Genomic DNA, 72,089 nt, shown 5'->3' on the forward strand with positions numbered 1-72,089 from the left:
AAAATAAACTGTTTTAGGATTGTAAACAGAAATGTTATGACATAAATGACATTAATTTATATATTTCTTTTTAAATATAGTGGCCTTAAACTTGTATATAAACAGTGTCTATTGTCATGCCATGTCTGTGCATCTAAACATATCTCTGTTGTGCTTTCTAGGGAAAGGGGACACAGAAAACTTTCTGGTTGTTAAGCAAATCTGGATTCAGTTTCCCACCCACTGGACATGACTGTGATGCGAGTCCTAAATCAGGAACAGATGTAAGTATCAAGCCACGTGATTATAGCACAGTTTGAGGTGTTCATGCTAATAACTTACTGACATACTGTATATGGGCAGTCTTGTCCTCTCATATCACACATATCACTCATATCACTCAGGAGAAAACCAAAGCAACCCCAATGAATGATGGAGACAGAAGAGGAATCCAGCGGACCCCAGTTATGGCTAAGATGACAGAAATGCACACACTTACTGTACCCGATATCTAGTTTGTCCGTAATTGTATATATACACTCTTGGATAACAGGGCATTATCACAAAAAACAACAATGTTATTTAAAAATGTGTTTTTTAAAATACAAAGTCAAGACAAAATCTTTTAAAAGAATTTAATTACTAACAATATTTCAATATTTTTACACGAATAATGCAAGATAAAAACAAGAATATGTCTCTGTCTGTATAACTAAAGATTAACAATTAATAATACCTGCTTCAGAGATTATTTTCTTGTTCTACCAATATCAATGCAAGGAATACACAAATAAAAACTGTTAAAAAATTGCAAGTGAACATTTAAAGGAATGTGTCGATACACTCCCTGAGACACGTATGGTTGCTGTGTGTGGGTGTGTGCATGCATGCGTGTCTATTTTTAAGTATTTGTATGTAATTGTACGAGTGCAAAGGCATGTTTCATTGCATTTGAATGGCCCACATCTGGCCCCATTACCAAATGAAGTATCCTAGAAATTCATTCAGTAGAAATATGGACAGCAGACACAGAAATGGGCCTGTAAAAAAGAAGCAGCAAAGGAAATCTTAGCTTTTTTTTTTTTTTTTCAAAAAGCGATGTAATGTTTGATAAGTTAAAAATTAAAAAAATCTGAACAACTTTAATAGTACTTACCCGCAGGATGGATATAACTAGAGGAGTGTTGTGCTGTAAACAGAGTTTAAGGGTTTAAAAATGATTTTGAATATCAAACTGTATTTTTGAAAAATTGAAAATGGTTAATACCTCTAACTTGAAACTCCATGGTCAGGATGCCTCCATTTGGATCCGGTTCAAATTCAGTGCTTCTTGATGTACATGGAGTCTTGGATAGAGTTCAGAAGAGTCTCAGTGGAGTCTGTAATCTATTTGAAACTACAGCAGAATTTAATTGATACTGATACTCACCGGTTGACAGAATAGCTTCTCCCCGTCACACACTTGGACCTCACAGTGGAGCCACACGGTGGACACTTTCTCTAGTCGCTGGAAGCGGAACGAGTTGAACTTGAACATGGACCGACTGTCTTTGGCGTTTTCAAATATGGTGACTGTGTTGTCTAAAGAGCAGCTGTGAACCAGGAGCAAATATATTATCCAGTGAGCAGTATTGAATCACACTGACACCTAATATGTTTAAATTAACAAGAAAACCTTACCTGTTAAGAATTAAGGTCCACCGTTTTCTGTCTGTTGAATATGGAGTAGGTGTTGCCCAGCAATTTGTTATTACTACTTTGAATCTATAAACATTAAATAGAGAGTCTTTTACACTGACTACGAATCTCCGTGTTTGATCAAATCTACACTCTTTTCTTTTGAGCAACTCACCGATTACTCAGTCCTTTTGCTTCAATACCAATGAACACCTCAGATCCGATCTCTGATGTGTCAATCACATATGGTGCATCTTTTGCGTAGAGGAACTTTGAGTTCTACAAACCACAAAGTTCAAAAACAAAAAAAATGCAAATTCAGTGTTATATATAGTTGACATATTTGTAAAACAAAAAGTAATAAGTTATGGTATTAGTTTTATTTGACAAATATATACAAATACAATACTACCATTCAATAATTAATTATATTATATATTTATTACGCCATTTTCTATGGAAGCCCGTTTTCACCACTGAATAAAATTTTTTATGTTATTATGACTTTTTGTCTCATAATTCTGACTTTTTTCTCAGAAGTGTGTGATATAAACACGCAATTCTGACTTTTTCTCACAATTGCAAGTTTATATCTGACTCGCAAATCTGATTTCATAACTCGCAGTTGTAAGTTTATAGGTCACAATTCTGACCTTTTCTCATAATTCCAAGTTGCGAGTTTACTGTATATCTTGCAATTCTGACTTTTTTTTCTCACAAATGCGAATTTATATCTCACAATTCGGACTTTTTTCTCACAATTGCAAGTTTGTATCATAATTCTGACTTTTTTTTCTCAAAATTGTAAGTTTATATCTTAGTTCTGACTTTTTCTCGCAATTGCGAGTTTATAGCTCGCAAATTCTGACTTTTTTCTCGCAAATGTGAGTTTGTATTTTGCAGTTCTAAATTTTCTCACAAATGTGAGTTGTATCTCGCAATTCTGACTTTCTCGCAAATTGTAGGTTTACATCTCGCAGTTCTGACTTTTTTCTCACAAATATGAGTTTGTATCGCAATTCTGACTGTTTCTCTTAACTGTGAGTTTATAGCTTGCAAATTGTAAGTTTATATTTTGCAATTCTGACTTTTTATCTCTCAATTGTGTTTATATTTCGCAATTCTGCTATATATATATATATATATATTATAAAGTTTTGAAGGAAAAAAGATTCATAGGTTCTCAGGTTTATCTCACAATTGTGAGTTATAAAGTCAGAATTGTGTGATATAAACTTGCAATTGTGAGTTATAAAGTCAGAACAGCGAGATATAAACTTGCAGTTGTGACTTTTCTCAGAACTGTGTGATATAAACTTGCAATTGTAAGGTTATAAAGTCAGAATTGTGAGATATAAACTTGCAGTTGTGACTTTTCTCAGAATTGTGTGATATAAACTTGCAATTGTGAGTTATAAAGTCAGAATTGCGAAATATAAACTTGCAATTGTGAGTTATAAAGTCAGAATTGAGTTTATATCTCACAATTCTGAGAATAAAAGTCAGTCTTGTGAAATGTAAACTCGCAATCGTGAGATGAAAAAAGTCACAATTACCTTTTTTATTTTATATTCAGTGGCAGAAACGGGTTTCCATCATTTTCAGTAATTGTTGGGAAAAAAATATCCTTTATACAAAATCACAAACAACACGGAGAAGGAAATTTCCCTTTTGTATATTCGTCATCACTGGACACTTTTAAGGAAAGTGCAAGTACTCACTGTGAACACATTCATAGACAACTGAGACTTAAAAGAACCTAAACTCCCGTTGTTGACATAAACTGTTGCCACTCTGGAAGAAGCAGAGGGTTTAGTAAAGACGCTGCAAGTCAACGGTCAGAATGCACAGGCTCTATGAAATCTACACCTACTAGACTTGACGTCAATGGAACAGGGTCTACCTTTGGCTGAAAACGGCATTGTTGACCAGGTAAGCCGCTTTGTAAGTGCAACTGAATGTGTAGTTGACGGGCTGGTTCCGAACCGTGAGAGAGGAGTCGTTGGATACTATTGAGTTGAAGAATATGTACCGTGGGTCTTTGCCTCCTACATACTGAGAAGAAGGTAGAAACAGATGAATTTTTAGCTCTTTTTCTAGTTAGGATACATTAAACCAATCAAACATCTCACCTCAGATAGAGTGCCGCAGTATGAGTGATTTTTAGGAGTCAGGTCTGGAATGGTGAAACGATAAAAGCCCGGGGTGTTAATGCCGGTGTAGCACACGCCGCCCAGGGACAGCTGGCCAATCTCCCATCCATATGGACATTCTGGCACGTTTGCAATGATGGCATTGGGAAAACATGACACCATGATGTAATCTGAAACAGATGACAAATTGTTCTGTCAGGATTATCTAGCCGATTAAATTGTGCCAACAACAAATACAAAACTCTTTGATCCACAATGAGAGAAAATATTACCAGCTTTTTGAGGAGCACAGGCCCACGTCATGGGGAGGACAATGAAGAGAATACCAACAGCCGCCATGTTATAAAGCTGAACAAAGAGAATTGTTTAATTTGCATTGTTACATACCTAAAATATCTACAAGTTCACTCATGACCTGAATTGTCTATATTGTATGATAACATGATTATTTTCAATACAAATGCACCATAATATTTGAATTAAACTTAATGTTTGTACCATTCCAATGCAGAATCCAGAAGAAGTGTTGGCTCAGAAGGTTTGCATGGTTCCTGTACAGTTCTTCTGCAGGTAAATGATGATAAATCCTAAAAGCAGAGTTCATTGAAGTCGGCACAAGAGCTGCTTTATAGGTCCACAGGTAGGCAGTAACCCCCCTCGCTCCTTTGGTCAGCCAGTCTGGTGAGGCCTTTTGGTGATAGCATCGTGAAGGAAAGCACAAAAGCTCTCTGTGCTAGCCAGACATTGACTTTTAAATGACCAATGTCTCAAGGGGAAGACCATTTTCTCAGCTTTTAATTAAAACATGGTCATTTCGTCCATTACTTCTTCATTTTCACATAAAATGAACTCCCAGTGATATTTCAACCCTCCAAATATGTTTCTGTTAGCAAAGCTCCCTCCTACCTGCATATTCTGTTTTCTACTTAAAGATCTAATAGAAATGGACATCTTTTTAGGGAGTTTGAAAACCAGCTTGCAATTTACACTCATTCCAGGTTATGTAATGCTTCTCGTCTCTGCCAGGCAGCCATGCTGATCAGTGGATTGCCATCAGTAGTTATCTAATGCATCCTAGTCGTGCCAGACTGACTCTTAAAGAGGCACAGTGTCATTGAGGTCAGTCTCACTGAGCTCAGCCAAAACAGTAATACAGCTGTGCACAATCTTCATGCTATTTATCTTGAGGGAAAGGACAGTAATGGGCATCGTTACATTTAGCAAATTAGAAATTTAGCATCACTTGCTTACCAGTAGATTCTCTGTGGTGAATGTGTGCCGTCAGAATGAGTCCAAACAGCTGATAAAAACTACGGCTGTGATGATAAATTGATGCATCGCGATTCGTGGATCGATTCTGAGGAATTTCCGCACGCAGAATCGATCCATCGAGCTTAGTTTTTAACAGCAGATGGCACACTTAACTAGTTTTTACCACAGACTCAAATGCTCACGAGAAAGAGCGTCATGTAATTCATGTAATTTTTTAACCCGTTTCCACCACTGAATTGCGAGTTATAAAGTCACAATTGGAAGATATAAATTAGCAATTTTGAGTTATAAAATCAGAACTGCGTGATGTAAACTCACAAGTGAAGTCATATAAACTCAAATTTCGGACTTTTTTTCTAGCAAATTTGAGTTTGTATCTCATAACTCTGACTTGTTTTTTGCAATTGCGAGTTTATATCTTGCAAATCTAACTTTTTTCTCGCAAATACGAGTTTATATCTCGCGATTTTGACTTTTTTCTCGCAATTGCGAGTTTATATTTCGCAATTCAAACTTTTTTCTCAATTCTTTTTTTTCTTGCAAATGCGATTTTGTATCTTGCTGTTCTGACTTTTTTCTCGCAATTGTGAGTTTATATTTCGCAATTCCGACTTTTTTCTTACAATCCTGACTTTTTCTTGCAAATACGAGTTAGTATCTTGCAATTCAGACTTTTTCTCACAAATGCTGACTTTTCTTCTCACAAATGCAAGTTTAAATTTGAATTACCATTGTGTATGAAATGTGCTACTTGCCTTGCCTTGCCTAAATCTCGCAATTCAGACCTTTTTCTTGCAAATGCAAGTTTGTATCTCACAATTCTGACTTTTTCGCAATTGTGAGTTTTTCTTGCAAAAGTACCTGCGTTTCCATAGGCGTGTTTCCATTTCAGATTTTCACAAAACTTTGGCGATATTTTATGAATGCGACTGAAACGTGACTTGCGATAAGCAATGGATTTTTGTGGGATTTGGGCTATATTTAATCGAATGTGACCAGTAAATGAGAAAAAAGCCATTGCTGTTTTGCAAAATATTCCTTTTTCGAATTGGCTGAAAAACCAAAACCAAAAACTTTTTTGCGATATATGGGAGTTTCTGCGCAATTAACACGTTTTGATTCGCAATTTCAAGTTACGCAATTTAAAGGGTAATGGAAACGCAGCTCATTACCCTCATTACTAAAACTGCGCAAATTGAAATTGCGAATTGAAAATTCGCCTAATGGAAATGCGTCAACTGCGGGAAAAAAAGTTTTTACGTTCGCCTGAGGTGGTTTTTCAGGCAATTCGAAATAGGAATATTTCGCAAAACAGCACTGGAAACATTTTTTCCGCATTTAGCCAAAAAAAATTATATAAAATAGCCTTAAAGTTTTGCGAAAATCTGTAATGGAAATGCGCCTTATGAGTTTGCATCTCGCAATTTAAACTCTTTTCTTGCAAATGCGAGTTTACATCTTGCAATTCGGGTTTTTTTCCTCCCAATTGCAAGTATATCTTGCAGTAATGACCTTTTTCTCACAATTCTGACTTTTTTTTTGCAATTCTGAGTTTTTTCTTGCAAATGAGAGTTTGTAGCTCGCAATTCGCACTTTTTTGTGCAATAGCGAGTTTATATTTTGTAATTCCGACTTTAATTCTTACTTTTTATATATATCTAGCAATTACGACTTTTTTCTTGCAAATGCAAGTTTGTATCTATCAATTCTGACTTTATGTCTTGCAATTCTGACTTCATAACTCGCAATTGAGTCCAAAAAAGTCTGAATTGAGAGTTTGTATCACGCAATCCAGAGAAAAAAAAAATCTAAATCGTGAGATGTAAACTGTGCAATTTGCGAGAAAAAAGTCAGAATTGTGAGATAAAAAGTCACGACTACCTTTCCATAAAACACAGCTCACTGTGAACAACCATGTAATTCACTTTAACATTTTCAAACTTAAATGATTTCATGAACTTTTTTTTTTTAGGTTCAAGTGTGTGTGAGACATTGGAAGCAAGCAGAGTATGGCTGTTTAAAAACTCAAACTAAAAACTAAGCTCAGAATCGTTTCAAAAGAGAATCACAATGCAGAATCGATGCATCAATTTATTTTCCCAGCCCTAATAAAAACATCACAATAATATTCTAGCCAGAAGCAATGGTTTGATGTTAAAAATTGTGGATTTGTTTACCACAAAAATCTACAAGCAGTTTATTCGATTCAAGTCCATTAAGTTGCATATTTGTAATGTTTTTTATCAGCTGTTTGAACTCTCATTTTGACAGCACCCATTCACTGCCTTTAAGATTTCCGTGACCAAACATACGAAGGGGAATGTATAGATGGGGCCTGTATAGATCAAGATGGGGCCCCTGGATAAGGTAAGAAGCCTGAAGACAAGCACACAAAAATCTGATAGTCAAAGGATGTGCCATTCACAGAGATTGTGTTTCAGCCTCTAAGGAAAGCAGGGCACTTAGAGAAGCAGCATTTATCCTCAGACAGTGTGTCTCCTTAAATTTGAGGACAGGCGAGTATCCCCGTTTAGCCTTTCTTCATGTGTATGAATCATGAATACAGGGTCAGCCGGTTCAGTTTGATCACAGTGATGTCAACAGGTTTAACACAATTAAAACTTAATCTCTGTGTGGAAGCCAGTGTAGACAGATGTGTTTCAAACCTCATGAGACACTGTTCATTTATAAAAAGCTAAATTATAGTTTGTATTGTTCATGATGTGGAGTAGATATATAATTCTGACCAAAAGCAATCATAAAATTGTATATATATTTAATAAATGCTCATTAAGTATCAGCATCTCTGTCAGAAAAAAAGGTTATTGCGACTTTTTTCTCAGAATTGTTTTTTTTTTTTTCAACAAAATTGCAAGATACAAACTCACAATTCTAACTTTTTTTCTCTGAACTGAGATATAAACTCACAGTAGTGAGTTATAAAGTCAGAATTGCAAGATAAAACCTTTTTTTTGAGTGTACATCTCACAATTCTCACTTTTTTCCTTAGAATTATGTGATATAAGCTCGCAGTTCTGACTTTCTCAGAATTGTCAGATTTAAACTCGAAAATCTGACTTTTTTCTCCAAATTGCGTGATATGTTCTCAAATATTTATTTTTCACAATTCTGACTTAATAACTCACAATTGCGTGTTATAGTCAAAATTGCGAGTTTATATAATTAATAATTCTGGGGGAAAAACTCACAATTGCATGTTATAGTCAGAATTGCGATTTTATAAAAAGAATAATTCTGAGATTCTTTATTTCTCAGAATTGTGACTTTATTTCTCAGAAATTTCTCTCAATTCTGACCTTATAATTCGCAATTGCAAGTTTGTATCTCGCAATTCTGAGAAAAAAGTCAGATTTGTGAGTTTATGTTTCACATTTCTGAGAAAGAACATCAGAATTACAAGTTTGTATGACACAATTCTGAGAAAAAAGTCAGAATTGTGAGATAAAAAGTTGCGATTACATTTTTTATTCAGTGCCAGAAACTGGCTTCCATAAAGATCTTACATTAAATATTGTGTAAAATAATTTTCACTTAGAAATTGCTAGTAAATTTCACAAATTATTAAAAGATCTGCAAGTAATACATTATGTTTAACATTAAATTTAGATATAAACTCACAATTCTGACTTTTTTTCTCAGAATTGCATAACATAAACTCACAATTGCGAGTAATAAAGTCAGAATTCCAAGATAAAAACTTTTTTCTCATAAATGCGAGTTTATATTTCACAATTCTGACTTAATTACTTGCAATTGCGTGTTATAAAGTCAGAATTGCAAGTTTATATAATTAATAATTCTAAGAAAAAAAGTCACAATTGCGAGATATAAACTCGCAATTCTGAGAAAAAGTCGGAATTATAGGTTTATATCTCGAATTCTGACTTTTTTCCTCAGAATTGCGAGTAATAAAGTCAGAATTGCAAGATAAAAACTTTTTTCTCACAAATGCAAGTTTATATTTCACAATTCTGACTTAATTACTTGCAATTGCGTGTTATAAAGTCAGAATTGCAATTTGTATAATTAATAATTCTAAGAAAAAAGTCACAATTGCGAGATATAAACTCGCAATTCTGAGAAAAAAAGTCACAATTGTGGGTTTATATCTCGCATTCTGACTTTATAATTCAATTGCAAGTTTATATCACACAATTCTGAGAAAAGAGTCAGATTTGAGAGTTTATTTTTCACATTTCTGACTTTATAACTTGGAATTGCTTTTATTATAAAGTTTATATCAAAATTCTGAGAAATTCAGAACTGCGAGTTTATATCATGCAATTCTAATAAAAAAAGTCAGAACTGCAAGATGTAAACTCACATTTGCAAAAAATAAAGTCAGAATTGTGATAATCCATATTCCATATTCCATAAATATTTTACAAATACAAATAACACTCAGTAAATTTTGCTAGTAAATTTGACAAATTATTATAACAACCTGCAAGTAATACATTAAATTTAATATGAAATATTAAAGTAGAAAGACTGAAATATTATTTTTTAAATCAATGTTTTATATTAAAATAGTGTTTTTACTTTGCTTTTTGTTAATAGAATATGATTTTTGCTATGTTCTAAAAAAATGTTAGGCCTTGATCATAATCAACCATTTTTTAGTTTAACAAAGTAAGATGACGGCACAGAGAGATAAAAGGAGTGTGTCTTTTATCAATAACTGTTTTCTAAGATCAAAACATACACCGAGCCAAAATTAGCTAATTACTAGCGCTGATGTAAAATGATCAGGTGCAGATAGCACAGGCACTGATATCCCACGTGATAAAATTATAGCACAGCAAAGGCTACTTTCTCTTGTGCTCATTATCATGAGAATAGAAGAGACCATTGGGATACATTAGAGTGCAATGCCTGAGAGAAAACTATGGCAGATGCAAATCAACCCTGAGGCCCAGAGCCCAGGGACAGCTAGCGTTACAGCTGACTATGAAGAGCCTTCCAGGTGTTCAAGCTGTTCAGGTGCTCACCGAGACTTCATTGTGCTATGTAATATCAGATGTGCATGCCGTACCAGAAACAATGTTAAATATTTGTGCCATCTTTCATGCCTCTTGAGGCTTTAAACATAATGCAATCTAGGACGATCACCTGCAATGCACTCATCCATGACTGAAAATCATCCAGGAGGCTCCACTAGGGGGCCTCAGGAAACTTCTGAGGCTTCAAGATTGCTTAAAAATATTTAAAATAAGACAAATAAGACATGGCAACCTCAGCTGTACTCACTCTGAATACGCCTTATTCAGCCCGCCGCCATTTTGAATCGAAAACGAGGCTGTGAGGGATAGCAGTCCAGCAGCGCCCACTGTGGCATATTGTTGCGTACCGGGACGTAGATTGTTTAGTCATAAAAATAAAGAGAAAATATAATTTCACTAATTTCCACAGGACAAAGAACTTCAGAAAATGTGTATTATTAAAGTTCGACAGGACATAGGACCCAACTTTCAGGTAACAACATTGCATTTATTTAAGAAAATGACTGTGGAAACTAGCCGGTTGGCTAATTGCTAATTTATAATGTGAGCATGTTTATCTTCCTTTAAAAGTTTACGCAGAGCTAAAATGTTATGTTTTACTACAACAACTAAACTAAATATCTACATTTTGTATAGATTACAAAGAACACAAGAGTGTGCTCCTAACATTTTACTCAGGATTATTTTTCAAAAACACTGACTGGAATTAGGAAGCTTAAGGAGGGTTCAGCTCCGTCTGTGTTTACCTTAACTCAAAGACCTCACGAAAAGAAAACCTTGCGATCGTAAATGAAAAAGATATTATTTTTATGATGTTTTAAAAATTAACATGCTTAATAGTTTGTGTTAAGAGCCTGCAGTTAGATCGTAAGCCTCTTTCAGACAACATGTTAAGTCATACAAAAAACAGTGGGTAGAAAGTTTATTTTTATGCAAAGCGATCAAAAGATAACATTTATTAATTAGTTTGCCGTGTAGAGTTTGGGGTCAACCCCTTTTAAAATCGCAAAATGATATTCAGAACATTATTTTTTGTTTCTGTTTTGCTTTAGACAAGGAAAACATCATGTTTATCGTAATTTCATAATAAAGGTCGGGAAGACGCTTATGACCTAGCTGCAGACTCTTAACACAAACCATTAAGCATTTTAATCTATATAACATCATTTGAAAAACTCTGTATAAGCGTTTAAAGGAAGATAAACATGCTCACATTAGAAATTAGCAGTCTTTCCACAGTCATTTTCTTAAATAAATGCAATATTGTTAACGTTACCTGAAAGTTAGGTTATATGTCCTGTCGAACAATCCACGTTTTCTGGAGTTCTTTGTCCTGTGGAAAAATGTGAAATGACGTATTATTTTACGGTTATACAATCTACATCCCGGTACGCAACAATACGCCACAGTGGGCGCTGCTGGACTGCTATCCCTCACAGCCTCGTTCTCTTACGAGAGGTCTCTCGTACTGCGTAAGCGTTAAGCTTACGCTTGGGGAAAATCCTTTCCGCGAGAGATATTGAAGCCAAAAAATTATCCTTAATTTTGTATTAATGTAAAACGCGTTGCCGCAGTGAGCAGACATAGGCGAGGCGTATTGCTTGCCTATTGGCTGCTCTGCAGCAACTGCAGCACCTATCGAGCGAGGCTTGGCGCGAAACCAGCTCCAATGAGAGCCTTTCGCGCCTAATACGTCATCTCCCGCCGAAAGTGGCGTGATCCAAGCCTATAAATATCGCTCGAAGGTAGCTACACTCTGATTTTTTCATCCTTCAAGCGAAGCTCACGCATCGCTGGAGCCGGAGAAGAAGCCGCCGTCGACTGCAAGCATCTCAGCGGGACGAGCCATTGGAACTGCTGGCCACGCCGCCTTCCGTGCCTTCCTGCTGCGCTTTCCGGCGCCTATATCCTTTATAATCCTTTATAATCTACAGTGTGTGTCGCCGCTGCGATACACACTGTTTCTCTAAGAGAGCAAAGTGTCTTTTTAAAGATGCTTTCATACGGCTCGTGCAGATGCCAATGGCGACTCTGAGGACTTGCCTTGCCTTCTTCACTGAGACTGCTCCCCCGCCCGCGCGGTGTCGCGCCGTAAAAAGCGCTGTGCCCAGCGGGCCCCGGACCCTTCCTCCAGATGACAAAGCTCGCCGGTTCGCCCGCCTGCTTCATCGACCTCGTCAGCCTCTGTTCCGGACGTAAAGCGGCCGCTGTATGCCACCGCTTCCATCGACGCCGCTGACGAGGGGGGCCATGAAGGAGGAAGAGGATTTCCGTTTCCCGCCAAAGCGGGAACGCGCATGCTGCTCAGAAGAGGCGATAGCAGCCCACTTATGTCTGCCCTCCGCTGGACGGCGTGCTAAGTCGGCCCTCCCCTCTAAAGCTTGCCGTCAGACGTCAAACCTGCTTCGCCGCGCTCTCGCCGCCGCCTAGCCGCGTCAGCGCTGCGTAACATGGTCTCTCACCGTTGCTGAGAGGCACCCGTGGTTAACGCTTTCTGACGTTTTTCTCGTCTGGCCGCCGCCCCGCCAGACGCGGCCCGCGGCCCAGGATTGAGTTGAAACCTGAGCCTCCGAAATCGTCCTAGCACATCTGGGAAAACGACAGTGTACGAGTCCCGCGGTTGCCGGACCCCCACCAAAGTTATTCGCTCGTCCAGTTCCAGGAAATGTGACTGTTCCAGTGTTTTCTGCAGCCAACAAACCGGCTCCGTCGCCCGTTTGCCTGCACACAAAAGTCGTTCCCACGGCTACACAGATAAACCCCCAATAAAGTGTATTATCTGGTGTCCCGGCCACGGCCGATGGTGTTTCATGTGTCGTATGAATATGCCCACTAACCAGTGCTCATCTCTACACACAAACACAGCGCACATAAAATCGACTCAGATCGATTGCGCGTCACACGTGGTAAATGTGCCCGCTTCACAGTGCCCACAGACACCACATTATGCACTGTTGGTTTCTGTAAAAACGAAACCAACAGTGCATTAACTCTATGCTTTGGGATGTTAAATGTGCCCGCTTCACAGTGCTCACAGACACCTCATTATGCACGTCAACCGGTTTCTGTTAAAACGAAACCAACAGTGCATCCGCTCTATGCAGGCGAACGTTGTTTTGGAGTGTTAAATGTGCCCGCTTCACAGTGCTCACAGACACCTCATTATGCACGTCAACCGGTTTCTGTTAAAACGAAACCAACAGTGCATCCGCTCTATGCAGGCGAACGTTGTTTTGGAGTGTTAAATGTGCCCGCTTCACAGTGCTCACAGACACCTCATTATGCACGTCAACCGGTTTCTGTAAAAACGAAACCAGGAGTGCGTTCGCTCTATGCAGGCGAACGCTGTTTGGAGTGTTGAACGCCGGTGCGCGAGTCCCGCGGCTGCCAGACTCCCACCGAAAGTATTCGCTCGCTCAGCTCCAAGAAATGTGGCTGTTCCAGCGTTATCCGCAGTCATCAAGCCGGCGCTGCAGCCTGCTTGTCTGCACTCAAGAGCCGTTCTCACGGCTACCCAATTAAATCCTCAAAGGAGTGTATTTTCGGGTGTTCCGGCCATAGCCGAAGGTGTTTTGTGTGTAGCTCGCATGCACATACACATGAGCACATCCTGTCATACAAAACCCGCGCACATAAAGTCGACCCGAATCGGCTGCGCTTCACATGTGATAAATGTGCCCACCCCAGAGTGCCCACACATATCACATCAGGCAGGTCTTACGGTTTCTGTAAAAACGAACCGGACGACGCCCCGTTTACACGGCTAAAGGCTGCGCTGAGTGTGTTGAATGTGCCCGTTACTACGCAACCACATATACACACAAAGATAGCAGTCCCCGCGGTCAGTGTACCCCGAGCCTCGAATGTCACAGTCACTCGTGCGTCACAACGCACCGAAGCGACTCCGTTATTGACAGATCGGAGCGCGCTTCGCACCTACCCCCTTGCGTTACAGGTAAATGCATGGGAAAAGCTCCCAGGGGTTTCACAATGGGTGCTGGACATTATTAAAGGAGGCTATTCGCTACAGTTTCACCGACTTCGCATGTGGTATATGTGCCCACCCCAGAGTGCCCACACATATTACATCAGGCAGGTCTTACGGTTTCTGTAAACCGGACGACGCCCAGTATACGCGGCTTAAAGCTGCATCGAGTGTGTTAAATGTGCCGTTATCACGCAACCACATATACACACAGAGAAAGCAGTCCCCGCGGTCAGCGTACCCCGAGCCTTGCATGTCACAGACACCGAAGCGGCTCCGTTAGTAACAGATCGGAGCGCGCTTCGCACCCACCCCTCGCATTACATGATAGATGCATGGGAAAAACTCCCAGGGGTCTCAAAATGGGTGCTGGACATTATAAAGAGAGGCTATTCGCTCCAGTTTCGACGACGCCCTCGCCGTTACACGGCGCGCGTCGAGACCACGATAAAGGCAGATGCAGCACACCTGCTACGAGCCGAAGTGACCACTAGATCTAAGGCAACTGAACAAAGCGCTAGTGAAGCGAAAGTTCAGAATGCTCACAACCAAGAAAATCCTCGCACAAGTGTGCCGAGGAGACTGGTTTGTGTCAGTGGATCTGAAAGACGCGTATTTTCAAATACAGATAGCGTCGCGTCACAGGCGATTTTTGAGATTCGCCTTCGAGGGCCAAGCTTATCAGTACACAGTCCTGCCATTCGGTTTGTCCCTAGCACCCCGTACATTTACAAAGTGCATGGACGCAGCGCTCGCCCCGCTCAGACAGAAAGGCGTGCGAATACTGAATTATTTGGACGATTGGCTGATTTTAGCGCAATCTCACTCAATGCTCAGGGAACACACGACCATGTTACTCGATCACCTCGAGAACTTGGGTTTGAAAGTCAATTGGGAGAAAAGCTCGCTGAACCCCAGCCAGAATATCTCCTTCCTGGGCATAGAAGTGGACTCGCTGGCAATGACAGCTGACGAAGCTTTCGTCAGTGCGCGCGCTGAACGTTCAGAGCGCAGTGAGCGCGCTCTGCCGCAGCAAGTCTGCCCCGCTCAAGACCTTTCAAAGAGTGTTAGGTCTTATGGCCTCAGCATCATCAGTTCTACAGTTAGGGATGCTCTGCATGCGCCCACTGCAGTTCTGGCTGAGAGCGCGAGTGCCGCGCCGAGCGTGGGCGTCCGGTCGACTCCGTCTCACGATCAATCAGAGATGCGTTACAGCCCTGATGCCGTGGAGAACAGCCGGCTGGTACCAAACAGGTGTCACTCTAGAGAGACCCTCGAAGGTGAAAGTAGTGTCCACGGATGCGTCCACCTCGGGATGGGGAGCGCTGCTAGACGGCAGACCGTCGTTCGGCCAGTGGTCAGAACGCGAGAAATCGCTGCATATCAACTGCCTCGAAATGATGGCAGTGGAGAATGCGCTGACATATTTTCTTCCCTTATTGAAGGGAAGTCATGTATTAGTCCGCTCCGACAACATATCGGTAGTGGCTTACATAAATCGCCAGGGCGGTCTCAGGTCCAGAAAACTACATGCACTTGCAGAACGCCTTCTGGTATGGGCTCATCGCAACCTGTGCTCGCTGAGGGCAGCGCACGTGCGGGGGACCCTAAATGTAGGACCAGACAGACTGTCCAGGAACAATGTTCCGGCGGGCGAATGGTCGCTGCACCCTCAGACGGTGCAACTATTATGGAAAACATTCGGCAGAGCGGAGATAGATCTATTTGCATCTCAGGACAACGCTCATTGTCTAGAATTCTTTTCCAAAGCCAAGGACGCGCTAGCCCATGCGCGGCCCCGCCGTCCTCTTTATGCTTTTCCCCCAGTCTCTCTCCTACCTCAGGTGATAGAGAGGGTGAAGGAGGAAGGGTGTGCAATACTGCTAATAGCGCCGTTTTGGGGGAACCAGCCTTGGTTCCCAGCGCTGATGCAGATGACGAGCATCGCACCGTGGCCAATACCTGTGAGGAGAGACCTCCTCTCGCAGGCGGGCGGCGCGATTGGGCACCCTCACCCCGAGCTGTGGTCCCTTCATGTATGGGTCACCAGGGAATATATGATGAACTCCCCACAGGAGTGATATCAACGATCACACAGGCTAGGGCGCCATCTACTAGACGGCTCTATGCCTCAAAGTGGTCGATATTTGCGGACTGGTGCACAGCCCGCGGATCCTCACCCACAGACTGTGGAGTGACAGATGTACTTTCCTTCCTACAAGAGCTGCTGGACAAGGGCAGGTCCCCGTCCACGCTCAAAGTTTATGTGGCGGCCATAGCAGCGTTCTCGATGACAACGCTAGGTCAGTCAATAGGGAGGAATGATTTAATCATACGCTTCCTTAGGGGAGCTAAGAGATTAAATCCACCCAGACCGCCTTCAGTCCCAACTTGGGACCTTTCTGTGGTGCTGGACGCTATGAAGGGCGGACCATTCGAACCACTACAGGCGGCTGAATTAAAATATCTGTCTCTTAAGGCTATATTCCTCCTAGCGCTCGCTTCAGTGAAGCGCGTAGGAGATTTGCACGCGCTCTCCGTGGGCGCGACATGCATGGAGTTTGGACCTAACGACTCTAAAGTTATACTCAAACCCAAGCATGGATATGTGCCAAAGTCTATTAACACACCGTTTAGAGCACAGGTCATCGCACTGTCTGCTCTGCCGGTTGGGAATGAAGAGGCTGACGCGAGACTCTTATGTCCAGTGAGAGCGCTAAGAGTCTATGTGTCTCGCACGTCTGCTTTTAGACAGACAGAACAGCTGTTCGTCTCGTTTTACGGGCATTCTAAAGGAATGGCTGCGTCAAAACAGACTTTATCCAGATGGATAGTGGATGCTATTGCACTGGCGTACGAGTCCAAGGGCATGCGATGCCCGCTGGGTGTCAGAGCACATTCCACGAGGGGCGTGGCCTCTTCGTGGGCTTGGTCGAGTGGAATTAACCTGCAAGACAGTTGTACGGCGGCAGGCTGGGCCTCTCCGTCTACATTCATAAGATTCTACAACTTGGAGGTTCCCGCCCTACAGGCCAAGTTGCTATCGGTCTAGATATTAACAGATATCTAGACCCATGTTCCAAGTTTATCCAGGTCGTTTACCTGCCCGGATATACCAGGAGCCAGTGTTTCTAGGGTCCTAATCCCCTTATATGTTCAAGCACGTTCAAACACTATATGAACCCCGGGCTATTCGCCCTCGGGTCTATGGCATCAGATCTTGGCATGCACGGCGTTTTACATGGGGTCCCCAAGCGTAAGCTTAACGCTTACGCAGTACGAGAGACCTCTCGTAAGAGAACGTACTCGGTTACTAACGTAACCTCGGTTCTCTCAGAGAGGGAACGAGTACTGCGTACCTTGCCGTGCAAGCGCGTGCTCTGGGCGCTTTTATGATGAAAAAACCAGAGTGTAGCTACCTTCGAGCGATATTTATAGGCTTGGATCACGCCACTTTCGGCGGGAGATGACGTATTAGGCGCGAAAGGCTCTCATTGGAGCTGGTTTCGCGCCAAGCCTCGCTCGATAGGTGCTGCAGTTGCTGCAGAGCAGCCAATAGGCAAGCAATACGCCTCGCCTATGTCTGCTCACTGCGGCAACGCGTTTTACATTAATACAAAATTAAGGATAATTTTTTGGCTTCAATATCTCTCGCGGAAAGGATTTTCCCCAAGCGTAAGCTTAACGCTTACGCAGTACTCGTTCCCTCTCTGAGAGAACCGAGGTTACGTTAGTAACCGAGTACGTTTTCGATTCAAAATGGCGGCTGGCTGAATAAGGCGTATACTGAGGCCAGTTGATGTGGCTGACTCAGAAAATGTGACTGTCCTGGAGTCACATGATCAAAATTGCTATTGAGAGCACAATATTAACAAAAATGGATGCCCATTAATAGCTAGATGTCCACATGAGCAGCACATGGCCTTGAAGCCTAACCTCCCTCTTTTCCAAAGATTACGAAAAAAGGCTAAATGTTGTTATACACTAGCATAATTAAAGAGGAACGTGTCCAGAATATATATGCAAATGTTCTTGTTCCTTTGTGAATGCATAATTAAAGACCCAGCAGGATGTCTGGACAAGACTTTAAATGACTTTCCTTTGAGACATCAACACTGCATCCAGATTAGTGAGGTGAATTTTATGCAAATAGTTTTCTTTAGTAGTTCTTCCGTGGAGCTTAATCTTTATCCGAAGATCAAGCACATATAATGTTTCATTTAATGTGTAGTGATCATTTGCTGTAATCATATAGTAAGTCTTGCACACTAGGATTATATGAAATGCTTCTTATATTGGGTAAATAAAGCTGTTTTAAGCTGTTTATCGAAATATTTCACCTACCTGACCAAAGTGATAAGAACAAACACAAATGTTGTCAAGATTCTTGCCCTGGAAATCCTGGTTCAGTTTGGCCAACCTCAAACACATTTTTTTCCTCAGACAGTTTTTTGCACTCTTCTCCTTGATTTGTTATAACTTTGGCAGTCTATAGTACTTCAAATGTTTTTTCCTGGTCTGACCGATTAGTACAGCCCAAAACATGACAATAACTGACTATTTTTTATCAGCAATAATCAGTCAAATATTCGAGTTCTGTTCGGTTCAGTGACCGCCAATATGGCAGATTGATGACTGTTGTAAAAACACTCCATTGAGCAGCTAATCGACTAAAATGACTGTACATTAGTGATGTGACATTTGACACCGAAGCTTCGAAGCTTGTATCAAAAAAGCGAAACATCTCACAGTGAAGCACTGTACCGGAGCTTGATTCGTTTTGTCCATAACCACGTGACCTGTGACGTCCGAAGCTTCGTTTTCGCGCACAACCACGTGACTGCTTCATATTCTGATTCAAATAACGTGAACCCCTTGTGCAAGTATCAAGTGTCATACACTTTTTGTCAAGAATAAATCATAATACGAATAAATGTGTACATGTGTAGTTTTGTGCATATCCATTTTGTAGTTATCCTTGCTTCACAAGCACTTCTAATTAATACTAATATTAGTCAAAATTATTCTTAATTTACTTTGGACATATATGCCTACATGAACCATGCTTATACTTGTATAATTTTATTAAAATGTTTATTTACAGATCAATTCGAGTAAAATTACTGTTTTTCTGACACAGCACAAATTGATGTGTTTGATGAAACTGTTAAAAATCGCTTTAAGATCTGTGACGCGAAAGCAACTTTTTCCACCTTTGTCCACAAGATGTCATTAGTGTGCAACATGTTGAAAAGCTTCGAGTAACGAACCTTTTTATGATACAGTTGATGGGAAAGCCTCGGTGCTTCATTTTTTCAAAAGCTTCATTTTCCCATCACTACTGTACATACCTTATTAAAGATCCAACATTTCGTTTTGAACACTGTAGTCAATTTTCGTTTTTCTAATATCTCTGAAATGTTACATGTAACTGGTTTATAAACTGCGATGTAAAAAATTCTAGCCATTTTGCTTCAAACTCATGTTTTGACTTTAAACCCCGCCTTCTAAAAATATCTCATCCAATGCGATGTCACCAAACCTGATTGACAGGCAGAGAGCATTTATGATTGGCTAGTTCTCTGAAAGTGTTTTTCTGTTCACAGAAATGTACTATTTTCCAACCACTAAAAATACAGTCTTTGTTCGTAAGTTATTATTAAGATAAAAGTTATCATTATCATGAGAAAAAAAATGTTTCTGCCACAAAAATATGCTTCTGTAAGTCATAATAATGGGAAACTTTCTCAAAATTATTAGTATCTCATTATATTGAGAAACTTTCTCGTAATAATGAGAAACATTCGAAAATTAACCATGGTTTTATTATAGCCTAGTAAAAGTAACCAAGAAAGTGTCATGGTCTGGGCTGTGGGGCTTCCCTCAGCCACCTGGGGTCGCTGTTTTCCTTTTCCTGCACTGCACTTCTGATAGCATTCACCTGTCCTTGTCCTTATCACTGATTACACGCACACCTGTTCACAATCACTATCTTGTCTATAAGAACTCTCATTTCCCACTACTCTTTCTGGCTGCATTGTCTTTTGTCTTTGCATGTACTTTTGTGTTCCTGACCTTGACCTTAGATCTTGTTTCATGTTTTGTTCAGTTTATGTTTCAGTTTATGTTTAGTTTGCCGTGTTGGCCTTTTTGTTAATGTTTATTTGTGTTTTGTTTAATTAAAACTATTTTCCCTGCATCTGGACCCAGACCTCATCTCTTCCAACGTGACAGAAAGTTTCTGATTATTACGAGAAACTAGTCGTTATTACGAGACAGTTTCTCATTATTATGAGAAAGTCATTACTAAAACGTTTCTTATTATTACAAAAAAGTATTATCAGATGTTAAGTCATTACCAGAAACTGTCATTATTATCAGAAAGTTTCTCATTATTACAAAAAAGTTTCTCTTGAGATGTTAATTCATTACGAGAAAGTTTCTCATTATTATGGTAAATTCAGTCATTACGAGAAAGTTTCTTATTATTACGGTAAATTCAGTCATTACGAGAAAGTTTCTCATTATTACGGTAAATTCAGTCATTACGAGAAAGTTTCTCATTATTACAAAAAAGTTTCTCTTGAGATGTTAATTCATTACGAGAAAGTTTCTCATTATTATGGTAAATTCAGTCATTACGAGAAAGTTTCTCATTATTACGGTAAATTCAGTCATTATGAGAAAGTTTCTCATTATTACGGTAAATTCAGTCATTACGAGAAAGTTTCTCATTATTACGGTAAATTCAGTCATTACGAGAAAGTTTCTCATTATTATGGTAAATTCAGTCATTACGAGAAAGTTTCTCATTATTACGGTAAATTCAGTCATTATGAGAAAGTTTCTCATTATTACGGTAAATTCAGTCATTACGAGAAAGTTTCTCATTATTATGGTAAATTCAGTCATTACGAGAAAGTTTCTCATTATTACGGTAAATTCAGTCATTATGAGAAAGTTTCTCATTATTACGGTAAATTCAGTCATTACGAGAAAGTTTCTCATTATTACGGTAAATTCAGTCATTACAAGAAAGTTTCTCATTATAACGGTAAATTCAGTCATTATGAGAAAGTTTCTCATTATTACAAAAAAGTTTCTCATGAGATGTTAAGTCATTACGAGAAAGTTTCTCATTATTACGGTAAATTCAGTCATTACGAGAAAGTTTCTCATTATTACGGTAAATTCAGTCATTACGAGAAAGTTTCTCATTATTACAAAAAAGTTTCTCTTGAGATGTTAATTCATTACGAGAAAGTTTCTCATTATTATGGTAAATTCAGTCATTACGAGAAAGTTTCTCATTATTACGGTAAATTCAGTCATTATGAGAAAGTTTCTCATTATTACGGTAAATTCAGTCATTACGAGAAAGTTTCTCATTATAACGGTAAATTCAGTCATTATGAGAAAGTTTCTCATTATTACAAAAAAGTTTCTCATGAGATGTTAAGTCATTACGAGAAAGTTTCTCATTATTACGGTAAATTCAGTCATTACGAGAAAGTTTCTCATTATTACAAAAAAGTTTCTCTTGAGATGTTAATTCATTACGAGAAAGTTTCTCATTATTACGGTAAATTCAGTCATTACGAGAAAGTTTCTCATTATTACAAAAAAGTTTCTCTTGAGATGTTAATTCATTACGAGAAAGTTTCTCATTATTATGGTAAATTCAGTCATTACGAGAAAGTTTCTCATTATTACAAAAAAGTTTCTCTTGAGATGTTAATTCATTACGAGAAAGTTTCTCATTATTACGGTAAATTCAGTCATTACGAGAAAGTTTCTCATTATTACAAAAAAGTTTCTCTTGAGATGTTAATTCATTACGAGAAAGTTTCTCATTATTATGGTAAATTCAGTCATTACGAGAAAGTTTCTCATTATTACGGTAAATTCAGTCATTACGAGAAAGTTTCTCATTATTACAAAAAAGTTTCTCTTGAGATGTTAATTCATTACGAGAAAGTTTCTCATTATTATGGTAAATTCAGTCATTACGAGAAAGTTTCTCATTATTACGGTAAATTCAGTCATTACGAGAAAGTTTCTCATTATTACAAAAAAGTTTCTCTTGAGATGTTAATTCATTACAAGAAAGTTTCTCATTATTACAGTAAATTCAGTCATTACGAGAAAGTTTCTCATTATTACGGTAAATTCAGTCATTACGAGAAAGTTTCTCATTATTACAGTAAATTCAGTCATTACGAGAAAGTTTCTCATTATTACGGTAAATTCAGTCATTACGAGAAAGTTTCTCATTATTACGGTAAATTCAGTCATTACGAGAAAGTTTCTCATTATTACGAGTAATTATTAGATGTTAAGTAATTACCAGAAACTGTCACTATTATCAGACAGTTTCTCATTATTACGAGAAACTTATTATGAGATGTTAAGTCATTATGAGAAACTAAGTCATCATTATTACGATAAAGTTTCTCATTATGAGAAAGTTTCTAATTTTTACGAGATTTTTTTCCCCTGAATATTAAAATGGATTAACTCATGATTACAAGTACAGTTCTCAATGTAATGAAATACTAAAACATTATCATGAGAAAGTTTCTCATTATTATGACTTACAGAATCATAATTTTTCTCAACTGTGGCGGAAACGTCTTCCTGCCCAGATAGCGCATATATATACGTCTGCAAGATGTTTATTAAAGAGCTCTCAATCTGGAAAGCATCTGCTGTGTACAAATGTTTGACAGACATCTTTCAGATGTCAGTTTTACATACATTCTCAATCATAAACATTTTAAAAGACATCTAAAAAACAGTGAGGAAAAAAATTATTTGATCCCCTGCTGATTTTGTACATTTACAAACTGACATGAAATGATCAGTCTATAATTTTAATAGTAGAGAGATAGAATAACAACAACAACAACAACAACAACAACAAACACATTTTAAAAAAAGTTATAAATTGATTTGCATTTTAATGAGTGAAATAAATATTTGATCCTCTATCAATCAGCAAGATTTCTGGCTCCCTGGTGTCTTTTATACAGGTAACGAGCTGAGATTAGGAGCACTCTTGTAAAGGGAGTGCTCATAATCTCAGTTTGTTACTTGTATAAAAGACACCTGTCCTCAGAAGCAATCAATTAGATTCCAAACTCTCCACCATGGCTTAGACTAAAGAGCTGTCCAAGGATGTCAGGGACAAGATGGGCAACAATGGGCTACAAGACCATCACCCAGCAGCTTGGTGAGAAGGTGACAACAGGGACCATAGTCACCAAGAAAACAATTGGTAACACACTATGCTGTGAAGGACTGAAATCCTGCAACGCAAAGGAGAACTGGGTGAAAGTGTTGTGGTCAGAGGAGACCAAAATCGAGCTCCTTGGCATCAACTTGCCATGTTTGGAGGAGGAGGAATGCTGCCTATGACCCATCAAAAAAACCACACCCACCATCAAACATTATGCTTTGGGGGCGGTTTTCTGCTAAGGGGACAGGACAGCTGCACTGCATCAAAGGGACGATGGACAGGGTCATGTATTGTCAAATTGCCAACAAGGGTTTTGCCACCAAGTAAGTAATGTTTTGCGAAGGGGTCAAATACTTATTTCACTTATTAAAATGCAAATCAATAATAACTTTTTAATGAGTTTTTCTGGATTTTTTTTTGTTGTTATTCTGTCTCTTACTGTTCAAATAAACCCACCATTAAAAAAATTATTTCTTTATCGGTTTCGCTTTATCTGTTAATTTCTTTAACAAAATCAGCAGGGGATTAAATAATTGTTTCCCCCACTGTACGTCTATTTGACATCTGATAGGAAACGTCCAATACACATATTACAGATGAGCAAACACTCAAAAAATACGTCTTGCAGATGTAGATGCAGACGTCAAATAGACGTCTCCATGATGTACATGTGCTATCAGGGTGAGCAGCTCTATGACCTTATTCTCCAGAAAAACAAGCCTGTAATCATCTTTAAAATATTGTCTTTGAACTTCCGTTTGTGCGTTAGCTCTATATATTTCTATGGCATCGCTGTCTAAGAGTAATTTAGCTGGTAAAGTGGATTAATGTATTGTAGAGTTACTGAAAGTTATCGTGAGCATTGTAATGTTAAAGCAAATGTCTTAAAGGAGTAGTTGACTTTCAGAACAAAAATGTACAGATAATGTACTCACCCCCTTGTCATCCAAGATGTTAATGTCTTTCTTTCTTCAGATGTAAAGAAATTATGTTTTTTGAGGAAAACATTTCAGGATTTCTCTCCATATAATGGACTTCTATGGTGCCCCCGAGTTTGAACTTCCAAAATGTAGTTTAAATGCAGCTTCAAAGGGCTCTAAAAGATCCCAGTTGAGGAAGAAGGGTCTTATCTAGTGGCGCGATCGGTTATTTTCTAAAAACATTTACAACTTATATACTTTTTAATCTCAAACACTCATCTTGCCTAGCTCTGCGTGAACTCTTTGTATTCCAGTTCATGACAGTTAGGGTATGTTGAAAAACTCCCATCTCATTTACTTCAAAATCGCCCTACATCGCTGCAGATGTACCGACCCAGTTTTACAAAGTGAACATGCAAATAAGATCAAACACCCTTTACAAAAAAAGGTAAAACAGCGATGTAGGATGATTTTGAAGTTAGAGGAGAAAATGAGATGGGAGTTTTTTGACATACCAGAATACACAGAGTACACACAGAGCTAAACAAGATGAGCATTTGAGGTAAAAAAAAAAAGTATATAAATTATATATTTTTTATAAAATAACTGATCGTTTTGCTAGATAAGACCTTTCTTTCCTCGGCTGTGATCATTTAGAGCACTTTAAGCTTCATTTTGGAAGTTCAAACTCAGGGGCACCATAGAAGTCCATTATATGGAGAGAAATCCTGAAATGTTTTTCTCAAAAAAAAACATAATTTCCTTACGACTGAAGAAAGAAAGACATGAACATCTTATGACAAGGGGGTGAGTACATTATCTGTACATTTTTTGTTCTGAAAGTGAACTACTCCTTTAACAAATGTCAAATGACCAGTTAGATTTTAAAACTAGCGGTTCATTCATAAATACAACCGGAAGACAAGACAACAAACGCAGCGCTAAAAAACGGGGCGGGGCTACACAGGATCAATAATGTCTCAAAAAAGCAATATCATAACCTTGTTAGTTGGTTTTCACACATTCTAATCACGACCCTTAGTGGCTCTACCCAGAATTACACCACTGCCATGACAGCGTAGGGCAGCCGGAAAAAAAGCTCAGCTGTCATACATTCCCCCTCTGCGGTGTGTCTCTGGCAAGTACACTGCTGCCTATAGGTTGTGTTGTGGGCAGTTTTCAAGGACAAGAGTGGGTTTCCAGCAAGCAAAAGAGGGTATTTTCAACAGTGATGGCGCAACAAAGGCATTTCCTTGAGGTAAAACTTTCCTCGTTGCATAGCACATTTTCTCTGCGGATTTCGTTTCGTTTTGATGCATAATGAGGGTGGGCGCTTGGGTTAGTTAGCAAGCTAGCATAGGGGACTGCTGGTGTGAGTACACCGATGCAGCGAACCGGCAAAACCAAATGACTTTAAATCAAGCTTAAAATGTATGATATTTTGGTGTTGAACGCTTGAAGTGCGTGTCAAGCATGATCTGTCTTAAATTAGTTTTTCATAAAAAAACAAAATAACTGTTTAACGCCGTCGCTTTATGTAAAACACGCCGCTTATATTTCCAGTGTTTGCAAATGCAGTGCTTTTAGGGCAAAACGTCCTGACTTGTCTGTCCATGAGGCTCAAACGATAAGACTGTCTGTTCTTGGCAGTTTGCTTGAGCACAGCGTGGTTGAGTTGACAAAGACTCAGTCAAAAGCAGTCAAGTCCGACTAGCATGCAGCTACAGTAGCGTCAGGAGGACATCAGCAGCGGAGGCGAGTAACGTTCCGTTCATCTCAAACGGCGTTCAAGGCACGAACACGGTACAATATAAAGCCTGAAATTCTTACAGATTAAGTATTTTTTAACAAATGGTCAGTGAAAGGTGCTTAACCTTCAGAAGATGGTGATGGTTAACCTTTAGGAGGTCAGACCATTATGTGAGCTGTTTTATCTATTTATTTTCCATGAGGTTTGTCATTTTACTAAGTAGTTTTAATTGTGGATTTTTTTTGTGTGTGTTTTAGCAATAAAAAATAAATACACTTTCAAATTAAATAGGCAAATGTATGCTGAAAAAGATGTAATATTAATGTAAACTGAATCATAAAATATGCACCTGAGTGGTAACACTAACAGAGTCTAACAGAGCAAGCTTTCACTTAGATTAATTAAACTGGAACCTAATGTTGATTTGTTGTTAGTGGGACAGTCCAAAATCACGATATAGATGGAGATAAAATATATTTCTTAAAACTCTAGCTGCTTAGGTTAATTTTATGTTAGATAATGGGTAAACACATTTATCAGATGTCAGGACAGCATGACATTTGTCCTCTAATCTTTAAAAAGGGGCATATCTTGCATATTGGCACAGTCCCATTATATTGACATTTGGCATTAGCAGATTTATTTGATGATTTCTACATGCTGATATAAAATTATATAATTATAGCCTTTTTCATAGTGCATTCAGTTGAAACTGTTTAAAGTCCCTTTGAAGAATTAATTGCAATTTACTACTTAAATGCTAATTAAATATATACTACCAGGCAAAAGTTTTTGAACTATAAGATTTTTAATGTTTTTTTAAAGAAGTCTCTTCTGCTCACCAAGCCTGCATTTATTTGCACCAAAGTACAGCAAAAAATAGTAAAATTCTGAAATATTTTTACTATTTAAAATAACTAATTTCTATTTGAATATATTTTAAAATGTAATTTATTCCTGTGATTTCAAAGCTGAATTTTTAGCATTGTTACTCCAGTCACATGATCCCTCAGAAATCATTCTAATATTCTGATTTGCTGCTCAAAAACATTCATTATTATTATTATTATCATTTTGTAAAAAGCTGAGTAGTTTTTTTTTTAAGGTTTACTTTGATGAATAAAAAATTCAGAAGAACAGCATTTATCTGAAATAGAAATCTTTTGTAACATTATAAATGTCTTTATCATCACTTTTGATCAATTTAAAGCATCCTTGCTAAGTAAAAGTATTAATGTCTATAATTAATGTCTAAATTATGTCTATAATTTAGTCACATGACCCTTTCCCAAAAAAAAGGGTCATGTGACTAAAGTAATGATGATGAAAATGTAGTTTTTGTCACAGGAATAAATTACATTTTAAAATATATTTAAATGGAAAACAGTTATTTTAAATAGTAAAAATATTTCAAAATTGTACTGTTTTTGCTGTACTTCGGATCAAATAAATGCAGGCTTGGTGAGTAGAATAGACTTCTTTTAAAAAAACAATACAAATCTTACTGTTCAAAAACTTTTGACTGGTAGTCAGTGTAATTATGACATTCAGTCTTTTATTTTGATTTTATTTTATTATTTTGACTGTAGGGTTAAACTGCGAAATTCTTTTTGTTTTACTTAAATGTGACACTTAAAGTTGGCATTAAATGAAAAATTTAATCCTAAATCCTATCTATTTTCTAGATGCATGTTATAGATCTTGTGAACATTAAAAAATGTGTTGATCTTGTGATGTTTAAACAGAAAGTCATAATTGGATCTTCTGGTGAAAACGACAGATTCTCTCTGGTGACGTATGTAGGACTCTAAACGGTTAGTCCGCTTAAACTTGCCCCATAAAGCTCACGTTTATCGGCCTCCCTTTTTGAGTGCCAAATCTGAAAATCCAATCAACAACCGATGCGTAGAAGAAAGTCCCTGGCCTACTTCTATTTTTTTTTATGTTACAGTACTGACATCTGTCTCTGTTTCTTTTATAATAACTTTTAAATATTACGTATTTACGGGGCCTTTGAAATCTGGTAAATTTTTTTCCCAAATTCCATTAAATGTTTTTCTAAATTCCATTTTTTCCATTTAAATTTTTCTAGACCTTTAATGGTTAAATTAAAAAGTATTAATCAAAAATAATGTCTAATTATTTAAATAATTAAACTACGAAAATTAAACAGCAATTTATTAAAAGTTTAACAAAAACTGAATTTTTAAGGCCCTATGAAATGTTTTATTTATTTCAAAATTGTCAAAATTATTTTTATTTTTTACCAAATTTGGTTTTCCATTAATTTTCTGGATTCCTTTTTAAAGGTTTCATTGAGTATTAATAATCAAAAGCATCTCTAATAAATTGATTTTATTTTAAAAAATATATATTTTATTTGTTTCTTTTTTTTCCCCTGTGTTGTGTACTTGCATTTTTCTGCTAAATAAATTCTGGTAAATATTTTTTCTGGTAAATATTCCTTGAAAAATAATGGTTTAATAATAATTTTATTAGTAGTAGTAGTACTATAATTACATTAAGTAATATTTCTGTAATGGATTCTTCAAGTTAAACCAAACTTTTATTTTGACTGGTTGCTCTGAAGGTTTCTGTAAATGATGCGACGTAGGGGTGGGCAATATGGCAAAAATATCATATCACAATTTTTTTTCAGAAATATCACGATTCACGATTTTATCACGATTCTTTGTCTTGTTGATTTTGCTATTTTGCAAGTTGCCTGAGCAGTACAGCCAAACTAATTTCCCTATTTTAAAACCAAAGCCTTACATGGTAACAAAATATACAATCAAAATAATGGCAGATGTTTAGGCCAAATTGAGCGAAGATAAAAATCTTTGTCATTTTTTTCAATCTTTGTTATTAAAAAATAAGATAGGCTACATGTTACAAACTGTACTGTTATTCGCATTCTTCAAAATTTTATTCAGCAAATTTGCACGTTTTCCATATTGTGGATATCATAGGGCCTTAACTATGTTATCCAAGTTTTAATTCTGTAATAGTTGATCCTTCCTGCTAGTTTAATGAATTCCACAACCCGTCCTTTTGATTATTCATTGACAAATTAATACTTAAACTAATCTAAAAGATATAGATTTTTTTATGATTCAGTTTATTTCAATACACAATAACTTTGAATTGTCATTGCCTTGTGATTGTGCACGTGCTTGTTCTTTTTTTTTTCTTGTTTTATAGTTCAGATGAACAGATTGCGAGACAGATTAACCCACTGCGCTGCATTGCTGGTGGATTTGCTCATCAAATTCGATTACGTTTTAAAGCTAGTGGCAGCTACTCCGGCTTACAGCACCATTGACATGGAGTGTGTGTTTGTTTACAGTCTAGGTGCCCATTTTTGTAAGATGTATAGCTCTAGTTTGGTACATACAGTAGTAGGCAAGTGGGCAAATATGATTTATAGGATTAGTTTGACATTTTAAAGTTGTGAAGCCACTGCGGATTACTTTAAAAAATGCAGATCATACAGTATTATTTTTGAGACAGGGCCCATTCAGCAACTTTTAAAAGTTTCACAGCCAGCCCAGGCCTATTTTTCACTTTGTCCCTTTGAGCAGGTCTCCTCTCTGTGGGCCTTTTGACATCCCGCCAGACTTTCTCAGAAAACGCTGCCTTCTCTTCTCCTTTCTCATCAGTGTTCTGGTCGCCTATTGGTGTAGATCACATCAGACAATGCAGGCAGGGCTTCCAGAGTTCAATGAACTCTCTTTTAGCAGCTGCGGTGTGATTCGCTGTACACCTCTCTCTCTTTCCCTTTCTCCCCAGGCTCGTTCAGCATGTGCCCTGCGTCTTGCTTGGGGTTGTTATTCATTGTGAAAGAGATCATCCCATCTTTTTCCTCCCTCCCTCCTGCCAGCTTCATTCAAAGACCCACTCTTCTGCTGACCCACTTCCACCCTAATGAGAGCATGTGATTGAGTCATCTTAATTACATTACTGTCAGCCAAGAACTATAGGTTAATCGAAAGTGATTAGACTATATTACAATTGAAAAATAAAACGCCTAATGAGTTTTCAAGCAATTGGTGACCAAAGTTTTTGGGCCAGTCACATCTTTAAAAGGAATGTTTACCTAAAAATGAAAAATTGTGTAATTAATTACTCACCCTCATGTCGTTCCAAACACGTAAGACCTTCATTCATCTTCAGAACACAAATTAAGATTTTTTCGATAAAATCCGAGAGTTTTCTGACCCTGTATAGACAGCAACGCAGCTGACATGTTCAAGGCCCAGAAAGGCAGTAAGGACATCTTTAAAACAGTCCACGTGACACACATTCTATCCCTTTAAAAGACAGTCATGACAAGATAAAAAAAAAAACATATATTACACCCAACAATTCCTCATACAGTGGACTACGAGTAAAATTAATACAAATTTGGGACCAAAAATTATTCAGACACTTTGACATGATCATGTTTTGCTTAAGTCTTTTTTCTTTAATTGCTAATGCAACCTTTTTACACCATAGACCTAACAAAATTAAGCATTGCTTGGTAATTGGTCAACAAAGTATTGATAGTTGTGTAAATATTGTCATACTAATAGTTGTCTGAATTTTTGGTTGATTGTAATCCATTACATAACTTTCTATCAAAGTCTGACATTATCAAGATGAATTTGTTCTGACACAGTTTAACAGTTCTTGTCATCTTTTATTACCATTTTCTAAACTATAGCAAATAAACTGTGATAATGTGAGAATGAGGTATCTGAATACATTTTGGTTTAACTGTATATTTTGGATTTTTTTTTTTTAAAGTTTATTAGTGTAATTTTTTACAATTTATATTATATATTCAGTTGTGCATGCTAAATTCTGCTGTTTTTACATTTAGATTACTTTGCTGTACTTTGCTCAGTTAAAACTAATATTTAAAAACACTATTTTCATGTTTCAATATGATTTTCATGTTTTACATGTTAACAATATTGTGATGCCAAAATTCATATATAGCACTTAAGTTTTTATTTTTTTTAATATCATCCATTTATCAATTCCTTCTTTCAGATGAATGCAATCAGAGTTATATTAAAAATTGTTCTGGCTCCTTCAAGCTTTATAATACAATGGGTGTTTCTCTTTGTCACTCCAAAACAAGTCTAATAAAGCGCATCCATCCATAATAAAAAAGTGCCTCATACGGCTCCGGGGAGTGAATAAAGGCGTCCTGTAGCTAATCAATGCTTTTTTGTAAGAAATATATCCATATTTAAAACATAATTTAATCACTTTAATCTAGCTCGCCTCGCACTAACAGTTGTTTGTGGAACCAGCTCTGGGCGGATGACGTAGGATGTCGGCGATGCGCATCCGCCTGTGAGTCTCGTGAAAACCTACGTTTGTTTACAGGAGCTAAGGAAGCAAAGTTTTCTGACATTAGCAAAGAAAAACCAGTCTCTTCTAATTCGTGGTCTTTGTTTTGATCTCTCCACTGCGTGTCTGTGTTTGTCACTTCTGAGCGGCGCATATGCAACGTTTTAAATATGGATATTTGTCTTTAAAAAGCACAGCAATTCTCTACAGGAGGCCTTTATTTACTCCCCTTGAGCTGTGTAAGAGCTTTATTGGACTTGATTTGGACTGACAAAGAGAAACACCCACCCATTAGATTATAAAGCTTGAAGAAGCCAGAACAATTTTTTAATTTATCTCTGATTGCTTTTGTTTGAAAGAAGGAAGTCATAAACACATAGGATGCCTTGAGGATGAGTAAATAATGGGCTAATTTTCATTTTTGGCTGAATTAACCCTTTAACATTTGTAAGTAAACATCTCTTTCACCACTCACATGTAATAAATTGTGAAAATCTTGATGCATATTCTGTTAGATGCCCTATTAAGATCTGCATATATAGAAAGCATATGCTTTAGTAGCCATTGCCATTTTGATCTATTGTATAATAGCAATAATCCAAACAAACTCTTAATCCCTTTCTCTGCCCATGACGCACCAAAGAATCAAGAAAAACATCAAGAATACAGCCTCAGTGTATTCTACCAATGGTCTAAACGGTCCCTCTGCGGCTTCTGTAATGCCCTTGTGAGCTGCTGATTGGGTGTTTTGAAGAAGTGCAGTCACAGAGGAAATAAGAAGAGCCCATAATAATAAAGACAACAGTAAACTGTGTTTGACCACAAGAGGAAATGAAAGTCAGAGCTTTTAAACTTGTGTAATTTTTTCGATAATTTATAAAGTTCCTCCTCCTCACCTTGTGTTTGTATGCCACAACCAAATGTTAGTTAGAAAGATTAACATGTAAGTTTTAAATAGCTTTCATCCATTTGTTGGGAGTAAGATTCTTGATGCAATGAACATGTGCAGATCTCTCATGCGGTTTTCAAAGGGCACATTCTGCACCCTTAATTTGGCACAAGCTTGTTTCCACAGCTCGTCTTCCATAAATATATCGCTTTGCAGGAGCACAGGCACCGTTTGGTTTTGCTGTGACTACCACACTTTCAGTTTACCTCTGACCTGGACAGCTGCAATTTATTGTATGCTTCATCAGCCCCTTTTTTATTTCAGCATGCTTTCCGCAGGCGGGAGGCTGTAGCCCTTTAACATGACACCGGAGAGTAGACGCTCTCATCCACGGGTCAGCAAATCAGCAGATAAAAACAAGAGGTTATGTAGCCGCAGGTCACCAGGACATTATAATAGCGATGCAGAGGTAAGAAGAGTGGCCTTGTCTTCTTACGTCGCACGTGCGTTTGGTTTTGGCAACCGCAAGGTTAGTTCAGCTGACGGTGTCTTGTGTGCTTTGAGCTGTTGGTTTTCTTTATCCCAAGGCGGCGAAGATCAGAAACGTAGACAAAGCCTTGATGCACTTACCATCAATCGAGCTCTGCTTGTTTTGTGGCCCTTCTTCCTGAAATCTTTGTCAGAATGTTTAGCTCACCTGAAACCACCGTAGCACGTTTGGCGAGCCTTGTTTGTTTGCTGTGATTGGGTGGAATGCATCATCCGACATTCCTGGTATTCAGCTGCAGCTGAGCTGGAGGTGCTGTGTTGAATAGAAGGCACAATGGCTTAACGTTCTGGCTTTCGGTGGAATATTGTGAAAAGCTGTAATCAGAGCTTGTCCGTGCTTTGACCTACAGCACAGAGGGCGGCAATGGACCTCTGCTTATTCTCTGTTTTTCTTTCCCTCCCATAGTTTTGTTGTTGATGCGTGGTTTGAAGAGAGGTGATGGAAGTCCCTATGGTTCTGGGGGGTCCAGATAACATTCTTCTGGCCAATAATCCTGACGCAGGAAGTGGTTGTCTGAAGCATCCCTGTGAGGACCAGGTAAGCATGGAAAAACTGAGGAAAGCATCACTGTTATTGCTTATACTTGGGCTTAGAGATTTGAACAAACCTCTAACCTTAAGTATTAAAGAGATAGTTTACACAAAAATGAAACTTCTTTCATTAATTATTCACACTCATGTTGTTCCACACCTGTAAGACCTTTGTTTTTCTTCAGAACACAAATTAAGCTTTCTGATCCTGCATAGACAGCAACTGACAAGTTCAAGGCCCAGAAAGGTAGTAAGGACATTGTTGCTTACACTATTAGTCAGAAGTTTTTGAACAGTAAGATTTTTTTTTTTAAGAAGTCTTTTCTGCTCACTAAGCCTGCATTTGTTTGATTAAAAGTGCATCAAAACATTTAAAATAACTGTTTTCTATTTGAATATTAAAAATGTAATTTATTCCTGTGATTTCAAAGCTGAACATTATTCACATGAACCTTTAGGCCGCGATCACACCGGACGCATTTTTGCAGTGAGAGGCGCCTTTTTTGAATGGTTTTCTGTTGGCAGTGAGCGTTCTGCGCGCTGCTTATGCGCCCCGGGCGCCTCGCGTTTTCGCCGCCTGCTGCGCCTCGCGTTTTTGCAGAAGCGCTCTGAGCGCCTGAAGTTGAAAAAAAAGCAACTCTGAGCGGAAAAACGCCTGACGTCGTTCGCGTTTTTTCCATTGTCCAATCGAATGAATGGAGAGGCGGGCCTTCTGTTGTGGTGACGAAAGTTTACCGTTGCTTAAAAAGTCCGGAGACTGAAAGAAATGGAGGAGAAACTTTTGGTGTCTGTCGTGGGTAAACCGGAGCTGTATTTTTGGGGGGGGTTTCTGCTAATATGACAGTTTAATTAACAGCAAAAAACAAAGATTTTAGAGCGCTGGCACTATAATCCTTTGATTTGACTGACAGGACAGCTGTTTTGGTCGTTGCCTAGCAACATAAAAAACCGCAGCACACTGCTCTTTTTTTAAAAGTCACCAAAAAAAAGGCAGTGCTGTGCGCCTCGCGTTTTTAGAACGAAAAGACGCGTTCGGTGTGATCAGGGCCTTAGAAATCATTCTAATATTCTGATTTTCTGCTAAAAAACATTTAATAGTATTATTAAGAAAACTCTTGAGTAGGATTTTTTTCAGTTTTTTTTTTGATGAATTGAATGTTCAGAAGAGTCTTTTGTAACATTCTAAATATCTTTATCTTCACTTTTGATAAGTTTAATTTCTTTCCCAAAAAACAAAATATATAATAACTCCAAGCTTTTGAATGGTATAATGTATAATGTTACAAAAGCTTTTTATTTCAGATTTCAGATAAATGCTGATCTTTAGATCTTTCTATTCATCAAAAAATCCTTAAAAATTACTCAATTGTTTTAAATATTGATGATAATAATAATGAAAAATGTTTCTTGAACAGCAAATCAGCATGTTAGAATGATTTCTGAAGAATCATGTGACACCGAAAACTGGAGTAATGATGCTGAAAATTTAGCTTTGATCCCAGGAATGAATTACATTTCATTATATATTCAAATAGAAAACAGTTATTTTAAATAGTAAAAATATTTCAAAATGTTACAGTGTTTGCTGCACTTTGGATTAAATAAATGCAGACTTGTTAAGCAGAAGCTTCTTTAAAAAACATAAAATTTTACTGTTCAAAAACCTTTGAACCAGAATATACAGGTGATGAGCTAAGAAAGCTGGACGTTCTACGTCAGAATCCCGGCTCCTGCGTCAGCAGCCTCACATGAATGCATCGTGTTACTCTTGTGAACACTCATCGAAGACTGACTTGGAAGAGAAGAAATGGAACAAAGTCATTATTTTTGTTTTCTTGATGATATTTTTGTAGCTTCATAACAATTCGGTTAAACCACTGATGTCGCATTGTCTATTTTAATGATGTCCTTACTACCTTTCTGGGCCTTGAATGTGCCAGTTGCATTGCTGTCTATGCAGGGTCAGAAAGCTCTCAGATTTCTTCAAAAATATCTTAACATCTTAAGATGAATGAAGGTCTCACAAGTTTGAACCAATATGAGGGTGAGTAATTAATGACAGAATTGTTAGTTCATGATACCTAATACACAACTAATGTCAACAAATTGAATGTTTTTGGAAGGTCAGGTTAATACAGTTCATCTTGTTGCAGTCATCTTTTATACAATAAACATTGTGTTTTTCATGTAGGACAGAAGCTCCAGCCCGTCTGTCCTTCGTTCTGTGACCACCACATGGAAGGAGGGTCTGCTGAACAGGAAGAGACCATTTGTTGGAAGATGCTGTCACTCGTGCACACCCCTGAGTCAGGTTAGCTTGGAAAAGCTTTTTGCACAAGTGTTTCCTATGAGACATCTGTAGTTACTACAGTTGTGTGTTGCAGGAGAGGCTGTTCAATCCCAGCATCCCTTCACTTGGGCTTCGTAATGTGATTTACATCAATGAAACGCACACAAGGTAAACGCCAACCTGTGTTTGCTACAGACCTGATGGTTCTGAATACATGATAACTTCTCTTATTAGTTGTATAATATAATTCATTAACCTAGTTTAGTTTGATACACCATTAATACCATAGTTGGTCAGATGTAGTTTCCCTACCAAATGACCTGCCGTGTGTTTACATTCAAGTGTCAAATGGGAGGTTGTAGGTTTCTGTGAGGAGTGGAAAGTCAGGGAATAAATTATTAACACTGTTCGTCAGGGGATAGTATGTACCTAGATCACATGACAAGGACCAAAGGTGGTCTGAGCTGGTACTGCCAATCAGGAGAGGAAGTGGAAAGTGCGTAATAATTTGATATTGCCTATCAGAAATAATTTGATATTGCCTACCAGCACAAAGGGTTCTAGCAAATGGCTCCAAAAATTACACAAGAGAAGCTCCAAAGAGAACTGCTAAAACAGAATCATTGAGTCAAATCAGTATGATTCATAAACAAATCATTAAAGGAGAAGTTCACTTCCAGAACAAAAATTTACAGATAATAAATTTACTCCCTTGTCATCCAAGATGTTCATTTTTTTCTTTCTTCAGCCGTAAAGAAATGTTTTTTTGAGGAAAACATTTCAGAATTTCTGTCCGTATAGTTTACTTCTATGGTGCCCCCGAGTTTGAACTTCCAAAATGCTGTTTAAATGCAGCTTCAAAGGGCTCTAAATGATCCCAGCTAAGAAAGAAGACTCTTATCTAGTGAAATGATAGGTTATTTTATAAAAAAAAAAAAAATAATAATAATTTTCTTCTCCAACTTTAAAATTGCCCTACATCGCTGCAGAAGTACTGACCCAGTGTTTACAAAGTGAATGTGCGAAGAAAATCAAACGCCCTTTACAAATAAAAGGTAAAGCAGTGATGTAGAATTATTTTGAAGTTGGAGGAGAAAATGAGATGGGAGTTTTTCGACATATGCTAACTGTCATGAACTGGAATACACAGTTCACACAGAGCTAGACAAGACGAGCATTTGGGGTATAAAAGTATATAAATTGTAAATAGAAAATAACCAATCGTTTCACTAGATAAGACTCTTCTTCCTTGGCTGGGATCATTTAGAGCTCTTTGAAGCTGCATTTAAACTGCATTTTGGAAGTTCAAACTCAGGGGCACCATAAAAGTCAACTATATGGAGAGAAATCCTGAAATGTTTTCCTCGAAAAAACATAATTTTTTTACAACTGAAGAAAGAAAGACATGAACATCTTTGATGACAAGAGGGTGAGTGAATATCTGTAAAAAAAAATTCTGGAAGTGAACTTCTCTTTTAAGAAGGTTTATGAACTGGATCAGCCACTTAAGTGAAAAGAACCAGCTGCAAAGAAGATTCCTCACAAATGTTAATAATCCAGATTTCAGGTTTAACTCACTGACTGTTTGACTCTTCAAAATGTCATGATTTTTTTTCTAATTTTATGGTCTATAGAAGGAGTCTGTCAGATTATTTTAGTCATTAATACTCTTTAATTCGTTCCATCCTCAGCTATCTTATATTTTGTGTACTGCAGACACAGGGGTTGGCTTGCACGGAGGCTGAGTTATGTGCTGTTTGTCTTGGAGAGAGATGTCCGGAAGGACATGTTTGCTCGCAATGTGGTGGAGAACGTGCTTAACAGCAGCAGGTACCAAGTGTTTATATAAAAGCAAGGAACAAGTGAAATGTAAACGTCTGTTTCTAAGCAGCAGGAATGCATCATAGCATCCAGACTGACTGAGTGTTATTGCCGTAGGCTGGAAAGTGCCATCGTGGAGGTAGCGACCGAGGGTGCTGACGCAGATGCGGAATCTGCAGTTGATTCCAAAGCTGTCAGTAAAGTTAGACGGAAGGCCAGAGGGTTCCTGCAGGAAATGGTTGCCAACATCTCACCTGCCTTCATCAGGTATAGTTTATGAGCAAAGCTATGATTTACAAAACTACAACTGATAAATCTAAATGCAAATTTACTTTAAAATGTATGTAGTTATGGAAAAACCAGTCAGTCTGACTTTAACGTTTTGATGTCACACTTACGGTGAATGATAATGTATTTATGTTGTGCGAGATGAGGCTTGCTCAGTCTGAGTGAGTGTGACTCATGCTGAAATCAAAACAAAAAAAAAAGTTGTAGATGTATACTGTGGTAGTAAAGATGTTTCTCCAAATATCAACAAGATTGCAATGTGACACTAATTTTATACAATAGTACTTCAATAAACAAGAAGTTAAAATGAAGTGATCTAAATTTTAGACACAATATTGACTTTTTGCTCATTATTGTTGACATTAATGTCAATGATTCAGGAACCCATTCATAAAGACAGTCATTGGCCTTGTTTCTGAATGAATCCGCCTTTTTGAACTAATGATTAAATGACTGTCAAATAGTAATTTGCCGCCACCTGGTGGTAGCTTAGTTTCATATTCATTTTCTTATTTGTACATTTAAAAATATTGAAAACATGAATGGTATAAAATTAATTATGCATTTTGCAAATTAGCAGTGTTAATGCATTTATGGCACCTCAGCTTCATCAAACAGTCTGTATAAATACAACTAATACCACTTCAGATGTAGCTTCAGTTTTCTCTGCAGTGGAAAGATGGAGTTTGATAGTGGTTTCTGAGCTACACATATTTTTCTAACGGGGAAATTACATTTTTGTCATTTTGTGTTATTTCTACCCATTTCCAGTCACAAAGCACTTATTTTTAGTGTTGTTTAATGGAGAGAGAACATCTGTATTGTAATTGTAATGAATGAATTATGTACAGTGATTTAAAATAAAAATTATAGATTTTTGTTCGTATATGCTGTCAGTTATATTTCTTTTAAATTATTGTTATAGTTCTCTAAATCAGAATTTGCTGCCAGTATCGGAATTGGAAATCCAAATCGGCCAATAAAATTGCAATAGATGCATCTCTATTTAAACTTTTAGGGGTAGTAAAGCTCTTTTTAATGCAGTTACCTGATTAGTGCCTACTTTTTTTTTATTATTATCAATGTTGAAAGCAGTTGTGCTGCTTAATATTTTTGAGGAAAACGTGATATATTTTTTCAGGATTCTTTAAAAGTTTAAAAGAACAAGATTTATTTAAACAAAAAATCTTTTGTAACAAATTAAAAATCAATTTTGGTCACTTCTGACATCTTTATATTTCACATTATTTTTTCAATAGTACAGATTTTTATATTATATATTAGAAATAAATCCTAGATCTTCTCTCTTTCTTGTATGCCTCTTTTAGATTAACAGGATGGGTGTTGTTGAAACTGTTTAATGGATTCTTCTGGAGCATTCAGATCCATAAGGGTCAGCTGGAGATGGTGAAGAAAGCAGCATCCGAGGTCAGACATCAACATGGCCTTTTTTTCATCCAAACATAGGCATTTTTTCTTATCTGCACTACTTACATATTGTAACAACTCTCAAAACAACCACAGATAAAATCATCAATTGACAAACTCACTTATTACAAGAAGATATACAGATAAACAGATAATAAACAAACAATGTCTATGTCCAGCATCTTTTTCATGTATATTAATGTAATGTAATGGGTGGAAGTATAACAAACATTTTATTGTTTGTCTTCTAGTACAATGTTCCCCTGGTCTTCCTTCCTGTTCACAAGTCCCACATAGACTACCTGCTCATCACCTTCATCCTGTTCTGTCACAACATTAAAGCACCTCACATTGCAGCCGGCAATAACCTTAACATTCCCATCTTAAGGTACAATGCCGTAATGATCTGGTTAATTTTTTAGGACAATACACAGTTAAACCGATATATAAATAACACGGGTATGTATGCATTGTACTTCCTCAGCACACTAATACGGAAACTTGGAGGATTTTTCATCCGTCGTAAACTGGATGAGACATCAGACGGAAAGAAGGATGTGTTATACAGATCAGTGTTACATGCAGTAAGTACACAGAGATGTCAAATTAGCTTATTTGAATAGTGGTGTTAGGTCACCAGTTTTGAAACTGATTTACAGTAAATTGCACCTTAATGTCTAAATAATGTACCCCAGGTGAAAACGTGGCACGGAAACTACTAGGCAGTGATAGGGTAAAGTTTTTTACCATACACTGCTTAAAATCTTTGGTATTTACCGAAGATTTTATGCAGTGCAGGGAAAAAACCTGGGGGAGTTCATCCTCTTCTACCATTTACTATAAGGGCACATACATTACTGTTCAAAAAATTTGGGTCAAACCTCTGGTACTTGGTTTTTTTTTTTTTCAGAGAAAAAAACTTGGCTACTTTGTAAAAGCAGTGTGCTTGTGGCTGTGTGTGGCAGGAAATTATCTGTGAGCCATAGGAAACCAGAGCAGCTGTAACATGGTCTGCTCGGTACTTTGGTTAAAATGAAGATTGTCATTGCAGCTACTGTAGAGAGGCTTGTGATTAGAGGAGGCTGTCACAGGAAGCTGATGGATTACTCCTGCATTATTCATGCTGTCTCTCCTGTTGAGCACCACATTACCACAATGGGCTGCTTTAATTACATGGAATTTGCAAAGGGAGGGTCATGGATCTTAAGGATTGTAATATTTGTTGTGGGTTATTCTTTTGTTTTCCTCTCAATCTCAGTACACAGAAGAATTGTTGCGGCAGCAGCAGTTTCTGGAGGTGTATCTGGAGGGCACACGCTCTCGAAGCGGGAAGCCGTCTCCATCACGTGCAGGCATGCTCTCAATCGTGGTTGACGCACTCTGTGCCAGCAGCATCCCTGATGTTCTGATCGTGCCTGTAGGCATCTCATATGACCGCATTATAGAAGGAAACTACAACAGTGAGCAGCTGGTATGTCCATTCAACAGAAAGTCCATATTAAGTTAACTCATAATTAGCATTAGTTGAATATTAGTAGTACGTTTCTTAATAAAGCATATACGTGCATTCCGATGTTGCGGCATTTAAAATACAGAGCCGTAGATCACTGACAAGCTACGCAATATCACGTTTTCATGTCTGTAAGGCAAGTATACACAGTTTCGCACTCAAGTTCACAGAGACCGAGATGGCAGAAGGCACATGCTTTAATTACGCATTAACACATGCGTTTCGTTGTTATTCTGAGTGTACACAAATAAACACAGAGTCTTTACAGATTCGAAAGATGTATTACTTTTTATATCGGCGCCTCCATCTGTCGTACAGTGAGCATGCTACTATTCAGTTTCCACACTCCGCACAGACACTTCAATAGCGCACATTTTTCTTGGTCAACATTGCATTGAGCGGTTACGTAATGTTGCTACTAACATATTTCAGATGAAAAGTACTATAGGCCTATTACCACATTGACTTCCTGTGGATTTTTTTTCTAAAACTAAGCAACTAATACAATTTTGGTCAACCAAGCCTCTTTTTGTTGACTAACGGTTAGTTGACTATTAGGGGGCAGCCCTACTGGCACTCAAAGTTTCTTGAACCAAAAACATACTCTCTAACACAGAATTAATCAGCTTTTGCTACTGTAACTGTTCCTTTTTAAAAGGAACCCAGAGTATTAAGACTTGTATGGTTTAATATAACATAAATTATATCTCTTACTGAAATATAGAAGCGGAAAACCCATGAAAGACTTACATACTTTAAAAATCTACATCATTTTTTTGGACTATGGCAGACACCATTATTTTGATTATATAAAATGGCTGCACTCGCTAAGCTACTGGCGCAAACTGTTGCTATTTTTGCTGCAACACAGAAAATAAAATGCTGATATGAAGCCATATTGTGTGGCTTTTGATTGTAATTTTCAGTTGAAGGGCAACAAGAGAATCGATGTAAGTCTTTACTGCTTTCCTAGCGATAAGAATAGGAGAAAAGAATGGGAAGATGCCTGTGGATGAAAAACTTTAGTGTCTTTAGCCTTTATGCCTTTTACTAGACCACAACTACTGAAAGAGCTTACAGATCAGCACAAATTTCACTCAATGTCCGGGGGTGTTTGGACTGCTTGTGGGGAAAATCCATAGTTTAAGCCTTAGCCTACGCTTATATTCATCTCCACCTATAAGCTCTTTTAAAGGCTGTGGTTATCGTATCAGTATTTTATTTTGCCGAGTTGCGGTGCGGTAAAAATAGCAACTGGTAGCACCAGTAGCTCACTCATAGTGCAACCATTTCACGTCATAATGGGGCCCCCCATAGTCCAAAATGTGTAGAAAACAATGTGGATTTTTTAAATATTTTTTCATGGGTTTTCTACTACATATTTTAGTAAGAGACATTATTTACATTACTGTTACTGTTCTTCTCATTTCAGGGGAAACCTAAGAAGAATGAGAGTCTGTGGGGAATTGCCTGTGGCGTGTTCAGGATGCTCCGGAAGAATTACGGCTGTGTGCGTGTGGATTTCACACAGCCCTTCTCCTTGAAGGTCAGAGCAGCTCATCTGATCTTAGTGTGGCTGAATACATAACAGATTTTTCTCTAATGTCTGGATTTTTCTTGTCTATTGCTTTAGGAGTATCTGGACACACAGCGCAGTCGCCATCTCCAGACCTCTCTCACGCTGGAGCAGATCCTTCTCCCCACCATCATCGCTGCACAGTATGGCCTTTAGACTGCCAGCAACCAACATAATCATGTGGACTGCTGTTTATTGGTATGTAGAAAGATGTGTGTGGCTAATGGAATTATGTTCAATTATGTTTTTTCTTTGCAGACCTGATCAGGCTGTTTTTAATGGAGAAGATGAGGATCAGTTGAATTCTAGAGACCTGTCAGATGAGCCCTGGAGGAGGCAGGTCATCGCTAACCTGGCCAAGCACGTTCTCTTCAGTAAGGGCACTTAAAAGGTCATGATACATGAAGAGTTTCTTAGGCAGTGGGTGGGTGGTTTTTCAAGCATTGAGGGCGTTGGGTTGGAAAAATCTGTGGTTTTGTGGGGTCAGCAAAATGGCAATACTGCTTATCTTTCATCTGCCTGGAAAACTTGCTTGTATCATGGCCTACAGAATCATTGACATACAAAAAAAAAATCTGAGTTCATGGGCTTATCGTTCAGATCAAAAAACAAAGTATCTTTCCAATATCATAATTTCCAAAGAGAACCAGCTAGTTTTAAAAGGCTTAGAAGAACATGTCTGGATTACATATTTCACAAAATATGATTAGAAAATCATATTTTAGAACCTGTTAGGATTGTTAGCATTATTTTTATGAAAATCATTGTACATTTTTCCCAAATTCTAATTACGTTTGCATTTTTTTTAAAATATCTCATTATCCTAAATTATTCCTTTTATTTCATTACTGTAATGTAGTAATGAAATGTGAATGTGAATCAATCTGTCAGGGCACTTTTTAAAAAATTAAAATACAGTAAAACATTAAATACAATTTCAATATGTAATTTTTTTTGTATTGTTTCCCTTTATACTGTGCTAAAATATACACTTTTTTTATTATTATATTTTAATTATTGGTAATTATTGTTTTTAATTGTCGTTATGCAAAATATTTATTTTTATGTATATACCAGTCAAAAATTTTGAACAGTAAGATTTTTATTGTTTTTTTTAAAGAAGTATTTTCTGCTCACCAAGCCTGTATTTATTTGATCTAAAGTACAGCAAAAACAGTACAATTTTGAAATATTTTTATTATTTAAAATAGCTGTTGTCTATTTGATTAGATTTTAAAATGTAATTTATTCCAGTGATCAAAGCTAAATTTTCAGCGTAATTACTCCAGTCTTTAGTGTCACATGATCCTTTTTTTATTCTTATTATTAGACATATTTAAAAAAAGGTTAGGTAAAAAAAAAATTCAGGATTCTTTGATGAATATAGAAAGATATAGAAATAGAAAGATCCAACGATCAGCATTTATCTGAAAAAAAAAAAAGCTTTTGTAACAATTTTACACTATACCATTCAAAATCTTGGGTTTGTTATAATTTTTTTGGAAATAAATGATAGAAATGAATACTTTTATTTATCTAGGGGATGCTTTAAATTGATCAAAAGACATGAATGAACATAAATGTTACAAAAGATTACTATTATAGATAAATGCTGTTCCTTTGAACTTTTTTTATTCACCAAAGAAACGTAAAAAAAAAAATATTCAGCTGTTTTTAACAACAATAATAATAATGAGTTTTGAACAGCAAATCAGAATATTGGAATAATTTCTGAAGGATCATGTGACTGGAGTAAAAATGCTAAAAATTCAGCTTTGAAATCTTTTAAATACTTCTATTTATCAAGGATTCTTTAAATTAATGAAAAGTGATGATAAAGACATTCATAATGTTACAAAAGATTTTTATTTCAGATAAATGCTGTTTTTCTGAGCTTTCAATTCATCAAAGAAACCTGAAAATATTCTACTCAGCTGTTTTTAACATAATAATAATAAGTGTGTTTTAAGCAGCAAATCAGAATATTAAAACTATTTCTGAAGGATCATGTGACTGGAGTAATGATGCTAAAAATTCAGCTTTGAAATCACAGGAATAAAATACATCATAAAATATATTCGAATAGAAAACATTTTTAAATAGTACAAATATTTCAAAATTTGCTGTACTTTGGAATTAAATAAATGCAGGCTTGGTAAGCAGAAGAGACTTTTTTTTTTTAAAATGTTCAAAAAGTTTCACTCGTAATATAGTGTAAACAAACAATTACTTTTATTACGATTTTGAGGTGAAATGCTCCAGACACGTTCTATCTACTAAAGCTGACAGTTTTTGTAGGTTACTTCTGGTCACAGTCCTCACCATGGTGATGTGTTGCTTTTGGCCAGTCACTTTCCTCAGTGTTTGAATGCTCTGGTGCTGCTTTTTTTTTGAGGACAGGAGGTCAGAGGATCAGCTCTCTAAGGTGGAATTGCAGCTTGCTTTTGAATGTTTAATATAGACACTGTCATGAACTTGGCTTTCAGCTCCAAAGTCACCCTGTTTTTCTCCATACAGCACATTTCAAAGAACAATGTCATGGAGTTTGTAGAATATGCAGTTACGAATTTAAATAGTGTCCTTTCATTACCCTTCATCAGAGAATTTAAGAATGAAGTGTACAGTTTCTGTGGAAAGTACATAAATGAGAACTGTTTTGCAACCGAGGCATAGTGTTTACACTTCTGAAAAGTCAACCTCCGAATGGCTGTTTGTATTTGTCTATGTTTCGACATTGAAAAATATCACCTTCACCCTTGACAGTCAGCTTTGGCTCAGCTAAACCACTTTCACTGTCGATCAATCTGACCACTGCCTTCTGTGTTTCCCATAGCCGCCAGCAAGTCTTCAGCAATCATGTCCACTCATATTGTGGCCTGTCTCCTCCTGTACCGCCACAGACAGGTAAGCACCGTCCTCACTTCCTAACCCTTCTTATTCAGTCTGTTTTATTGGTTTATAATCATTGTAACAAACATTTGTGACTGGACAGGGTGTACTACTGTCTAAACTGGTGGAGGATTTCTTCAATATGAAGGAAGAGATCTTGTCACGGGACTTCGACCTGGGTTTTTCTGGGAACTCGGAGGACGTGGTCATGCATGCGCTCAGTCTTCTGGGAAACTGTGTGAACGTCACCAGCACCAACAAAAACACAGAGTTCATCATTGCTCCCAGCAACACTGTACCTGCACTCTTTGAGCTCAATTTCTATAGCAATGGCCTTTTCCACGTCTTCATTTGCGATGCAATAATAGGTAAAGATATGAGATTTTACATTTCACAACAGATGCAGCACACTGTGTATGTATTTTTGATTTGAGAATGACAAACTGTATGTGTACTGTAACTGTTTGTATATGTATGTGTGCTAGCTTGCAGCGCGCTGGCCCTGCTGAGAGAGCAATCTGCAACTTCAGTGAGTGAGCAGAATCCTTCATCCACGCTGCTCAGCCAGGAGAGACTGATCCGCAGAGCTGCAGGCCTCTCCCACTTCCTGTCCAATGAGGTCGCAGTAGCGCTGGTATGCAGTCACACCAGTCATCACTTAAGCACCAGCACCATCTAGTGGTTGTTTGTTTGGTTTATTTCTGTAGCACAAATTCATACAACCATTGTTGCCCAAAGTGCTGAACAAAAATATAAAACCAAAAGAAAACATTTACATAAATATACAGAGACATTGACATAACACCACACAGGAAAACCACAAAGAACATAAAACTCAGCACTCAGAGAAATTAAAAGCCTGAGTTAATAGATACGTTTTCAACAATGATTTAAAACTAAAAATTGTCTAAGCTGATCTAATACTCAAAGGTAACAAATTCCACAGTTTCAGGCAACAACTGAGAATGCACGATCACCCTTAAGTCTTATTCTAGATCTGGGAATTGTTAAAAGTTGCTGATCAGAAGATCTCAAGGATCTAGCCGAAGTGTGACGTTTTACTAAGGTGTCAAGATATGTTGGTATATAGTGGATATAGTGGTTCACTATAATGTCAGGCAAAACTTGAAATGCTGACTTGGATCCACATTAAAAAAGGCAATTTAGGTGAAATTCAGTATAGAGACAGAGCATATTTAGGCCACGCCCACATGGGGAGGAGCTAATCCAACGCTCTCCATTGACTTTGTATTGCGGGAAGCTGACTCCTTGTCATTTCTGATTTACAACAAAAAACACAACAATGTCTAAAAGCTGCTATGAAATAAGGTGTACAGTAAACAAGCTAAAAACACAGAACTACGTTTTTATAAGCTGTTAATCCAAAAACTAGTGTTTAAGGACACACGTAGTTGTAGATGTCAGGGTATTTCACGTTGGGCCATTCAGTTGGATCATTTCTTAAAAGGAAGATAAGGAAAAGAAGCACTGACATAGACAAATAAAACTTAGTTTCTCAATATATCTCCTCCTTTCAGGGTGACATGGTTAAAAATAATGAATGTTTACTGTCGCCGTTAAATTTCCCTCAAGTGGGCGTACAGTTGCAATCAAAATCATTCAACCCTCCAGAGACTGCAGTAGTTTACAAATACAAGCTTTTCTGAAGATCCAGGACTTAAAAAAAATTGCATCTATAACCAATTATCATATTAAAAGTGATAATGTCAACACATAATGTAATATTTTTGAGTTCTAGGATTTTTTAATAACACAGCTATGCCATAATTATTCAACCCCTGTTTAACATAGCTGTTTTTTAGTCACTTATTTGTATGATGGGGAACAAAAATGTCCTATAACATAATTAAGCTCTATTAACTCTATTAGAAAACAGAATTAGCTTGTGCTGTTACACATACATACAGTTAGCCCATGCATATGCTAAGGCTTTAGTGGCTAATATGACAAAGTCAAAAGAGCTCTCACAAAATAGAGACTATAGAGACGCTACAGAGAATAAATAATTTTATTACTTTAGAAAATAAGGCCATATGAAGATTTCCAAGGCATTAAAGGTTCCTAGAGACACAGCTGGCAGCCTTATTCGTTAGTTTAAAATGTGTTGTACCAGAAAACCTTTGAAGGTGTTGAACAAAAAAGCACAATATCATAAAATGTTTGATCGGAACAACTGAGGAAAAACCTGCAATGTACAGCCAAAGACTTGTAAGATGACCCAACGAAAGGAGGAAGAACATTTCAATGCAGTATATAAGAAGAACACTAGACAATTATGGCCTTCGTGTTGAGACATCTTTCCGAATACCACTCTTGACCAAGAAGAACAAAAAGGCTGACGTGAACATGTCAAAATTAATTTAGATAGACATGTGGAGTTCTGGAAGAATGTTTTATAGTCTGATCTGACCAAACTGGAACTTTTTGGACCTATGGATCAGTGGTATGTCTGGTGCAAAAAAGGCAGAGCTCATGAGCAGAAGAACACCATCTTCGTCGTCAAACTTTGAGGTGGACCAGTCCTGTTAGAGGGGTGTTTTATTGTAGCAGTAAGTGAAACCATGACCGTATGAAGGACATCATAGATTCTTTGAAGTATCAGGCCATTTTGGCAAAAATTGTGATACCTTTAGTGCAAAGACTGAAGCTGATGATCAATGGACTTTTCTGCAGGACAGTCATCCCAAAGTATACATCCAAAATTTACTTATGCTTGGTTCAGGGATCACTTATGGAATGTACTTGAGTGGCCTGTTCAGTCTCCAGGTTTAATTTTCATTGAAAACATTTGGTTGAATTTGAAGAAAGCAGTGGCAAAGTGAAAACCAAAGATTATCAGTGATCTCAAAGCTTTTTCAGGCGGGGAATGGGCCAAGATTGCAGTAGAGAGGTGACAGAAGCTTCAAAGCACTTACAGGCAGCGTTTATTGACTGTTTTAAGGAATAAAAGATTCTGCACAAAATTTGACTTTTAGGGGTTGAATAATTTTGAACATGAACATTTAGAGCCAATTGGATTTTTTTTTTATTCATCAGCTTCCGTTTTCAGAATGACTCAAATGTGTATTTATACATTTCTCTAATAGTGTACTGATGCCTTTGTTGAGTTGCTTTTACAAAATTGTGTTCTCTGCAGCAAAATGTCTTGCAGGTCAAGGGGGTTGAATAATTTCGATTGCAACTGTACTTGTCAGAGTAATATGACATGTTGGGCTCTACTTTTGTGTCTTTAAATGCTTGTTTTTTTTTTTTTTTTTTTTTTAGATCGACAGCTTAAATGTATTTGTGTTTTTTTTTTTGTGTTTTTTTACTGTACAGGGTGTCCGCGGGGTTGTAAAAGGTAGTAAATGAAGTAGATATATTTTCAATTTGTGTTAAGTGCAGGCCTTTCTTCTAAAATTTGCGTGGATTTATTTATATGTTGAGAGTAGGACCTGAGGATGTTCGTTCATGCGCGCGCTGAAACAAACTGGGTACCCGGCTGGCTTGCTGCCAAACATGTAACGTTAGGCGAGTTCGCTTCAAATCGCATATGGAATCAAATAGCCACCAAGCCAGGATGCACGGACCTAGCGAGTAGCTTTCCATATCAAAGAGGCTTAATTATAATTTAAGAGGTCTTACATTTGGTACAGAAAGACGAGAATCGCGATAGGGCTGGATAAAACTAAAAGGCAATGATGTCATTGAATAAATATGAATGCTTCACGTTTTAAAGTCAAAATGCTGCAGGGATGTCTTTATATGAATGTATCTGAAGGGAACTGACTGTCCTCAGAAACGTGGCGTTGAATGCTGATTTCATTTGTGTGCAGCCGTTACTAGGGAAACCGTAGTATTTCAGCGCTACTAAAGCGCCCTCTCGTGCTTGAGAATGAATTTGCACGTCCAAATTTTCAGCTGTTTTTAGTCAGAATCGTCCAATGTTTTCATGCAATACACACATAGAGTTGTAAATGTGAAAGAAGTTAATGTGCTTTCTAAAAATCTTAACAATTATTAATAAATATAATGCATTATATGCTTGATTTATCCCTTTTAATGGTATAAAGGCTGAAATACCATTGTATAAGATTTTTTGCTTTTGTGAAAACCTGTATCTGAATTGTAAATCATGTAATTTTATGGCTTAATATGTTACCCTACATCGTCCAACCACACTCATACTGTTCATTTTACTTGTGCAGCTTATAAAGGTCATAAATTGCCTTAAATTGATATTTTAAAATTCTGCAGATACACTGTAAATAGTGAAATAAAATTCATTCATTGATTATAACGGCAGCCAGTAGCCGCTAAGACGCTGAGTAGAGGGATTAAAGATGACGCGTTTCCACTGATCCAGGTGAAAATTTATAGTAACATTAAAAGAACAGCAACATGATGAAGATGATGACGATGACGGTAAAGTAAGCAAAAGAAAATTAAATGAAATAAATCAAATGAAAATGGTCAACAGAAAGTGAGCGTCCCAGCTACTCACCCTCCTTCCTCCATGCCAACCACACGCAAACTAACAGGTGATATGCACCTAAAACAAGTGACGTAACAAACCAAATATAAATTTCAAAATAAAAGACATCAACCCAAACCTGGCACCTACATTGATATTTGATAATATTTGTGTATTTAAAATATTTTTGATTGACATTTACACTCCTAATTTTTTTATATTAAAAAAAAAAAAAATTATTTGGGCTAGTTAAAATAATTTCCAGGCTACAAAAATCTGAAGAGTCCCTGCCCGAAGGGCTACCAGAGATTTAGAAATTTTGCAAGCCCTGAAGTCATGAGGTATCAGAATTGCTCAGTAAGTTGCATAAGTTGGTTTGCTCGTCAATTGTCAGCTGTAATATCCAGCATTTCAAAGGGGGATTTACGTTGTAGCCTAAAGTGGAGGTTGTATATGAAAGTGTGATTGCAGAGAACCGTCTGGCACATAGTTAACGAGATATTCTGAACTTTATTAATTACTATGAACTAAGGCACTTTATTCTACTAAGAGCCAAATGAGTAAACATGCCAAGGACTGGTCAACATAGGCCCAAATTTACAGGCAGTGAAATCTGTCACATACTTATATAATTAAAGTGTAAAGTTGCACTTTATTATTATCTGGTTGCTTCCTCTTTTTTTTTTTCAAGGCCCTAATTGAACCACTGTTCATTCAAATTTCAAACATTGTTATGCAATTGTTACTTTTTGACGTTGATTAAAAACTATGGACAAAGGCCCATTGTGACATCTTGATTAATCCCTCTGCTTTACTTAAATGTATCATCTTAATTTTTTTTAATAACACTTGTGCTTACTTTACGACCACCTCTTTTAGATTGCTTAGACATCAGACTTACTGACTAATGATCTATGAAGAAGATGTCTCCTTCCTCTTCTGTCTTTATTTCTATTCTTATATCTTTGGGCAATTTTTGAGTCCGGTGTTAATAAGTTATAATGACCTTGTTATATTGTGATGCAGTATGTTATTCCATTTGGAAATATATTTAATTTACGCCACTACATTTGCAGCTCTAAGTTGCGCTGGTATTAAATTTTTTTTGAAGGTATTAAAAAGGTAGTAAAAGGTATTAAATTCAACTTAAGAAGTTCTGTATGTACCCTGCTGTACACCTTGTCATGCAGCAGCTTTTAGATATTTTTCAGATAGAGAGGCAGCTTCCCGCAATACAAAGTCAATGGAAAGCCCGGTGGGTGTGGTTTTCAGATTATGTCGCTGTCTCTATAAGTAAAATTCATATTTGCACTATAAACTAAAAGAGCTTTTTGTACTGTATTGCTTTGTGCACACACTTTAATGAGGTTTATTTGTTTTATCTGTTACATTTCTGGGGATTTTATAGGAATGAGGACTGTTTTGCGACAGAGCCACACTTTGGCGCACACTTCAACGCCAAATGGCTTTTCATATTTGTCTGTACGGGAATTACCCCACTCGTATTTTAGAACAACTTGACTAAGCTAACTTAGTTAGAACTGTTTGATCTCTTAAAGCGAAACAAACTTATCTCATCACCTGTAAATTGATACGCGGCTGTTTACCACAAATTATTCAATGCACTTGACTTCTAGATTTGTATATTGAAAGCAAGTTTTAACACATTTAAACAGCATACTGTAGGTATCGCTTCCTTTTCTTATTGAAATTGGGCTATCACAAATATTTTAAATATAACTTGGCACAGACAGAAACAGTCTCTCGTGCCTTTCTTTCACATTAAATCTTTATTAAAAGCAATCCCTTAAAGAACTTTTCTTTTCTACCTCCACAAGTGCATTTATTATGTTGCCTTGTTTATTTAAAAGTGCACTTTCTTTGTTTTAAACCTAGCTAAAAGCGTGTTAACTGTGAAACACAGTAGACTTTATTTATATGCATTTATGGTGTGATCACTACATTTCAGTGTCAGTCCATGTTCATTTTTACAGTGAACAATGCGCTGTCACTTTAATTAAGCGTATGCAGCACAGCAAAAAATAGACTGTATGTAATCACTGTATGTTCACATGTTTTAATTTAACAAAGACTGTGTGAAAGAAATACCCAGGTGAATCATTCAAGTGTATTTCTGTTGTCTTTACTCTCTATAGCCTTGTCAGACTTTATACCAGGTCTTCCATGATGCTATCACCAGGTTAATCGAGTATGGTGTGCTCATTGTAGCTGAGGTAAGATGTGTCAACTCTTTATTTATCTTGTTGCTTATTTTTAAAGCTGCAGTACTTGAAAAATTGCCAGAACAGATCAACAAATGTTTTATATGAATGTGCGGTGAAAGTCATTTGTAACTTAGTGTTTTGCTATTGGCTTATTCTAATGAACTGATTTTAGGTGGATTCCAGAAGATTCTATGATCTCATTACTGCCAGTTCATTATTGACTTTATGAATGAGAGTGAAAGTTCAGTGTAGAAAACAGATTTGCTGTATTTAAAACCACATAATAGTTGTTCCTAATTATAATAATTATTTGTGGGTCACTCGTTAATTAACCATAATCAGTAGTAATTATTATAAAAAAGTAATTGGCTGAAAAATGGTTTTTAAATTCATCTTAATTTATTTTGTGTTCAGGAGGACCAGGAGGAGTTGAGCCCTTCTGAGGAGCCTTGGCCTAAGAAGTTTCCAGAGGCTCTTGCTTGGCGAAGTGATGAAGAAGATGAAGACAGTGACTTTGGAGATGAACAAAGAGACCGTTACCTAAAGGTAATTTTATCTATCGATCTATCTATCGTTCTGTCGTTCTATCTATCTATCATTCTGTCATTCTGTCATTCTATCTATGCCTCTTTCTATCTGTCTTTATCTATCTCTCTATAGTTCTAATGTTAATGTTCTATCTATCTGTCTGTATATCGATCTATCGTTAATGTTCTGTCTATCTATCGTTCTATCGCTCTATTGTTCTGTCTATTTATCTATCTATCGTTAATTATCTATCTATCTATCCATTTGTCTATCCATTTGTCTCTATCTATCTATCTATCTATCTATCTGTCTGTCTGTCTGTCTGTCTGTCTGTCTGTCTGTCTGTCTGTCTGTCTGTCTGTCTGTCTGTCTGTCTGTCTATCTGTCTATCCATTTGTCTATCCATTTGTCTGTATCTATCTATCTATCTATCTATCTATCTATCTGTCTGTCTGTCTTTCTATCTATCTGTCTATCCATCTGTCTGTCTGTCTGTCTGTCTGTCTGTCTGTCTATCTATCTGTCTATCCATTTGTCTCTATCTATCTGTCTCTATCTATCTATCTATCTATCTATCTATCTATCTATCTATCTATCTATCTATCTATCTATCTATCTATCTATCTATCTATCTATATTTAACATCTATCATCTATCTATCTGTCTGTATATCTATCATCTATCTATCTGTCTATCTGTACATCTGTCTGTACATCCCCTGGGGCAGCTGTGGCCTAATGGTTAGAGAGTCGGACTTGTAACCCAAAGGTTGCGGGTTCTCAAGTCTAGCAGGGATTGTAGGTGGGGGGAGTACAGCACTCTCTCCACCCTCAATACCACGACTGAGTCCCTTGAGCAAGGCACCGAACCCCCAACTGCTCCCCGGGCGCCGCAGCAATGGTTGCCCACTGCTCCGGGTGTGTGTTCACTACTGTGTGTGTGCACTTGGATGGGTTAAATACAGAGCACAAATTCCTAGTATGGGTCACCATACTTGGCCTCACATCACCTCCTTTCCTTTCCTTTCTTTTCCTATCATCTATCTATCTGTCTGTATGTCTATCATCTATCTATCTATTGTTCTATCTATCTGTCTGTCTGTATATCTGTTGTTCTTTCTGTTTATCTATCTGTCTATTGTTCTATCATCTGTCTGTCTATTGCATTTTATATGTAAGAATTGCTTAAGAGAAATGGAACAAATGTTCTATTTATCCAAGAACGAGATCATTCTTCACACAAAAGCTGTAAAACCACGACACAAACCCCCACATAAAACGTCATAGAAGAAACATCTCAGACTGTGCTTTTTTCTTTTATTTTGTTTTAGGTGAGCCCATCAGCTGAGCACCAGGAATTTTATACTTTTCTGCAGAGGATTCTCACTCCGGTGCTCGAGGCCTACAGTGGTGCAGCCATCTTTGTACACAGCCTGAGTTCGCCCATGTCTGAGAGGAAGTACACACACAAGCTCTTCAAGTATCTGCTAATGCGCAAAGAAAGAGGGGTGGCTGCATATGGTAAACCACATGGCACTTTCCATTTCTCTATCTGACCTCTATCTATCCTCTCCGCCTTAAAGAAAACCCAAAACTTATTGTTCCCCTTGATTATTCTTTCCCTGCACTTCATCATTATCTTTTAATGAGTTATTTTTATCCATTTTGCCATTGTTCATTACAGTCCTATATTCATGGTTAGTTTATATCTGCGTATGTGTAAGCACTTGAAGTTATAATCTTGTATGAAAGGTCTTCCATATACAGTGCATTAAGAAAGTATTCAGACCCCCTTCACCTTTTTACAAATTTGTTGTGTTGCAGCCTGATACTACAATTGTTTAAATTATTATACTTTTTTTTCTCATTTATCTACACAGCCTCCCATTTCTCTTGATCATTCCAGGAATGTTTTTACACCTTGATTGGATACTTGATGCTTGGTACTTTCTGAATGCACTGTATGAATGTATTGAAATTGATGACACTGATTGTTGTGTTTTTGTTTTTTTTTTGTAGGAGAGAGTGCCACACATTACCTCGTAAAGAATACAGTGAAAACATTTAAAGAGCTGGGGGTAAGAGCCATCCTGTGACATTTGTGCTTAAAGGTCTAACCTATAACCTTATAAAAATGGAAGTGGGTGTGAATTCCTGCTTATTAAAAATGCTTCTGTCAAATGTGACAATGCACGTGTTTCATATCCTCCACTTCTTGCATCATCAATGATTATCAGTGATAAAATTACAATTTAAGTCTTTTCATATGACTAGAAAATGCTGTTTTCATACTTTTCAAAAAAAAAAAAAAAACTTTAATTTTTTTAACTTTAAATTTTCATTTAAAGTTTTAAACTATATTATTTAATTTTATCTTTTGTTTTATATATTGAATGTTAAACAAATTAAAATTTTTAATTTAAAAACCATTTTCTATATTTAAAATGTTCATGTAGGCCTTTTTTGCAAAGTTTACAGAACAATGTTGACATGCAATGTTCTTTCCTTTTTTAATATCCTTTTTTACTTTTTAATATTTAACAAACCTGCAAGTGAAATGAAAACTGAAAGAACATGTTTCCTTTAATGTAAAGACAAAAGTATAAAGCTGAAATAAAATGTAAATATCAGAGGAATATTTCAACTAAAATTAAGTTTAAATGAATAAAATTACAAAAATATACTGAATAAAAATAAGGCTAATTATAAATATTTTTAAAAAATGATAAAAATCTTTTAACAAAATAAAAAACAGAAATATACAAATAAAATCTAATTCAAAATATTATGATATATTAGTAAATAAATAATACTAAAATACCACTTCTTGCAAAGTAACTAGTGTGTGTGCATGTCTTTGTGGTTTGAAGACGCTTTCGTGTCCCCATAATTCAAAAGGCTTATAAATAATTCAGAATAAATTTCTTTGAAAATCTAAATATGCAAATAGTTTTCTGGAAGGGGAAGGTTTTGGTGTAGTGTTGGTGTAGGCCAGGGTGATTTAAAAAAACCTTTTGTAGTTTAAATACCATTGCGCCTACGGAGAGCCCCCGTGTGTATGTGTTTAGAACAAGGTGAACAAAAAAAGTATAATATTAAGAACAGCTATTGGTTATTAGCTATAATTTGAAAATAACATTGTGCATAAAAAACTCTGAAGAAAGAAATCGGACCACCAGTCTATATTATTTAAAACTAGAAAATTAATTGAATATAGACTTTCTATTCTTTAGTTTTTTCTTTCTGAAGAACTTTGTGTGCAAGTACTCAAACATTTTTTTTGTGCTTCACAGGTGCTTAAAGAGAGACGAGAGGGTGGTGTGTGCCATCTAGAGCTGAGCAGCACTTTCTTACCTCAGGCCAACAGGAACAAACTCCTGCAGTACATTCTAGGTTTCAGTCTGCTGTGAGACATAAGGACCATCGACACAGCTGCGTGGCTTTCCACCCCACTCAAGGGCTTTTTACTGGCTAATCATGACTGTCAAAGGTGCTACTCTAAGGAAAGCTTTACCTGGAAGTGCCTTCACCAAACGCCTCATACTAGACTTAGTCTTCCTTTCACTCTAAAACCCACCCACTCACGCAATACACAAGTAGTTCTCTCAGCGCTTTCGATTTACTAGAAGCTTCCATTCACACCATACTGTACCAGTTCTGCCAGTGAAAGCCCTTGGTTTTCAGCTGAATTGGGTGTCTTTATAGCACTGAATGTTTGTATGGTGTCATACAGTTCCTTTTTAACTTGGTACATGAATGTCACTCTTTATGAGGTCACTTTGTGTTTTAACAATCACACATCAATGGGATAACAGCTAGTGTGTAGAAATTCTTTAAAAAGGGGCATTTTCTTTTTAACCACTGCTGTCAGAGGATGTAAAGAAATTCTCTACATTACTGTGTGGAAGAAAATAGAAAGATAAACATGTCTGTATAGAGCGTCTTTTTTGGTAACTCATGAATTGCATTGGAAGTAGTGACTCATTTTTAAAAATCATGCAGCAAACGTCCAAGTAGTTACTGAAAAATCTGAGCCATTGATGTTGGAATCGTGTAGTTTAGGTCATGATTATTCTCTTAGTCACGTCCCATGGGTGCAATTGGACGTCCATGAAGGATAGTTACAGCTATAATATTGTGTAATACTACCAACAGTAGATAATGTAATGGTTTTAGCAGGCCTTGAGGATCATGAGGGGGAAACATCACTGGAAACTGCTTCTACTTGGCTGTTCATTACAAAATACGTTTGTAATATTTGGAGGAGGTTATTTTGCTGCCAAGCACTTCCCTCCTCAGGTACTGGTATGTTTTATTTTGGAGTTAAGATCCTCGGCAGCAAGCGTGTGTGTGCATGTGTGCAATATGTCTGTAGTATGTGAATTAAACTGTATTTATGTCACAAATCTGTCTCAAAGCACAATATAACAGAATGCAGAAAAAGGTGCGTTGCTTTCATAACCGCTGGAATATTGTTTATTGAATATACCGTAATTTGAGGATACCATCTAATGTCCTAAAACTACGATTTACCTCATTTTAATTCCATTTAGAAAGCCTCTTCTGCTGATTTATCATTTCCAATTTCGTTTGGCATGTGTTTCGCTTTATCCCGACTTTGACCACATGCTTGTTTTGACAAGTCATTGAAGTCAACTCCTTTGTGTCATCCTTCATACGATGCTACGCGACGGACCTGTTTTTACTGTGCAAGAATGTAGTTGGCGGGCAAGCACACTTTGCGTAGGCTACTGAGAGACTTTGATTAAAAAGAAAAAGGATGTTCCCACTATCATGAAAAAATCTGAAAGGATGCAGGTATTTTAAGGCTGAGAGTTCCAGGGCTTGGGAATTTGTGGAATTTTCTTTGTTGCATATCAGTTCAGTTACGCTCAGCTCTAAACTGTTTGAAAATCCTTATCCAGTAATCCTGAATCACAGGAAAGGTAAGGAAAATGTATTGGTCAAAATGTGTGAGAACCCTGGTAAAGTATCCACTTTATTATTTTTAACTACAAAACAGCTCGTTTTGCTGCTTGATATTGCAAATTGGTGTGTCTTGCCATTTCATTTCAATGTATTATCTTAATTATAAACTCACTATATGTAGTGCAAACAGTTTTATCGTTTACTGCACATTGTTATTCTTATTTCCATAGAGGGTTTGCACTTACATCAAGGTTTAGTCAGTTACCCGGATGTGCAGCCATATTGATGCAATTAGATACTAGGATGTAAACAACAACACTAATTGCACAGGTAATGTACTACTGAATACATTGTTTTGCCAAATTATGCTGTCGACTCGAAACCACAGAAAAAAATGTGTGGAAACTGCAAAATCATATAGAAGGCCTTAGTACGCATTATAAGGTGGTAAAGATAAACAGACAGTATTAATTAAGATATTAGCCTAATATTTCACCTACCTGACAGGAAATTATAAAACCAAACACGGATGTTGTCAAGATTCTTGCTCTGGAAAACCTGGTTCAGTTGGCCAACCACAAATGCCTTTTGTTCCTCAGACGTTTTTTGTACTCTTCTTCTTGATTTGTTATAACTTTTGGCAGTCTGTAGTACTCATGTTTTTTACCCATCCGGCCGATTAGTACAGCCCAAAACATGACAATAATTAACCATTTTACGCAGCAATAATCAGCAAAACTTGCGAGTTCCGTTCGGTTCAGTGGCATTGTTTACGTTCATTCCCGCCAATAACAGATTGATGACTCGTCGTCAAAACACTCCAATATCTATACTACAGAGCGGCAGTACTTATCACACATTTTACAAGATTAGCTAGATGTTTGTCTGCAAATGAGTCACCATCTTCCCATCAGTCATCTCTACTTACTCTGTTTTTGTGGTAAGTGACATTTTATGTAGGCTACTGTAATGTGAAGGGCAAGGACATCTTGTTATTTTGTGCATATTGTGCACAATATACATAACATAGAATTCAGGAATAGTATGCTATTCTCAATATAGCCAACATTTTCAAGTCAAGGCATATAATTTATTTGAGAGACCACAGTTGTCTTGTGGTATTGGTGAGTTTATTAAATCATTCAGTTCACTTATCAGTAACTAGGGTTACCATTTTTAATACCCAAAAATAAGGGACGGGGGGGGGGGGGGGGTCATCTAAAAAATGCTGCAGTAAAAAGGTTTCATATGAGTTGTGCATATAATATGGGACGTCCTGAATAAGAACTGATCATTGTTTTTTTTTTCTACTTTTTAGAAATGGGGTCTATATACCCCGTTAAAATGTAATCATGTCCCATATCTCAAAAATGCTGCAGTAAAAAGGTTTCATATGAGTTTTGCATATAATATGGGACATCCTGGATAAGAACTGATCATTGTTTTTTTCTACTTTTTAGAAATGGGGTCTATATACCCCGTTAAAATGTAATAATGTCCCATATCTCAAAAATGCTGCAGTAAAAAGGTTTCATATGAGTTTTGCATATAATATTACATGGGCCGTCCTGAATAAGAACGGATCATTGTTTTTTTTCTACTTATTAGACTCTAAAGTCTAATAATGTCACATTTCTCAGAAAAGAACCGTCAAGTACACCAATAAATAAAACGGATATTAAAGCATAAATGCAAATAAATAAGTAAGTAAAAATTCACGAGCATTTTGTAGTATTATCTCTCAGTCCTGGGCGTCTAAATGAAAAGCGCTCTGAAAGCTCGTTCTCTCTCTGTGTTGTTTCTGAAACTACCGTAATCACTGTAATATGCGCGCACATTTAAAATCAATCGCGGCTGGCTTGACAGTGTTTTTCTGAACCGCGGCTGGCTTTACCGCAGTGATTATTTGCATGAGACGCTGCTTTAAAAAAAATTATAAAAAATACGGGACAAAGCCCGTCCCGTATTGATTCAAAACGGGACGCGCAATTTCATTCTCAAATACGGGACGATTCCGTATTTTAAGGGACGGGTGGCAACCCTATCAGTAACGTATCACTTATGAGAAATGTTGTCGAAGTGATGTGTCATTTAGTGCAAGATCAAAAACTCTGGAATGGGGAAAATTGGTGAATACCTGTTTTGTTCCGTCCAGTAATATTGAGACAAATGACATTAACATTGTCATTCACTGTCTCATATATTTTTAGAGAGAGAGAGAGAGAGAGAGAGAGCTCGAATATCGAAAAAATCCGAATCTTGATTCTCTGCCTTAGTTTATTTATGATGCTGTTGTGAGCAGGGCCGCAACTGGTTTACTTGGGCTTAAGCTGATGGGGGGCCCCGCTGACGCTGGAAAATATTGTAACCGCATTTTATAATGAGTTGACTGTTCCCTTAAAACGCTTTATCCGTGCTGTGAATGCACATGTGGGCATTGAAAGTCATGCACGAGAAGTGTCTGTTCATGAGCGATAGTGTGTGGGGAGTGGTAAATGAATAATTAATTATTGATTACTATTTTGAACCATTACATTATAATTAAATAATTAAAACAATAATATAATTAAAAATAATATCTTAAATAAAGAGTATACCTCTCAAGGCACTTAGTTTGGTATTTAGTAAATTTCGCTCCATAAATACATCATAACTTAATTTTTGATTAGTAATGCATTGTAAAGAACCTCATTTGGACAACTTTAAAGGGGAATTTCTCAGTAGATTTTTTTAGCACCATCAGATTCCATCTTTTCTAACAAACCATACATCAATGGAAAACTTCTTTATTCAGCTTGATTGACCCTTATGACTGGTTTTGTGGTCTAGGGTATTTTAAGCCTTTAAGAAAAAGGCTAAAAAAATTGATTACTAGCTTTAAAATTGTGCATAAAGAATTTGGTTAAAAATTAAATGATATTCCTATGTATTTAAAATTAAGTTTCTTTAATACAATGAAAAAAAGAGCTGTTTTTCATTTAGTTTTACTTCTTTTTAAGTAGAACATGACATTAAATACACGGACCGGCCAATCTTTGTGTTTTTCATTTTTGTTTTGTAAAGAAATAATGAAATAACAATATTGCATGTGTTTTAAAAAAGACCGTATAGCAAAAACAAAATGGTGAATGGGTGAATTTGGAGCATGTAGAGGCTGAGTAACCTCAGAATGAATTTTAATTTCTAAAAAACCAAAGCAGCACAAATGAAATTTTTAATGGCACATCTGTGTCACTAATTTTAATCAAACAACAAAAAACAGCTTTATCTACATTTAATTCATACAGTGAACAATATGCAGTGTTATTATACACCATATTTATATGCATGTAATTTGTGTAGTTGTACTTATTTTTAATTTATTTAGTTTTTAATGACTGTTTAATTACCTTTAATCATGTTTGCTTAATCATAGATTTTACTGTGGTATTGAAGAAGTGAAGTATACTTTATATAAATAATAAACGTAAAGCAACGTTACAATGATATACAATAAGTTACATTTTTTTACTTTTTTGTAATGCTAAAACACTGCTGGTCATTTTCAGAAGTTGTTGTGATGCTTTATTTTCCAAGAAAGAATATAAAACATATGTTGTTATATAATTTTCTTTTACAATATTTAAAATATGATTTTGCACATTTAAAGCAATATCGTATTGCATAGCGAATATCACATTTAACAAGGCATCGCATATTGCATTTTTTTCAATATCACACAGCCCTAGCATAAACCATATATATATATATATATATATATATATATATATAAGAAGAAACAGAACAAACTGAGATGGACTAAATCCAGAAGAACCATGGCCTGGAAACGCTATTGTAATTATGGTAAATAACAAAATCCGACATCTAAATTGCACATGAACACCCACTCACGTTGTAATTTCCACTGGAAAGCTCAAAATTTTTTATGATACCCGAGTTGCCGAGATGGGATAAACTTTGACCTTTCACCATGGCGGACAGCAACGAAACTATACTGAATGATAAGCATTGCATGATATAAAAAATTCTATGCTGTTTAGTTGGTTAGTTTGTAGCCCCCATAATGCTGGGGCATAAAGGCATAAAAGCGTTAATCCCATTGAGAACTTGTGGTCAATCCTCAAGAGGCGGGTGGACAAACAAAAACCCACTAAATCTGAAAAACTCCAAGAAGTGATTATGAAAGAATGGGTTGCTATCAGTCAGGATTTGGCCCAGAAGTTGATTGAGAGCATGCCCAGTCGAATTGCAGAGGTCCTGTAAAAGAAGGGCCAACACTGCAAATACTGACTCTTTGCATAAATGTCATGTAATTGTCGATAAAAGCCTTTGAAACGTATGAAGTGCTTGTAATTATATTTCAGTACATCACAGAAACAACTGAAACAAAGATCTAAAAGCAGTTTAGCAGCAAACTTTGTGAAAACTAATATTTGTGTCATTCTCAAAACTTTTGGCCACGACTGTAGGTTGTTCATTTGAGGCTACTAGAGGGGATTTGTGAATGGCATGAAGAAACGCAACTAACGCTGGTAGGTCACATGATAATGAAAAAATGGCAAATGGAGTACGTCCAGAATAAATTCATACTTTATAGAACATACTTTTCAGTGATTGTGAAGAACCCCCCCCCCCCAAAAAAAGGCTGTGAATTTAACGGTAGAAAAACTGTAAAAATGCTACGGTAAAAACCTGTGAAATTGTTACCGGTAAGTTCTCTTTCTATATATGGTGAAAAACTGTGTTGGATATTGCATTTAATTTTATGGTAGTATACTGTTTTTGGAAGTGAAAAAGAACGGAAAATTTACAGTGAATAACCGTAAATAACCACAGCTGCCAGTTTTTTACCGTAAATTTTACGTTTATTTTTTTATTTTATTTTTTTTTTTTATTTTTTTTTTTTACAGTGTAGGACCTCTCTGATAAAGTGAAGTAAACCAAAAGATTCTGAACGGAATCCCTCACGTCCCAGTGGGTAAATACATGTTTCAATGCACTCATTAAATTAGCTAAATATTATGTTATTGGACATGTAAAACCGCAATAAAACCGCAGACTTGGCACCACTGGTTCTGATCGTGTCTGTGGTCATCTCACATTATCGCATTATTGAGGGAAACTACAAAAGGGAGCAGCTGATATGTCCTCCTATGGCGAAACCTAACAGAGAGTCAATAATAAGTTCATAATGGTACTCAGAGTTTCTTTGACAAGACTCTCTGACCCATAGAATTAAGCAAACCGTTTTTGCTACTGTAACTGTACCGGTGAAATATGCTGAAAAATCCTCACTTGCTATGCAGCACACGCCATGGCAACCCTTCTTTTGTTGGTCTGTTTTATTGGTTTATAATTACTGTAACAAACATTTGTGACATTTGGACAGGGTGTACTGCTGCTACACAGTGGTTTATCTGTGGAATCGGGTTGTGTGGTTTTTGCATGTGCTCAGACTTCTAAGAAATTGTGTGAAACTGTGAATGTCACAAACACCAACACCAAAAGAAGAGTTCATCAAGGCCCTAGCAACACTGTCCCTGCACTCCATGAGCTCAATTTCTACAGCAACGGCCTTTTCCACATCTTCATTTGCTATGCAGTTATAGGTAAAAGATATTAGATATATTTATATATAATTTATAGCTAATTTAAATATATACGGGTACATGTGTAGCTTTTGCCAAACAATAGATTGTATGGGTCATGTAAATGATCGATTTTTCTTTTATTACAAAAAATCATTAGTAAAGCCAATGTTCCATGAAGATATTTTGTAAATTTCCTACTATAAATATATCAAAATGTAGTTTCTAATTAGTAATATGCATTGCTAAGAACTTAATTTGGACAACTTTAAAGTCAATTTTCTCAATATTTAGATTTTTTTTTTTTTGCACCCTCAGATTTTAACAAACCATATATCAATGGAAAGCTTGTTTATTTAGAAAAATTGGTTTTGTGGTCCATGGTCACATATACAGTATGTTTGACTCTTTAGTGACTTTAGTGTGTGTATTAGAAATTACAATTATTTTGATTGTGTTGGAAAATATTGTTTCACTGGTATTGATCAGATTTTGGGGGTTTTGGTATTATGATGATACATTCTTACACAGATACGCGCTAGAAGTGACCAAAATCTTATATCACTATACACAGTGTGCATAATTATTAGGCACGTTGATATTGTGGTCATATTTTTCCAAGCACATTTGACCAATTCCAAACCACATCAATCTTAATAACTACTATTCATTTTGTATTTAATTAGTTATAAGTGATATATAATTGTCCATGAAGGCTGGAAGTGAAAAACTCCTTATATTCAGGTGTGCAGAATTATTAGGCACATTTTCTTTTACAGATAAAATGAGCCAAAAAAGAGATTTACCTCAGACTGAAAAGTCAAAAACTATTAAATGCCTATGAGAAGGATGCACTACTAATGCAATACTGGAATTTGCAAAGTAAAGGCATGACCACCGGACAGAAAAACACTCATTGCGTCTGCATTGTCAGAAAAAACAGGTGGAGGACAAAAGATGCATGTTAATTGCAAAAAAAGTAAGAATTAATGTTAAGAATTAGATATGAAACCATCAGGAACCATTTAGTCTCCAGCGCCACCGTTTTCCAGAACCGCAACCTACCTTGAGTCTCCAGAAGTGTAATATGTCAGGTTCTCAGAGACTAATTTATAGTAATTTTATAGTAATTTATTTCATGTTAACAATATTTTTGATACCATAGAAATTTGATAGAAAAACTCTTGTCACCATTGTCAGTATCACAAGAAATACTACTAGCCTAAAAATAAAAAGTCAAAATGCGCATTTTGTAACAGCAATTGTATGTTACTATAATGTTGTGTAATACACAAACAGTAGATACATTTAATGGTTTTAACATGCATAGAGGATCATGAGAGGGAAACATTACTGAAAACTTCTACTTGGCTGACCATTACAAGATACGTTTGTAATATTTGAAGGAGGTTCTCTCGTTGCCAAGCACTTTGATTCCCTCCTCAGTTACTGGTATATAACTGGTATGATAATGTCTGTAGTATGTGAAATGAACTGTATTTATACCACAAATCTGTCTCAAAGCACAATATAACAGAATGCTGAATATTAACCGCTGGAATATTGTGTTTGTTACTGAATATATCGAAAGTTGAGGATAACCTCTAATGTCCCAAAACTACAGTTTACCTCATCATCATTCAGTTTTTATTATCGGCTCTTTAAAAAGCCTCTTCTGCTCATTTATCATTTCCAACTTTGTCATGTTTGTCATGTGTTTTCCATTATCCTGACTGTGACCCCATGCATGTTTTGACAAGTTGTTGAAGAAAACTCCTTTGCGTGACATCCTCTAGATGTTGCTGCATGATGGACCTGTTTTTACTGTGCAAGAATGTAATTGGCAGGCATTCACGCTTTGCGTAGGCTACCAAGAGACTTTGATTAAAAAATATACAGGGTGTTCCCACACGATCATGAAAAAATCTGTAAGGATCCAGGCAGGGCCTATAAAACTAATTTTTTGCCACATCTGGCAATGGCTGGTAATGTGATCAAATTTACTGACCAAAATTTTTTTTACCGGTCTGATTTGTTTACCCAGTCATGATAAAATTTTCTGTAATTTATTATGATTAATATTTATATTATCATAATTTCACATTGAAGCTCCAAATTAAGATAGAAACAACATGAAGATAGTATATTTTAAATATATGTTTAATGCCATCATTTTACTAAGTAGCATTGATACCAATACTGCTACTGGTGTCTTTTAAGTGCATTTTCCCACTCAACATTACAGTATGATTGAAAATCATAATTTTTTTACATTTAATAGGCTCCAAAATATATATAATATATAAAATATAAATAAATAATAAATGTAAAACAGCTTTTAATTTAAGAGGTTTTAAAAGAAGCTTCAAATAAACTATACATTGTGCATAAACTATTAAAACTTATTCAAGCTACAAAAGTTAATCAGAGACTAGAGCAGTGATTTCTCTTTTTCTTTTGTTCTTTGATTTCCATCAATGACAGATGGAAAGGTTTCACTTTAACAGCAGTGCTGCGTCTTTAACACCTGATGCGTGCACATGGCGCGATCTGACTCAAATCCAAATCTCGCCCAACTCTTTACAGTTATTTAAAGACTTTATAACTCATTTAAGACTACATTGAGGTAACCTGCCAAAACCAAGCATTTAGATATAATTGTGTGTGTTTTCGTTCATTGAAGTGCTACTGGTGTTCTGTCTGAAGCAGCGAAAGCAAAATCATACAGCCAAATGCACAACCTTTCAAACTATTCTTCACTGCACCATTCAGACAGTGTAACCCCAGGTATGTGGGTTTAGGCTAGAAGGGATACAGCTCTGGCTACTGGGCATGCGCACATCAATTGAACGTTATTTTTGTCACACTGTACAATAATAATACTGTTTTTGTATTATAGTAAGGGCTAAGTTTAGGGTTGGGGTTTAGACGTTAATAAAACACAATGTAATAGATAGAAAAATTAATTTCATTGTCCGTTTCCGGTCGGAACTGCATTTTTTCTAGCCATAACCAGGTATCGCCACATTCTCGGGTATGAAGAATAAAGAAGGAAAAGTTAATCTTCTGAAATGAAGCAGCAATATCTTGTCGGGTAAAAGTTATTAGAAACGTGTCTAGAGACGAGCTGGCCATCACAATGCTCAGCCCATTTGTATCCTATTTGATTCACTTTTGTCACTTATGACAGAATAGCTTATCACGATGATCTTGTGTTTGGAAAAGATTATTATAATCACTTATGTCAGAAACAGCATATCTCTTTAAAAACTGGCTGCTGTGCTCACAACATTGCATTGTTATATTTCAGAGATTTTTGCTGTCATTTGGCGCTTGCCAAGTGTTAATTTTAGGCCCTGGATCCAGGTATTTTAAGGCTGAGAGTTCCACGGCTGGGGAAGTTCAAAACTGTTTGAAAATCCTTATCTGTTGATCTTGAATTACAGGAAAACTAAGGGAAATTCATTGGTCAAAACGCGTGAGAACCCTGGTAAAATATCTACCTTATTATTTCAGCTGTACAAAGCTTGTTTTGCTGTCATTTATTGCAAATTGGTGCGTCTTACCATATTATTTTAATGTATTATCTTTATTATGAACACTCTGGTTTGTAGTGCAAACAGTTTTAGCGTTTACTGCACATTATTATTCTTATTTCCCTATAGAAGGTTTGCACTTACATCAAGGTTTGGTCAGTTACCCGGATGCTCGGCCATATTGGTGATACTCAGATGTAAACAACAGCTAGTTTGCATGGTTAATGGACTGAATACGTTGTTCTGCTAATTTATGCTGTCTAAACCAATGGAAAAAAAATTATGGAAGCTGCTGAATTATATAGAGAAGGACTTAGTAAGCAGAAAAGGGCACATTATTTTGAAAAACTGTAAGTTAATAGGTGGTAAAGATAATTACGAGCAGTATTAATTAAGATATTACCCTACTATTTCACCTACCTGACAAGAAATGATAAAAACAAACATGAATTTTGTCAAGGTTCTTGCCTTGGTTTAGCTGGTTCAGTTTGGCCAACCACAAACCCCTTTTTAGTAGTTCCGCGAACTTTTCAGAAGAAAACCCATGACTTTGGGTCGACTTTACACTGGGGCTATCCTCTGTAGACTTATTTAAATATTGCATATTAAAGACAGATCCGATCGGTTATCCAGATAGACAAGTCAGCTGATGTTGCCAAGTGTAAACGCACCGTGTCCAGATTGACTGATGATCTGATCTGCTTGATTGCACTTAAAGCCAAGTGTAAATGCAGCCATTGTTTCTCAGACAGGTTTTTTCACTCTTCTCCTTGATTTGTTATAACTTTTGGCAGTCCTATAGTACTCCAAATGTTTGTTTTTTTTTGTTCTGACTGATAGTTCAGCCCAAAACATGACAATAATTGACCATTTTCATCAGAAAAATTCGTGAGTTCCATTCAGTGGCATTGTTTACATTCAGTTCCGCCACTATGGCCGATTGATGACTTGTCATGAAAACACTCTATACCAAACACTTTATCTATACTACTATACAGCAACTATACAGATTCAGGCTGCTCTGTGGCTGCTCAGAATTGTGTGTAAAGATGCAAAATGAAAACCAGACTATATTATGCCTGCTCTGACCCACCTTAGTCCATAGTATAAAAATATTGTAAGGGAAATACAGGTCAAGTTAGCTAAAAGGGAATTGATTATGATTCAATAGGGAATTTGAACAGAATGGCTGTTCTATGGCTGTTCAGAGTCGGTGCGCGATTCATGGAAGAAGCCGTATAACATAACTCTGCTATGGATATTACTATCCAGAATATAGTGCCAACACTATTTATTATCACAGTAGCAAGATCGCAGTTTAGGACAATAACTTGTTAGGCACAAAACACAAGACACTTCTCTTTTCTATTAAAAATAAGATTTTATTGGATATATCTAAGACATATAAACTAATCTGAAACATAAACACACGCATTCACACAGGTTGCAGAAAGAGAGAAAATATGAAATCCCAAGTTTATAGCAATATGTGCAATTGCTTAGACCTGAACAACCATCAATCACTTCATTACCACTCGTATTGAGTCGCTCAATGAGGCTATTAAAACTTTGTATCAAATGCACCAGTTGAGCTAGAATCTGAATCTTCCAGAGAGCGGGTTACCCAAGGTTGCTGATTGGTTGGAAGTTCTGTGGTCATTCGATGTGAAGTTTTGGGCGTTGGCTGAAGATGCGGAGTTGTGAGCGATAGGTGAAGTTTAGGGGGCACAGACGTCTGAGACACGGCTTGCGGCAAAACTTAACTAGAACACGAAACTCTCAACGAAAATAAAATAAAGCAAAAGAAAGAAATGTAATGATCTCCTCATGCTTTCTTTGAGGAGCAGCTGGCATGCAGGCCAGGGAGCATTCAAAGAACACTAAACAGCAGCATCAAAACGCAGTGGCAAGAAGAAGCGCTATCAAGTGAGAGGGCATGGATAAAAGCCCAAACTAAAAGCTAAAAGCCAAAATTTTATGGTGTCCTGAGTTTTTAAGCTATTTCATAGTTATAAAAAGGACATACACAATGAGTGATTGGAACATAATATACAAATGTGTGGGTTACACAAATGATCGTGAGCTATGCATAGAAATGATTAGTTACTCATAAGTTCTTTTAGCATCATTTTAGGTGCATATATACATGAAAAGGCAGTTTTCTGTGCCGCATTGGGAACGTGGTGGTACGTTCTCTGAGCCAGAAGGTCAAAAGGTTAGGGAAGGAATCTCAGTCTCTGTCCTGAGTGGGGGAGCCCACCAACCAAAATCTCTGATTTTCTTCATGTTATGTTCATAATGTGCATCCCTTTGACCATAAATCTTCATTACTTGCCCCAAATTTGACAATCTCCTTCCTTGGGATTATCGACAAGTGTCCTTTTGTGTTAATGTTGAAAGGTGTTCAAAGCTTCCAGTTATTTGGTTAGACTTGGTTCAGGCTGGCTGGTGAATAATAGACAAAGTATTCACTTTTATGAAAAATGGTCTAAACAGTACCAGAAAACACAGTATTTAGATATTAGAGCTGTCTATTAATTCATATGCATCAATGCTCTCACTATTTTCATAGTAAGATGGCAGTGATGCACAAAAGAAATGGGTTATATAAAACTAGAAAGAAAAAAATCCCATGCACATGCAAATATTTTCTTGAGGGCACAAAAAGTTTGCAAAAGTGCACATGCAAATGTCTGATATACGGTCTGAAAATTTACTAAGAGGTTTGGAATTGTGAGTATGGAAAAGTATGGAATTTTGAAATGGTAAATGTGCAGGAAGCCTTCAAGGTAAAATTAAATATTTCTAACAATATGGAGCTCAACAGAGCTGCTCGCACTCACAGTTGACAAAAACTAAGAAGATAAAAGAAAGTGTTCTTTTGGAAACCAATTACAATTTTATAGTTAAATTTGTATTTAAATTTAAGAATGAAATCATTTACATGCTGAGAGTGTGTTGACAGTCTGTGTAGTTGGATTGCTGAACTCCAGAAAATCAGTAATGAGGTGCTTTGACAGTTACAAATTTGAAAAAATAAATAAATAAATAAAACAACAAAAAATGCATTTCTCTCTCACTGACAGCAATAACATGTTTTTTATTAGTTGCCTGTCTATTAATGCAGTCATGTACTCTCGTCCCAGGTGAAGTATGGTCAGCAATCGATCAATAGGCTACATCCAATTTGTGCTTTGAACTACATAAATTTGAGGTGTTATTTTAAACTCAGTACAACGATTAATATTGTATTGTCTTGCTCAACATTTTTTATTTAGCCTTGTGGGATCCCACAGTTGTCTTGTGGGATTGGTGAGTTTACTAAATCATATTCCATTTACTTATCAAAAGCCTTTATGCTGTGGGCATGTTGTCTGAGTGATCTCATTTAGTGCAAGCTTTCTCATAGTGCAGTTTGCAAGATGATTATAAAGTTAATAGTCAAATCATGAACATGTAGAAAAAACAATCAAAACTCAAACCAAAAATCGAAATAAAGTATGGAATGGAAAGTTGGGGGATACCTGTTATATGGCACCCAGTAATATTGAGAGACGAATGACAAGTAGTGAGGTCATGCTTTCATTGGAACTCATTTTTCATGCACAGTTGCAGATGAAATAAAAGAATGTTAAATTGGGCTTGGACTGTCAGGGGCTGAGCGTACATTTTCAACAAGGCTGTTGACACTTTATTCATTCTTACTAATTCAAGCATTGATACAACGCAGGGTCTGTCATAGAGGGAAGGAATGTGCCATCTAAACGGCTGCAGCGTGGGGACTACAAACCAAGATAGTCACCTGATCCTGAACTATAGTTAACATGTTTCTCGGAGGGGACAGCTTTTGGGAGCGAAGAAAAAAGTTATTGGTGAGCTGGGAGCAAATAAGGGACTTCGATTCTCTTTTGTTGTAGTGTGGAGAGAAGCCGGAAACTGGATAAGTTTTCCTCTGTTGTAACTTTTAGTTTTGGACTTAATGATTAAAAATAAAAAAAGAAACTTGTAGCTTGACCTCAGCCTGGACAAGATTTGTGAAGCAATCCAAACTTTGGTGATACCCTACCTCTCACAATGCCACACTGTATACTAAAGGGAACTTGCATTTCGATTTGATCTGAAGTATAGCGTTCATGACTGCAGCACTGCTTTGTTTACAGCCATTACTGGGGACCCAGATGCCCCTACTGGCAGATCAAATTAGATTTTCGATACGCCTTTAATAAGCCTTCAAATTTGATTTTCATTAAGAAACATTATTTAAATTATTTGATACACTAAACTTCATACTTGACAATAGCTAAATGCAGTGATCACATAATATTGTGCAATGTACATGCAGAAGTTAATCTTAAAAAAAAACTGAGATCCACACAGGAACATCTATTATCGTTTTCATATCCTCTTGCATCAGTTATTGTATTTATTATTCCCACAATGGTCTAGCTTGTCAGGTCTCCCAGTGTGACCAGCTTGCAAGTTCCTACAAATCTTCTAAAACCACCAAGGCTAATACTGATTGGTTTAAACCATTTTTTTTCCCAGCAGGGAATATAAACATGTAGAGTTTCAAGGGAGGGCATTAAAGAAAGACAGACACAAACTCTGCCCACAACGAAGACAGCAATTTAAGGAGGCCGCTGAAGAAGAGAACCCTAAAGAGAGCACATATCCACAATGAAGAACCAAAGCAGATTTCTGAGTGTTATTCTGCCCGATAACAAAGAACTGAGCATGACTGTTGGGGTGAGTGAAATGTACTGTATTTATCCTTCATAATATCACAATAGTATTGAATATCTGACAAGTTTAAGAGTTACAGCCTCTTTTGTGTTTGTTAGCAAGTTATATTTTTGCATGATTGATGTTGGGTGTTCTAAAATCTATCCATACTATATATTTTGTCTTTGTGATGAAAAGTTATTCAGATTTCTTTAAAGGTGCCATAGAATGCACTGATACAATATTTTAAATTGTTCTCTGATATCTGCATAGAAGGTATGTCGCAAAAATATCCAGAAGCGGTTTTACAGGTCCATTTACAACCCTAGGATTTGTCCCTAGAATGAAATGCTCTGTTATTGCCTTATTTGGAAGGTCCGTGAATATTAATGAGGAGCTCTGCTTTGATTGGCTGTCTAACAGAGCAGCTCGCGCTCACACAGCTGTAGCGGTGTGTTCACATTGACTTTGAATGGGTGACGTCAAGCGTTGCCGAAAAGAATTGTGGATTCGTCGGCGGCGCTTCACTAGCGTTGCTCGTGGCAGAAGTTGAGAAATTTTCAACTTCTGCCGCGAGCAACGCCAGTGAAGCGCCGCGTCAGCCAATCAGATCGCTCTATGCAAAAACAGTGGCCAGGCGGCAGCCAATCACGTTCATCCTGTTCAAGAGCTGTATTTCATTGGCTGACGCTGCTATGACCATAAACGTCAGCCACGCCTTCCGTTAAGCGTTGACGCTTACGCCCCGTGTGAACACACCGTAAGGAAACACACAGAGAAAATATATATTTAATTACGGAGCTCTAGTTGCTTTTAAAATGCAGTTTGTTGAATCTGCCGTTTTGAATCCGCGACATTTTACTCTCGCTATTGTGAATGCATGTCCTCTGTGTAACCACACAAGTTTAGATGCGTGTAAGTGATAGTCTTTGGTGTTGCTCAGGATCTGTAAATTATTGGCCATCATCAGCGC

The 72,089-nt window shown here is 36.9% G+C and overlaps 3 protein-coding genes across 5 annotated transcripts in view; 2 read left to right on the forward strand and 1 right to left on the reverse strand.

Annotated features, from left to right (window-relative positions):
* gucy2g (guanylate cyclase 2g) overlaps positions 1–513 on the forward strand; it is a 15,491-nt gene extending 14,978 nt beyond the window's left edge. Inside the window, exons 20-21 of the mRNA XM_073828195.1 lie at positions 162–261; positions 364–513. Of these exons, the coding sequence (XP_073684296.1) occupies positions 162–261; positions 364–494 (231 nt within the window). The 3' untranslated portion in view covers positions 495–513. The remainder of the gene's footprint in view (positions 1–161; positions 262–363) is intronic.
* A 22-nt stretch (positions 514–535) lies between these two features.
* Positions 536–4,712, reverse strand: tectb (tectorin beta). The gene is made up of 11 exons (XM_073828196.1): positions 4,308–4,712; positions 4,082–4,157; positions 3,789–3,979; positions 3,560–3,711; positions 3,378–3,450; positions 1,832–1,935; positions 1,660–1,743; positions 1,409–1,571; positions 1,247–1,325; positions 1,136–1,168; positions 536–1,019 (listed from the first exon to the last, which is right to left on the reverse strand). The coding sequence occupies exons 1-11, from the start codon at positions 4,308–4,310 to the stop codon at positions 955–957; spliced, it is 1,023 nt and encodes a 340-aa protein (XP_073684297.1). The 5' UTR covers positions 4,311–4,712; the 3' UTR covers positions 536–954.
* Positions 4,713–25,317: 20,605 nt separating this feature from the next.
* gpam (glycerol-3-phosphate acyltransferase, mitochondrial) lies at positions 25,318–56,747 on the forward strand. 3 transcript variants are annotated; one of them, XM_073828091.1, is made up of 21 exons: positions 25,318–25,506; positions 33,189–33,320; positions 35,505–35,624; positions 35,698–35,771; positions 37,320–37,433; positions 37,542–37,691; positions 39,041–39,140; positions 39,392–39,528; positions 39,625–39,724; positions 40,399–40,611; positions 42,083–42,196; positions 42,284–42,369; positions 42,485–42,600; positions 45,060–45,130; positions 45,219–45,483; positions 45,601–45,749; positions 51,746–51,823; positions 52,229–52,360; positions 53,673–53,862; positions 54,361–54,419; positions 55,635–56,747. In XM_073828091.1, the coding sequence occupies exons 2-21, from the start codon at positions 33,222–33,224 to the stop codon at positions 55,749–55,751; spliced, it is 2,484 nt and encodes an 827-aa protein (XP_073684192.1). In that variant the 5' UTR covers positions 25,318–25,506; positions 33,189–33,221; the 3' UTR covers positions 55,752–56,747. The 3 variants fall into 3 exon arrangements, with proteins under 3 accessions (XP_073684192.1, XP_073684193.1, XP_073684194.1); XM_073828092.1 differs by lacking the exon at positions 25,318–25,506 and adding an exon at positions 25,928–26,051; XM_073828093.1 differs by lacking the exon at positions 25,318–25,506 and adding an exon at positions 32,574–32,702.
* The last annotated feature ends 15,342 nt before the right edge of the window (positions 56,748–72,089 follow it).

This window comes from Garra rufa, chromosome 22 (assembly GCF_049309525.1).
Source record: "Garra rufa chromosome 22, GarRuf1.0, whole genome shotgun sequence".
Classification (NCBI taxonomy): Eukaryota; Metazoa; Chordata; class Actinopteri; order Cypriniformes; family Cyprinidae; genus Garra; species Garra rufa.

Bases quoted from the DNA above. Each gene is read 5' to 3' on its own strand.
- tectb (XM_073828196.1), bottom strand. The intron at 3,451-3,559 runs GTAGACCCTGTT...TGCTTCTTCCAG, and splicing joins AATGCCGTTTTCAGCCAAAG to AGTGGCAACAGTTTATGTCA. The intron at 1,326-1,408 runs GTGAGTATCAGT...ACTCTATCCAAG, and splicing joins AGAAGCTATTCTGTCAACCG to ACTCCATGTACATCAAGAAG.
- gpam (XM_073828091.1), top strand. From the start codon at position 33,222: ATGGAAGTCCCTATGGTTCTGGGGGGTCCAGATAACATTCTTCTGGCC. The intron at 42,370-42,484 runs GTATGGCCTTTA...TTTTCTTTGCAG, and splicing joins CCCACCATCATCGCTGCACA to ACCTGATCAGGCTGTTTTTA. The intron at 45,131-45,218 runs GTAAGCACCGTC...GTGACTGGACAG, and splicing joins TCCTGTACCGCCACAGACAG to GGTGTACTACTGTCTAAACT.